At 41.5% G+C, this 72,089-nt stretch overlaps 1 protein-coding gene across 3 annotated transcripts; it reads left to right on the top strand.

Moving 5' to 3' along the window:
- Positions 1–14,421: 14,421 nt before the first annotated feature.
- LOC141165395 (uncharacterized) lies at positions 14,422–69,069 on the top strand. 3 transcript variants are annotated; one of them, XM_073650987.1, is made up of 6 exons: positions 14,422–14,532; positions 62,865–63,081; positions 63,793–63,931; positions 64,324–64,451; positions 66,176–66,228; positions 67,267–69,065. In XM_073650987.1, exons 2-6 carry the CDS (start codon positions 62,879–62,881, stop codon positions 68,088–68,090), a joined length of 1,347 nt encoding a protein of 448 aa, XP_073507088.1. In that variant the 5' UTR covers positions 14,422–14,532; positions 62,865–62,878; the 3' UTR covers positions 68,091–69,065. The 3 variants fall into 3 exon arrangements, with proteins under 3 accessions (XP_073507088.1, XP_073507089.1, XP_073507090.1); XM_073650988.1 differs by lacking the exon at positions 14,422–14,532 and adding an exon at positions 33,176–33,256 and having other exon boundaries at positions 67,267–69,067; XM_073650989.1 differs by lacking the exon at positions 14,422–14,532 and adding an exon at positions 33,250–33,321 and having other exon boundaries at positions 67,267–69,069.
- The last annotated feature ends 3,020 nt before the right edge of the window (positions 69,070–72,089 follow it).

Here is a 72,089-nt window from a genome sequence, read left to right as displayed (position 1 = left end):
CCACCTGTTTCGTCTGTTGCTGAGGATGGCTGGATAGGAGGTAGCATCCTAGCTACCCAGATGAGACCAGTTTCTCCAGTGGACAGTGGAAGTGATCTACTTGAAGTAAAGGATTGGCCCTCGAATTCCCTGCGGAACATTCTGGCAGGCCTGAAGAAGAGGGGGCGTAAGGGGGGGGGTACTGTAACATACCTGGCGGCGTCCTTGCATAGTGGTCCATCTCCCACTGTGCAAGAGCACGCACTTGATCTCCAGTCCAGGGTGTCTCTCTGGCTTCCCTCCATGCTGTCTGTTTGCTTCTGTGTCTGCTGCTTATGGGCGGCGCCCGATCACTTCCTGCTTTTTGTACCTGCTGCAGGCACACCCTTTGTGCGTCCTCAGCCTATTGCTGTCTGTCACCTGGTATTTAAACCAGCTGCCCCATTAACCCATGCCTGAGCATCTTGCCCTGTCAGTTGGCTTTTGTCTCTGACATGCCAGGTCCTGTCTATGTTACCTGTCTTGCAGTATCTGTTCCCATGTCTGTACTGTGTCCTATCTGTGTACCTTAACCTGCAGTCTGTACTCGTTCCTTGCCTGTTCGTTCCGCCTTCCTGGAGGCTGTATTTCCAGGCCAGTCTGAACACGCTCCTTGCCTGTTCGTCCCGCCTCTCTGGGGGCCGTATTCCCAGACCCGCTCCTGTATCCCGCTGCAGTGTCGGTCTCCTCCGTACACTCAGTTCCAGTCTGAACTCTCTCCTATCTTTTACCTGTTTTTTCTCTATGTCCGTTCCTTTCCTTTTTCTGCAGAGTCTGAACTCGTACCTACTCCTGCTCGTTGTCTTTGTACTTCCGTTTGTGAGTTTGTGGTCCACTCGCTACTTCTCTGCAAGTACCCTGTGGGTATCTGGTTCTGCCTTTCCCTTCTAGTCTGTTCCGTGTGAACAGAGCCCTGTTCCTTCCGCGTCTGCGGTTTTCGCTTTGCTCTGCTCTGTCCACCGCGTCTGCGGTTTTCGCTTTGCTCAGCTCTGTTCGCCGCGTCTGCGGTTTTCGCTTTGCTCAGCTCTGTCCGCCGCGTCTGCGGTTTTTGCTTTGCTCAGCTCTGTCCGCCGCGTCTGCGGTTTTCGCTTTGCTCAGCTCTGTCCGCCGCGTCTGCGGTTTTCGCCTTGCTCAGCTCTGTCCGCCGCGTCTGCGGTTTTCGCTTTGCTCAGCTCTGTCCGCCGCGTCTGCGGTTTTTGCTTTGCTCAGCTCTGTCCGCCGCGTCTGCGGTTTTCGCTTTGCTCAGCTCTGTCCACCGCGTCTGCGGTTTTCGCTTTGCTCAGCTCTGTCCACCGCGTCTGCGGTTTTCGCTTTGCTCAGCTCTGTCCACCGCGTCTGCGGTTTTCGCTTTGCTCAGCTCTGTCCACCGCGTCTGCGGTTTTCGCTTTGCTCAGCTCTGTCCACCGCGTCTGCGGTTTTCGCTTTGCTCAGCTCTGTCCACCGCGTCTGCGGTTTTCGCTTTGCTCAGCTCTGTCCACCGCGTCTGCGGTTTTCGCTTTGCTCAGCTCTGTCCACCGCGTCTGCGGTTTTCGCTTTGCTCAGCTCTGTCCACCGCGTCTGCGGTTTTCGCTTTGCTCAGCTCTGTCCACCGCGTCTGCGGTTTTCGCTTTGCTCAGCTCTGTCCACAGCGTCTGCGGTTTCGAATTTGTCTCCCAGTCTGTACTGGACCCTACCCAGCTTGTGCTCTAGTCTGCCTGTTCCTGTATTCCCCGGTGTGGATCAACAGCCGTGTCCGGAGTCTGACCTGGAGTAGACCCTGGTTCCTCTGCTCGGTTCCTCCCTGGTGCACTGGCGTCGTATGCCGTCGTGCGACCTTGGTCGGATCGGGCAGATACTTAGTTACGCCCCTCCAGGCACTCTCCGGTTCATGGCACAGTGGAATCACTACATAAACACGCACACGCCAGTCAGTCCGGGCGTGTGCATTACACATGGCAGGCTCACTGTCAGCAGAGGGTTGACTCTCCTGGGCTGCTGGCGTGGGTTAGAATCATAGAATCATAGAATGGTAGAGTTGGAACGGACCTCCTGGGTCATCTGGTCCAACCCCCTGCTCAAAGCAGGATTCACTAGATCATCTCAGACAGATGTCTGTCCAGCCTCTGTTTGAAGACGTCCATTGAAGGGGAACTCACCACCTCTCGTGGCAGCCTGTTCCACTCATTAATCACCCTAACTGTCAAAAAGTTTTTTCTAATATCTAATCTGTGTCTCCTCCCATTTAGTTTCATCCCATTGCTTCTAGTCTTTCCTTGTGCAAATGAGAATAAAGATGATCCTTCTACAATGTGACAGCCCTTGACATATTTGTAGACAGCTATTAAGTCTCCTCTCAGTCTTCTTTTTTGCAAGCTAAACATTCCCAAATCCTGCAACCGTTCCTCATAGGACAAGGTTTGCAGACCAGTCACCATTCTGGTCGCTCTTCTCTGAACTTGCTCCAGTTTGTCGATGTCTTTTTTAAAATGTGGTGCCCAAAACTGTACACAGTATTCCAGATGAGGTCTGACCAAAGAGGAGTAAAGACCGATAATGACTTCACGTGATCTAGACTGTATGCTTCTGTTAATACATCCCAGAATTGTATTTGCCTTTTTTGCTGCTGCATCACACTGTTGACTCATGTTCAGTCTATGATCTATTAGTATACCTAAGTCTTTTTCACATGTACTGTTGCTTAGCTCTATTCCTCCCATTCTGTATATGCTTTTTTCATTTTTATTGCCCAGATGTAGTACTTTGCATTTTTCCCTGTTAAAAACCATTCTGTTGGTTGCTGCCCACTGCTCCAGTTTATTTAGGTCTTTTTGAATCCTCTCTCTCTCTTCTCTAGTATTAGCTATCCCTCCTAGCTTTGTGTCATCAGCAAATTTAATCAGTTTACCCTCAATTCCTTCATCTAAATCATTGATAAAGATGTTGAACAATACAGGTCCCAGGACGGAGCCCTGGGGTACCCCACTTGAGACATTCATCCAGCTGGATGTGAAGCCATTTACAACCACCCTTTGAGTCCGATCACTAAGCCAGTTATGAATCCACCTAACAGTTGCCTGGTCCATTGCATACTTGGTCATTTTTTCAATAAGGATGGTGTGAGATACTTTGTCAAATGCTTTGCTGAAGTCAAGATATACTATATCTACAGCATTTCCCTGATCCACCCAGTCAGTGATTCTGTCATAGAAGGAAATTAAGTTAGTCTGACATGACTTGTTAGTTACAAACCCATGCTGACTCTGGTTAATCACTTCATTCTTATCCATGTACTTACATACATGTTGTTTAATAATTTGTTCAAAGATCTTTCCTGGTATAGAAGTCAGACTCACCGGACTATAGTTCCCTGGGTCCACCTTCTTCCCCTTTTTGAAGATAGGAACAACATTTGCTCTTCTCCAGTCTTCTGGGACTTCTCCTGTTCTCCAAGAATTTTCAAAGATTATGGAGAGTGGTTCTAAAATTTCTTCTACGATCTCCTTCAGTACTCTGGGGTGTAATTCATCTGGACCTGGAGACTTGAACTCATTTATGTTAGCTAAATATTTCCTCACAATCTTTCTGTTTACAGATAACCTGGATTCTTCTATTCCTTTAAAAGGACAGTGAAGATCAGTTGATGTTACATTTTCTTTCTGAGAGAAAACAGATGCAAAATAGGAATTAAAAAGTTCGGCCTTCTCAACATCCTCTCTTACCATTTCTCCATTTTCATCCTGTAAAAATCCTATAGCATCTTTGACTTTTCTTTTACTTTTGACATACCCCCAAAATCCTTTTTTATTGCTTTTGACATCTCTTGCAAGCCTTAATTCATTGTCAGCTTTAGCTAACCTGATACGTGCCCTACAGGATCTGCAGACTGCATTATAATCTTCTTTAGATATGCCTCCCTCTTTCCATTTAATAAACATTTCTTTCTTTCTTTTTAGCATGTGTTTAAGTTCTGTGTTCATCCATCCTGGTTTCTTTAAATGCTTCCCATTCTTCCTACTTTTCGGGATTGTTAACGATTGTGCTATGAGAATCTCATTTTTAAAAATTTCCCATCCTTCCTGGACATTTTTGTCCTTAAGGACATCCAGCCATTGGATCCCTCCTATTCTCTTTCTGAGTCTCTTAAAATCTGCCTTTCTAAAATCTAACCTTGAAGTTTGAGTCTTCACATGTCTTCCTCCTCTAGTTATCCAAAATTCTATAATAGCATGATCGCTGCCTCCTAGGGTCCCAGCCACCTTTACCTCCTCAACCATTTCCTCCCTGTTTATAAGGATTAGATCCAAAGTAGCAGATCCCCTTGTTTTCTCCCCTACCTTTTGGAAGATAAAGTTGTCAGCAAGAGAGGATAAGAATTTGCTTGACCTGTTAGTTTTACTTGAGAGAGATTCCCAACAAATGTCTGGATAGTTGAAATCTCCCATGACCACTACATCATATTTTTTGGAGAACTTGGTCATTTGATACATAAAGAGTTCATCCATATCTTCAGCTTGCCCAGGTGGCCTGTAGTAAATGCCTACAATGGTGTCCTTTCCGTTGTTCTCTCCTTGTATTCTTACCCAAACAGTTTCCACAGAACTCCCAGTCTCTGAAGCTTCAATCTCTGTGCAGATATACGCTTTTCTAACATACAATGCAACACCTCCTCCTCGTTTATCAAGTCTGTTTCTTGCAAATAAGTTGTATCCTTTTAGCCTTTTATTCCAATCATGTGTATCGTCCCACCAAGTTTCAGTGATTCCAATGACATCATATTCCTTTTCCTGCATTAGTAGTTCCAATTCTCCATGTTTGTTGCCCATGCTTTGTGCATTTGTATAAAAACATTTTAGTTTGTGATTGGTTTCTCTTCCTCCCATATTTTTATTATTTAGATTTTTTTGTCTTTGTTCTTCCTTTCCACTTCCAGTAGCAGAGATCTCAATAGTATTTGTCAGCTGTATGGCTTTTTCTGGCCTTTTGCTTCCCTTCCCACATTGTTCTAGTTTAAAGCTCTTCTGATGAGTGTAGCAAGGCGACTTCCAAATACATGTTTTCCAGTCTTCGTAAGGTGCACCCCATCTCTAGCAAGTAGTCCATCGTATAGGTAATTCATTCCGTGATCCAGAAATCCAAATCCTTGTTGACGGCACCATCGACGTAGCCAGTTGTTCACCTGTAGAATCTTATTCCACCTCATTGTTCCATGGCCATCCACTGGGAGGATGGATGAGAAGACCACCTGCGCTCCCAATTCTTTCACTTTCTTGCCTAAGTCTTCAAAGTCACTGCAGATGGTTTCCAGGTCCTTTCCTGCGGTGTCATTTGTCCCCACATGTATTAGCAGGAATGGGTAGTGATCTGTAGGTCTGAAGAGTCTTGATATCCTGTCAGACACATCTTTAATTTTTGCTCCTGGAAGACAGCACATTTCTCTTGAGGTTATGTCTGGTCTGCAGATAGCGGCCTCTGTTCCTCTTAACAGGGAATCCCCCATGACCACCACTCTCCGTTTTTTCTTCACAACATTCTTCTTTCTCCATCCAGGAGGATTCTGAGGGCTTACAAGGTTATTCATTGCTGGCAAAGTCTTATTTTGCTGTATTTCTTCATGGTTCCCCTGCGTGAGAGCCTGGTACTGGTTCCTGAGCAGTATGGGTGCTGACTGCCTCTCGATCCTCCTGCTTCTGTGGGTCACATGCTTCCATTCCTCTGTTTCGTCAGGTGCTGTTCGAATTTCTTCTCTTTCTGAATCATGAAGAGATAATTCTGCTCTGTCTAAGAACTCTTCACCTTCTGCCTCTGGGGCTGCTTGTTCTTCTTGCTCTTCTGTAGGCTCATGCTGGGTAGGCTGAAGGAAGTGTAGGACGGGTACCACTATCGCGTCATTTATCCGAGTCCAAGTCCTGGGGAACTCTCCGAGAACTGTGCTGATGATTTCTTCCTTGTCCTCTGCGGGTTCAAGGTCATCTTGATCTTCACTTGGACTCTGTAGTTGCTCGGGGCACCGTTTTAGGTGGTCTCTGGAGACGGTGCTAGTGGTTTCTCCTCCATCCTTGGTAATCACACATACCTTTGGGTTGTTGTGGTCGGACTGCAGTACTGTGTACGGGTCTCTCTACCACTGGTCATCTAGCTTGTGAAACTTTCTCTTCCGCTTCAGGACCTGCTCTCCAGGCTCCAGGGGACCAGCAGGGGCGTGTTGGTTGAAGAGCCTTTCTTGCTTTTCTCTCGCTTGAGCCAGACTCCTCTCCACACTCTCCTGTACCTTCTTGTACTGTAGCCGCCGTTCCGTATCCCAGTCCGCGTCTGGGGAGGTGTCCTCGGGTGTCAGGACTCCCATCTCTAGGTCTATCGGCAGCTTACCTGGTCTTGCTCGCATCAGGTAAGCCGGGGTGCAATTTGTAGCATTCACCGGGATATGGTTGTACAAGTCAATCAGGTCTGGCAGCTTCTCCGGCCACAGGCTGCGTTCCTCCAGGGGCAACGTCTTGAGGAGATCAATGACGATATTGTTCATTTTCTCACACAGCCTATTGGTTTGCGGGTGGTAAGGCGTTGTCCGAATCTTCCTACAGCCGTAGAGGTTGCAGAACTCCTGGAATACTTCTGCCTCAAACGCTGGACCTTGATCTGTCAAGATCTGTTCCGGATACCCGTGTGGGCGGCAGAAGTGTTGCTGGAAGGCTCTGGCCGCTGTTTGGGCTGTCAGGTCTTTAACAGGAACCACCACAAGGAACCGGGAGCAATGGTCCACAATCGTGAGGGCATAGATGTAGCCGGACCGGCTTGGAGCCAACTTCACATGGTCCAGAGCTACCAACTCAAGAGGCTGCCTGGCTGCCGATGGGCCTCAAGAGTGTCTTCTGGCTGGTACGGTTCTTCCTTCTGAGGTGGCATGGGCCGCAGTCCCTGCTCACTTCTCTATGGCCCTTCTCATACCGACCCAATAGAACCGCTCTCTCAGTAGGAACTCCAGTTTCTTCCACCCGAAGTGTCCCGCTCTGTCATGGTAGGCCTCCAGGACCATTGCTGCATCTCGCCTTGGGACCACTACCTGCCAGGTCAGCTCGTGCGTCCGGTGGTTGACAAGCCTTCTGCACAGCTTACCCTCGTAGAGGAATAGCCTGCTTTTCTCCTTCCATAACTGCTTGGCTTCCTCTGGAGCGTCCGGGCCAGGGCTAGCGTCTGCCTTGGTTAACAGGTCTTTCACCAGACGAATTGCAGGGTCACTATCTTGCGTTTCAGCCCAGCCGTGATGGGGTAAGGGGTTGAACATGACGGTGGTTAGGTCTTTGTCTCCTACCTGGTGAGAGTGCTGAGTGGCCCCATACCGGTGGAACGCAGGGAGCTCTACTTCCTCCAGCTCTTCCGAGTCTTCTTCTCCTTCAGGTAGGTGGGGCATTCTTGATAAAGCGTCTGCGTTGGCGTTGGTTCTGCCTGCCCGGTATTTGATTGTGAAGTCATAATTGGATAGCCGGGCCATCCACCGCTGTTCTAGGGCACCTAGTCTTGCACTGTCCAGGTGTGTCAGCGGGTTGTTGTCCGTGTACACAGTGAACTTTGCGGAGGTCAGGTAATGCTTAAACCGTTCTGTGACGGCCCACACCACTGCCAAGAATTCTAGCTTGAAGGAGCTGTAATTTTCCGGGTTTCTTTCAGTGGGCCTCAGCTTCCGGCTGGCGTACGCGATCACCCTTTCTCTGCCCTGTTGGTTCTGTGACAGTACGGCTCCTAGCCCCACATTACTGGCGTCTGTGTGGAGGATAAAAGGCTGGCCATAATCGGGGTAGGCCAGGATCTCATCCCGCGTAAGGGCCATCTTCAACTGGCGGAAGGACTCCTCTTCCGGCTTGTCCCACTTGAAGGGTGGCTTTTGGCTTCTGGTCTTGGATTGACCTATCAGGAGGTCCTGCATTGGAGCTGCCATCTTTGTGAACCCGGGGATGAACCTTCGGTAGTAGCCTACCAACCCGAGGAATTGTCTCACTTCTTTGATGTTAGAGGGGCTTGGCCAGCTCTCGATGGCTGTAACCTTGTCGGGGTCGGGGGCTACTCCCTCTGCACTCACCACATGTCCTAGGTACTGGACCTTTGGTTTCAACAGGTGACACTTTGAGAGTTTCACCTTCAGGCCATAGCCTGCCAGGGCTTTGAACACCTCTGCCAGGTGTTTTAGATGGTCCTCGTAGGTCTTCGAATAGACGATCACGTCGTCCAGGTAAAGTAGGACCGTCTCGAAGTTTCGGTGCCCTAGACAGCATTCCATCAGCCTCTGGAAGGTCCCTGGTGCGTTGCAGAGCCCGAAGGGCATACAGTTGAATTCGCTCAATCCCATCGGGGTGGTGAAGGCGGTCTTCTCCTTGTCAGCCTCTGCCACAGGAACCTGCCAGTACCCGCTAGTAAGGTCCAAAGTAGACAAGAAGTTAGCTGATTTTAGGGCTGCTAAAGACTCCTCTATCCTAGGTAACGGGTACGAGTCTTTATGGTGATACGATTGATTTGTCTATAGTCCACGCACATTCTCATGGTACCGTCTTTCTTTTTTTACCAGAACCAAGGGGGCTGCCCAGGGGCTACAGCTATCTCTAATGACCCCAGCTTCTTTAATTTCTCTCAGCATGCCCTTTGCGTTCTGATAATGTGCAGGGGGTACAGGTCTGTGTCTCTCTTTTATCGGTGGGTGACTCCCCGTGGGGATGTGGTGTTCTACTCCCTTTACTCGGCCGAAGTCTAGCGGGTGCTTACTAAAAATTCTCTCGTACTCCTGAACCACCTGGTAGACTCCTTGTTTTTGGTGCAGGGGAGTGGAGTCAGCACCCACATGGAGTTTCTGGCAGCAGTCCTCCTTGTGTTTCTGGGAGCCATTACCCTCCACCGGGGAAGATGGAGGCAAGGGTTCCACGACCCTGATAGCATTGTGTTCGACGGCAAACAATTTGGCTAGTATAGCGTACTGGGGCAAGTGTACTTCCCTTTCTCCGATGTTTAAGATCCGGACGGGCACCCTTCCATGGCGGACATCAACCACCCCCCTGGCTGTCAAAATGGTGGGCCTGCTGTCTGAGTACACGGGTTCTACCATGGCTTGGTAGTTTCTCCCTCTTAACCCAATTGCAGTCCGACACCAGATCATCATTTCACTTTTGGGAGGCATGGCAATGTGTAACGGGTCGCTCATCCTCACGCTACCGATCTCACCACCAGACAGTTCTACCTGCTGCCGTCTCATCAGGGCTCTTATCTCCTTCTGGAGGACCCTCTGTTGGCTGGAGCTCGCATTCATCGCCACCTGCTGCAAAATCACAATTACTTCTGAAAGACAGTTTTCAATCACATTAGTACCCAAGGTTATTTTAGGGTGACTTTCTCGACGGTCAATGTCCACAATGATCACTCCCTGTGCCGGCAGTTCCACCTTACCAATCTTGATGGTCATCTCTCTGAACCCACGGGTTGGCCATTGCTGGCGATGATGCTTAAGTCATCGTCTGGATAGCGTGTTATGTCAGCGTCACTCCAGTACCGCTTGAAAAGTACGTAGGGGATGGTAGTCACTTGAGACCCGGTGTCCAGTAGTGCACTCATGGGGATACCGTCCAGCACTACGGGTAAGACCGGGCATCCCCCCACATACTTATTGCGCCAATTAGACGGGCCTGATGACCTTATGCCTGAGGGTTGGCCCTCTGCCCCAGGTCGAACCCATTTAAAGTACAGTACCTGACTATGTGTCCTGGCCGGCTGCAACGGCGGCAAATCGGCTGTCCATCCTCAGTGTAACGGTCGGAGGGCCTCCCTCTGAACGACGGGATCCTCCTCTGTCGACGCCACGGGACATCCTCCGGACTGGAAGCCAGCTTGATTGGTCTTGACGGTTCCACCTGCAACGACTGTACTGTCCTGGTCAATGCAGCCACACTCTTTGTTAGCTCTTGGACCTGATGGAGCAGGTTTGCAGGCTGGGATGGATTTAGGGCCTGTGCATCAGCCCCCACAAGGTCTGCGGGGTAGGGCGCTGCCCCCTGGTAGTAAGTGATGGCAGGGCGCCGGGAAGCTACAGCGCCACCTGGTGCGGGTTCTCAGAGCACCCGGATGGCCCTATCTTTAAACTGCGCAAAAGTCAAATCGGGGTTCTGTAGGGCCATGAGGCGCAGCTGGGTTCTGTGGGCGCTGGACAGCAGACCTTCTATGAACTGGTCAGTCAACAGTTTATCGGTGTCCTGCACGCTACCAGGGTCAGCTTGTTTGATAGCTCTCAGGGCTTCTTGCAGGTTCAAGGCATAGTCTCTGATACTATCCTGGGCCCGCTGCTTACAGCCATAGAACCGCATTTTGATTTCTGCTGAGGTACGGGTATCAAAGGTACCCCGCAGCCGGGTCAGAATGTCCTTTACTGTCCTTTTCTCTTCATCTGACCATGATTTCACTTCCCGCTGGGCTGCACCGGTGAGCTGCCCCGTCAGAATGCTCTCTTTCTGTTCTTCTGTCAGGGGATAAACTTTGAATAAACTGTGCAATCTTTCTCTAAAGTCAGTTAAGGTATGGGGGTCCCCTGAGTATTGGGGCAGCCAGGCTGCTCCGGGGATGTAGGGCATAGAGAACGGCATCACCGCTGCTGCAGCCCTGCCGGTGGTAGAAGGTCCCTCCGCGTCCGTCATCTTCCTCCCCCCTAGTTAAGCGTGGCCTACCTTCCGACGATCCTCTTCTGTAGGCCGCGGCTCCGCTGGTGCTGCTCCGGGCGAGGACCTTGCGTCGCGTCCTGGTGACTTCAGCGTCGCTCTCTCTCCTTCCAGGACCTTCCGCAGCGTCGGTGCGTAGGGCGGGGCTTCAGGTCTGGCGCGGTTTGGACGTCCACGCCCCTCTTCTTCCCATGCGGCGTCCTGAAGATGGAGTCCGATGGCGGGAAAACGGCTGAAGATGGCGGGAAACGACTGAAGATGGCGGGAGACGACTGAAGATGGCGGGAAACGGCTCCGAATGGCGGGAAACGGCTCCAAATGGCGGGAAACTTCCTTTTGAGGTACGTGTACAGTCTTTTTCAGGCGCGCAGTACCCATTTGTGGCGGGTTGGTCACAATCCTGCCGACTACGCCAAAGCTGACTCGCCCCCTGGGCCGTGGGGCACCCGGAACCGGGCTTCAGTGCAATGTTGGGGGTAGTAGTGGCAACCCGATCCCGTGGCTCAGGGTGGTCAGACCAGATGCTGTGGCAGTCTATTTGTAGAGTCATGAATGTCCGACTACGCCACCCGTGGATTGCGGTCAGGGATGACCACCGCTGCAAGGCAGACCGCTGAGGCTGATGTTGGTGTGCAGCACAGGGGTAGGATAACTCCCCACGGGAGGAGTGTAGCCTCAGGGCAGTGTAATAGCATGCTGGGGGTGATAGTGCAGGCCGCAATAATAAGGGTTCAGAGTCAGCTTCAAACAGTCCAGGGTCTTTATTGTAGTTAGTACTAATGACCCAACAGGAGTTCAGGGTAGGAATGGGCCTGGGGGTCTGAGAGCATTCGGGCGAGCCCCACTGGTCAGGGTGAGTGCGTAGACCTACCGTTCTCTCTCTGCCCTTGCTGACTATCCCCCTTTTCGTGGTGTGATAGCCCACGTCCCTGAGCTGGCCATGTACTACGCCTGTATGGCTTGCGACTCGGCCCTTAGGTACCTGTGGCTTCTCCGTGCTGTACCGGTCCCTCTGTGTGGCGGAGCCTCCAGGCTTCTTAGGCCAAGGGACCTGAAATCCCTCGCGGGTTGGTTATCTGCTGCCGGGCTTGCAACCCTGACAGCCTCGGACCCCAATGTCCGGTTGTGTAGTTGTCTCTCAGCCAGGACCGGCTCTCGTCGCCTCTGTCCCTGGCTTGCTGTTCCTCCTCTGCCTCCCGGACTCCTCAGCTGCGGCTGACCTGTCCCTTCCTCTGGGAACCCTTCTGGATGCTTCAGAAGTGGGTCCTGGTCTCTCTAACCCTGCCCTCAGTTCCAGCTTTTATAGGGGCAGCCTGCTCTCCCTACTGGCCTGGGACAGGAGGTGCAGCCTTTAATATTTGTGACATCCAGGCCTGGGGTGACACAGTATGATGGGCCCACAGCTCCCCTATACTCAGTATGATGGGCCCACAGCTCCCCTATACACAGTATGATGGGCCCACAGCTCCCCTATACTCAGTATGATGAGCCCACAGCTCCCCTATACACAGTGTGATGGGCCCACAGCTCTTCTATACACAGTATGATGGGCCCACAGCTCCCCTACACACAGTATGATGGGCCAACAGCTCCTCTCTACACAGTATGATGGGCCCACAATTTCCCTATAGACAATATGGTGTGCCCACAGTGCCCCTATACTCAGTATGATGAGCCCACAGCTCCCCTATACACAGTATGATGGGCCCACAGCTCCCCTATACTCAGTATGATGAGCCCACAGCTCCCCTATACACAGTGTGATGGGCCCACAGCTCCTCTATACACAGTATGATGGGCCCACAGCTCCTCTATACACAGTATGGTGGGCCCACAGCTCCCCTATAAACAGTATTATGAGCCCACAGCTCCCCTATACACAGTACTATGAGCCCACAGCTTCCCTATAAACAGTATCATGGGCCCATGGCTCCCCTATACACATTATAATGGGCCCACAGCTTCGCTATACACAGTTTAATGCCCCCACAGGTCCCTTATAAACAGTATGATGGGCCAACAGCTCCTCAATTCACAGTATGATATCCTCATTGCTTCCCCAAAACACATTATAATGTCCCCCACAGTAGTTTCCACACTGTATAATGTCCCCCACAGTAGTTTCCACACTGTATAATGTCCCCCACAGTAGTTTCCACACTGTATAATGGCCCCTACAGTAGGCCACACACTGTATGTTGGACCCCTCATTAGTCCCTATACTTTATGAGGGCCCCCACACTGTAAGATGGCCCTCACATTAGCTCCTATACTGTATAATGGCCCCCTCACTGTATGATGAATCCCTCAATAGTCCCCACATTGTATGATGGCCCTCACATTAGCTCCAACACTAGATAATGGCCCCCAAAGTTCATGATGGCCCCCACATTTGCACCCTTACTGTATAATGGCACCCACATTTACACCCATGCTGTATAATGACCGCCCACATTTGCACCCATGCTGTATAATGACCGCCCACATTTACACCCATGCTGTATAATTACCCCCACACTTGCACCCACGCTGTGTAATGGCCACCACATTTCCACCCATGTTGTATAATTCCCCCCACATTTGCACCAATGCTGTATAAGGGTCCCAACATTTGCACCCACACTGTATATTGGCTCTGACATTTGCACTCATGTTGTATAAAGGCCCCCACATTTACACCCACACTGTATAATGGCCCCCACATTTACACTCATGCCGTATAATGGCCCCCACATTTACACCCACACTGTATAATGGCCCCCACATTTACACCCACACTGTATAATGGCCCCCACATTTACACTCATGCTGTATAATGGCCCCCACATTTGCATCCTCGCTGTATAAAGGCCCCCACTTTTGCACCCATGCTGTGTAATTCCCCTCCATATTTGCACCCACACTGTATATTGGCCACGACATTTACACCCACACTGTATAATGACCCCACATGCCGTATAGTATCCCCCACACTTTGAGAGCCCCCCCCCCAATTAGCCTCCACACTGTATGAGGGGCCCCCACACTAGCCCTTGCAATGTATTAGGGGCTCCCATACTTTATGATGCCCCCACAGTCACACCACACATTTTAATTAAGATATAGAACATCATATACTAACACAACCCAGGATCCCGACAAAGCGCCGGTGCCCACACTGGACGTCAGAGTCCTGGCGCAGCACGATGACGACACCGCGCCGGAACGCTGAGTACTGGGCGTGCGCCGGCGCTACTGGCACTGCCCCCCCTACAGGCATAAAGAGTCCTGCAGATACAAGACAGAGAGCGGGGGGATCGTGACTATAGTTAGGGGTATAGTAGCATACATATGTATATATATATATATATATATAGAGAGAGAGACATCAAGGTAGAAAGTTTATTATTTTAAATAAATATTCGAAAATAAATTGAAAAACTATTTTATTTCTTTCACAATTTTTGCTGCATTTTTTTAAAACTTCCAAAAAAAATGAAATCTGCGGCTGCAGTGAATCAGCGAAAGAAAACGGCTTCTCATAAAGAAATGAAATGTAAAGAGACAGATCCGACTTCTACACAGTTCTCAGCTGTTAGATCAAGGCATTGGTGAACAGGGCTCACCCGAGGAGTGGGACATTCCCATACTGGCCCCTATGTGTGACCCTACCCCACAGCAGGCACCATGGCCCCCTCCACTATCTCCGCCTGTTGCTCCTGTCACATACGCCTGCAGGAAGTAGTGCAGACCTGGGAACTACAACTCCCAACATGCATTGCAGCAGAGCAGGCTCAGTAGTAGCCACTGCCCAGCTGCTGACACTCCTGACACTGACGACTCTCCTGACTCCTGGTCAGCTGACCTCAGTCTGGTAGGTAACATTTCACTTTCCCCCCAGCCCCATATATAGTGTCGCCCCCTGCTGGTGCACATGTGCCGGTCAGGAGCCTAGGAAAGCTGAGTGATGCACAGTGAGCAGCGCTGGCTCCTCTGTGCTCACTGAGTGCTTAGTGACGGTTATTTATACATCACTGGAACAAAACAAGAATATTTCATTCATTGACAACAAACAGAAATCATGAAAACTGTCAAAACAAAACTTATTAGAAAGTTACTGAAGTCTCACAATATTCTGGTTCAGCGTCATATCCTCAAAACCTCCTGAACTCTGAGCGGCTCAGACACAGATCCCAATCCAGGGTGCAAGGAAGAAGCCATGAGGAATCTGCTGAGTGTGCAACAACCTCATAGACTGCAAGTACAAGTATACTGCACATACATCACTAATCCTGTACTGTACCCCACAGCTGCACTCACTATTCTGCTGGTGCAGTCACTATGTACATACATTACATTACAGATCCTGAGTTACATCCTGTATTATACTTCAGAGCTGCACTCACTATTCTGCTGGTGCAGTCACTATGTACATACATTACATTACAGATCCTGAGTTACATCCTGTATTATACTCCAGAGCTGCACTCACTATTCTGCTGGTGCAGTCACTATGTACATACATTACATTACAGATCCTGAGTTACATCCTGTATTATACCCCAGAGCTGCGCTCACTATACTGCTGGTGCAGTCACTGTGTGTATACATTACATTACTGATCCTTAGTTACATCCTGTATTATACTCCAGAGCTGCACTCACTATTCTGCTGGTGCAGTCACTGTGTACACACATTACATTACTGATCCTGAGTTACATCCTGTATTATACCCCAGAGCTGCACTCACTATTCTGCTGGTGCAGTCACTGTGTACATACATGACATTACTGATCCTGAGTTACATCCTGTATTATACCCCAGAGCTGCGCTCACTATACTGCTGGTGCAGTCACTGTGTACATACATAACATTACTGATCCTGAGTTACATCCTGTATTATACCCCAGAGCTGCACTCACTATTCTGCTGGTGCAGTCACTGTGTACATACATGACATTACTGATCCTGAGTTACATCCTGTATTATACCCCAGAGCTGCGCTCACTATACTGCTGGTGCAGTCACTGTGTACATACATTACATTACTGATCCTGAGTTACATCCTGTATTATACTCCAGAGCTGCACTCATTATTCTGCTGGTGCAGTCACTGTGTACATACATTACATTACTGATCCTGTACTGATCCTGAGTTACATCCTGTATTATACCCCAGAGCTGCACTCACTATTCTGCTGCAGCAGTCACTGTGTACATACATGACATTACTGATCCTGAGTTACATCCTGTATTATACCCCAGAGCTGCACTCACTATTCTGCTGGTGCAGTCACTGTGTACATACATGACATTACTGATCCTGAGTTAGATCCTGTATTATACCCCAGAGCTGCACTCACTATTCTGCAGGTGCAGTCACTGTGTACATACATTACATTACTGATCCTGAGTTACCTCCTGTATTATACCCCAGAGCTGCGCTCACTATTCTGCAGGTGCAGTCACTGTGTACATACATTACTGATCCTGTACTGATCCTGAGTTACATCCTGTATTATACTCCGGAGCTGCACTCACTATACTGCTGGTGGAGTTACTGTGTACACACATTACATTACTGATCCTGAGTTACATCCTGTATTATACCCCAGAGCTGCACTCACTATTCTGCTGGTGCAGTCACTGTGTACATACATTACATTACTGATCCTGAGTTACATCCTGTATTATACTCTAGAGCTGCACTCGCTATTCTGCTGGTGCAGTCACTGTGTACATACATGACATTACTGATCCTGAGTTACATCCTGTATTATACCCCAGAGCTGCACTCACTATTCTGCAGGTGCAGTCACTGTGTACATACATTACATTACTGATCCTGAGTTACCTCCTGTATTATACTCCAGAGCTGCACTCACTATTCTGCTGGTGCAGTCACTGTGCACATACATTACATTACTGATCCTGAGTTACCTCCTGTATTATACTCCAGAGCTGCACTCACTATTCTGCTGCAGCAGTCACTGTGTACATACATGACATTACTGATCCTGAGTTACATCCTGTATTATACCCCAGAGCTGCACTCACTATTCTGCTGGTGCAGTCACTGTGTACATACATGACATTACTGATCCTGAGTTAGATCCTGTATTATACCCCAGAGCTGCACTCACTATTCTGCTGGTGCAGTCACTGTGCACATACATTACATTACTGATCCTGAGTTACCTCCTGTATTATACTCCAGAGCTGCGCTCACTATTCTGCTGGTGCAGTCACTGTGCACATACATTACATTACTGATCCTGAGTTACATCCTGTATTATTCCCCAGAGCTGCGCTCACTATTCTGCAGGTGCAGTCACTGTGTACATACATTACTGATCCTGTACTGATCCTTAGTTACATCCTGTATTATACTCCAGAGCTGCACTCACTATTCTGCTGGTGCAGTCACTGTGTACACACATTACATTACTGATCCTGAGTTACATCCTGTATTATACCCCAGAGCTGCACTCACTATTCTGCTGGTGCAGTCACTGTGTACATACATGACATTACTGATCCTGAGTTACATCCTGTATTATACCCCAGAGCTGCGCTCACTATACTGCTGGTGCAGTCACTGTGTACATACATAACATTACTGATCCTGAGTTACATCCTGTATTATACCCCAGAGCTGCACTCACTATTCTGCTGGTGCAGTCACTGTGTACATACATGACATTACTGATCCTGAGTTACATCCTGTATTATACCCCAGAGCTGCGCTCACTATACTGCTGGTGCAGTCACTGTGTACATACATTACATTACTGATCCTGAGTTACATCCTGTATTATACTCCAGAGCTGCACTCATTATTCTGCTGGTGCAGTCACTGTGTACATACATTACATTACTGATCCTGTACTGATCCTGAGTTACATCCTGTATTATACCCCAGAGCTGCACTCACTATTCTGCTGCAGCAGTCACTGTGTACATACATGACATTACTGATCCTGAGTTACATCCTGTATTATACCCCAGAGCTGCACTCACTATTCTGCTGGTGCAGTCACTGTGTACATACATGACATTACTGATCCTGAGTTAGATCCTGTATTATACCCCAGAGCTGCACTCACTATTCTGCAGGTGCAGTCACTGTGTACATACATTACATTACTGATCCTGAGTTACCTCCTGTATTATACCCCAGAGCTGCGCTCACTATTCTGCAGGTGCAGTCACTGTGTACATACATTACTGATCCTGTACTGATCCTGAGTTACATCCTGTATTATACTCCGGAGCTGCACTCACTATACTGCTGGTGGAGTTACTGTGTACACACATTACATTACTGATCCTGAGTTACATCCTGTATTATACCCCAGAGCTGCACTCACTATTCTGCTGGTGCAGTCACTGTGTACATACATTACATTACTGATCCTGAGTTACATCCTGTATTATACTCTAGAGCTGCACTCGCTATTCTGCTGGTGCAGTCACTGTGTACATACATGACATTACTGATCCTGAGTTACATCCTGTATTATACCCCAGAGCTGCACTCACTATTCTGCAGGTGCAGTCACTGTGTACATACATTACATTACTGATCCTGAGTTACCTCCTGTATTATACTCCAGAGCTGCACTCACTATTCTGCTGGTGCAGTCACTGTGCACATACATTACATTACTGATCCTGAGTTACCTCCTGTATTATACTCCAGAGCTGCACTCACTATTCTGCTGCAGCAGTCACTGTGTACATACATGACATTACTGATCCTGAGTTACATCCTGTATTATACCCCAGAGCTGCACTCACTATTCTGCTGGTGCAGTCACTGTGTACATACATGACATTACTGATCCTGAGTTAGATCCTGTATTATACCCCAGAGCTGCACTCACTATTCTGCTGGTGCAGTCACTGTGCACATACATTACATTACTGATCCTGAGTTACCTCCTGTATTATACTCCAGAGCTGCGCTCACTATTCTGCTGGTGCAGTCACTGTGCACATACATTACATTACTGATCCTGAGTTACATCCTGTATTATTCCCCAGAGCTGCGCTCACTATTCTGCAGGTGCAGTCACTGTGTACATACATTACTGATCCTGTACTGATCCTGAGTTACATCCTGTATTATACTCCGGAGCTGCACTCACTATACTGCTGGTGGAGTTACTGTGTACACACATTACATTATGATCCTGAGTTACCTCCTGTATTATACCCCAGAGCTGCACTCACTATTCTGCTGGTGCAGTCACTGTGTACATACATTACATTACTGATCCTGAGTTACATCCTGTATTATACTCTAGAGCTGCACTCGCTATTCTGCTGGTGCAGTCACTGTGTACATACATGACATTACTGATCCTGAGTTACATCCTGTATTATACCCCAGAGTTGCACTCACTATTCTGCTGGTGCAGTCACTGTGTACATACATTACATTACTGATCCTGAGTTATATCCTGTATTATACTCCAGAGCTGCACTCACTATTCTGCTGGTGCAGTCACTGTGTACATACATGACATTACTGATCCTGAGTTACATCCTGTATTATACCCCAGAGCTGCACTCACTATTCTGCTGGTGCAGTCACTGTGTACATACATGACATTACTGATCCTGAGTTACATCCTGTATTATACCCCAGAGCTGCACTCACTATTCTGCTGGTGCAGTCACTGTGTACATACATTACATTACTGATCCTGAGTTGCCTCCTGTATTATACCCCAGAGCTGCACTCACTATTCTGCTGGTGCAGTCACTGTGTACATACATTACATTACTGATCCTGAGTTACATCCTGTATTATACTCCAGAGCTGTACTCACTATTCTGCTGGTGCACTCACTGTGTACATACATTACATTACTGATCCTGAGTTACATCTTGTATTATACTCCAGAGCTGCACTCACTATTCTGCTGGTGCAGTCACTGTCTACATACATTACATTACTGATCCTGAGTTACATCCTGTATTATACTCCAGAGCTGCACTCACTATTCTGCTGGTGCAGTCACTGTGTACATACATTACATTACTGATCCTGAGTTACATCCTGTATTATACTCCAGTGCTGCACTCACTATTCTGCTGGTGCAGTCACTGTGTACATACATTACATTACTGATCCTGAGTTACATCCTGTATTATACTCCAGAGCTGCACTCAGTATTCTGCTGGTGCAGTCACTGTGTACATACATTACATTACTGATCCTGAGTTACATCCCGTATTATACTCCAGAGCTGCACTCACTATTCTGCTGGTGCAGTCACTGTGTACATACATTACATTACTGATCCTGAGTTACATCCTGTATTATACTCCAGAGCTGCACTCACTATTCTGCTGGAGCAGTCACTGTGTACATACATTACATTACTGATCCTGAGTTACATCCTGTATTATACTCCAGAGCTGCACTCACTATTCTGCTGGTGCAGTGACTGTGTACATACATTACATTACTGATCCTGAGTTACATCCTGTATTATACTCCAGAGCTGCACTCACTATTCTGCTGGTGCAGTCACTGTGTACATACATTACATTACTGATCCTGAGTTACCTCCTGTATTATACTCCAGAGCTGCACTCACTATTCTGCTGGTGCAGTCACTGTGTACATACATTACATTACTGAACCTGAGTTACATCCTGTATTATACTCCAGAGCTGCACTCACTATTCTGCTGGTGCAGTCACTGTGTACATACATTACATTACTGATCCTGAGATATATCCTGTATTATACTCCAGAGCTGCACTCACTATTCTGCTGGTGCAGTCACTATGTATATACATTACATTACTGATCCTGAGTTACATCCTGTAGATCTTTTATTATAAAAATGAAAAACATAACAATAATAATAACAGAAACATAACAAAATTAATAACCAGAAAATAAACAATGTAATGAACTGGTCCAGCCGCTCCCTCTCTCCTCACACACATATTATACATATATACACAATAATAACTACCTACACCTTGACATCTGGTCCGGTTACCAAACAAATAATAACAATATAATAAACAATAACCGACAAATATATACATTCTTTTTTTTTTTTTTTTTTTTTAAATAAATAAAATAAATACTAACTATACAAATATATACAAGACAAAACAAAACCCCCCACACTCGAGCCCACCAGTCCCTCCCCGGCACTGACCTGAGAGCTGGTCCTGCGCCTCATGCCTCAGTCCAACGTCCATAGGCCAGATCAGGCAGTGCCAGTTTTTCACCCAAATAACCAGTGTCCCACAAGATGAACCCACCTCCCCCCTTTTCCCTCCAACCAACCTAACACCTCCACCCAAACCCATATATACAATATATACAGAAACAAACAATACAATAACCACAACTGACAAAGCCCAAGTTCGGCGCCTGCAGCCCTACATCACTGTCTACTGATCAATAAAACAAAAATCTATGGTGTCAGCAGCAGCCCACCACCAGGAGAGGAGATGACCAGACTAGGGCACACTAAAAGAAAAGCCCCTCCAGAGGAGAGCGGCCCTTCGTGTACCCAGTCTCTCATACTCCAGAGAACGCACCTTCACCAGGTCACCAAGTATGGTCCTAAACACATCGTCCACTGGGAGGATTTTCCGCTGCGTCGATACTAAGCACCGTGCGTTCCACGTGTGATACCTAACCACTGCGCTAACTAGAAATAAGGTGCAGCGGTCCCGACCACCCAGGTCCCCGAATGCTCCATAGGCCCATTCCGCATAAGAGAGACCGGCCAGCCGGGGCCAGCCAATGGAGGCGCCCACCCTGTTGTACACCTCTGTGTTAAAGGGACAACGAAGCAGGAAGTGGTCCATGCTTTCAAGCATGGTACCACAATGCTCCCGAGGACAGTTCCTGTCCTCAGAGCTCGTACACTTCAGATTGTCCCTCACACACAGTTTCCCATGGAAGCAGCGCCAAGCCAAGTCCCAAACCTTCGAGGGGATCCTGATAGAATTCAAAAGATGCAGACCCACCCCAAGATCCCGACTTGGGCAATCCCTGAGCGCCAGAGGCCTCTGAAAATGGGTCAACAGAACCCTTTTGTCAAGGAGCTTCCTTGGCAGAGTCCTGACCTCCCACATTCCCAGACCCCACCGGCGAATTACCTTCAGAACCACGGTAGCGTAAGCCGGGAGATGTCCATGCGGTGTGCGGAGATCCTTCACTTGCCCTCCTGTCTCCCATTCCTGGAAGAAAGGCTGAAACCATCCCTTACAGGAGAATACCAACGGAGGAGCCCTCTCTTTCCAGAGGTTTGCAATATTGATCTTAATGAAGGTATTCACAAGGAATACCACAGGGTTGACCATACCCAACCCTCCTAGTCTCCTCGTACGGTAAGTAACCTCCCTCTTGACCAGGTTCAGTCTATTCCCCCATAACAGTTGAAAGAACAAACTGTAGACCCGAGTCCAGAGAGGCTCTGGCAAGATGCACACACTGCCCAGATAGATCAGCAAAGGGAGCAGGTAAGTTTTGATCAGGTTTACCCTTTCCCTTAGGGTCAAAGACCAACCCTTCCATTGGTTCACCTTCTGAGTGGCGATCTCTAGCCTGCTGTCCCAATTTTGTTTGGGGTAATCCCCCTGGCCAAATTCGATGCCAAGAACTTTTGCAGAGACTTTGGGTTCTGGAAGGGTGTCCGGGAGATCAAAACCAGGATCTCCTCCTCCCAGCCAGAGACTCTCACACTTATCCCGGTTGATCTTAGACCCGGATGCCTCCGAGTAGCGATTTACCTCTGACATCAGCCATTCTGCCTCCCCATCAGAGGAAACAAAAACGGTGACGTCATCGGCATACGCCACCACTCTCAGAGTGGCTTCCGGTGCTGCCCGGTCCATCCCGATCCCAGCTAACGGTCCACGCTCCACCCTCCTAAGAAGTGGGTCAATCGAAAACGCGTACAGTAGCGGACTCAAGGGACAACCCTGGCGAACACCACACCCAACCTCAAAAGAGCTGCCAATCCAACCGTTCACAAGCGGGAAACTCTCTGCCCCAGCGTACAAGGTCTTAAGCCAATCAACGAACCCCCCCGGCAGGCCATACCTCAGAAGGACAGACCAGAGGTACTCATGATTAACCCGATCAAACGCTTTTGCCTGGTCCAATGACAGCATGTACCCCTTCCAGTGGCCAGCCCTACCCTGCTCCACCGCCTCTCGGACACAGAGTACAGCACTAATTGTACTGCGGCCCGGAACAGAGCAATGCTGGGCCCCCGAAAGGAGCTGGGGTGCAAATTTCACCAGCCGATTAAACAGCACCTTTGCCAAAACCTTCCTGTCTGCATTGAGAAGCGCTATGGGACGCCAATTCTCAATGCAAGATGGGTCCTTACCCTTTGACAAGATGATCAGGGCAGACCTCCTCATTGACTTTGGCAGAGTGCCCGAGGAAAGACACTCATTGAATACCTCAGTCAAGAGGGGAACCAAGGCGTCCTTAAAGGTCTTATAGAATTCAGATGTTAAGCCATCCGGACCGGGAGATTTCTTCAGGGCAAGCCCTTCAATCGCCAACTTAACTTCCTCTTCCCTAATCATCTCTGTCAAAACGCCAAGAGAGGGGTCTACCCCTGGTTCGGGGACGGCTTCAGCCAGGAAAGCCGACATCTCATCCCAATCCAGATCCCTCTTCCCCAAGAGGTGCGAGTAGAAGGATCTGACGACCTCCAGGATCCCCGATCTGGATCTTTTCAGGGACCCCGCAGTGTCAACCAGTCCTGTAACAACTTTACTATTCACTGACATCTTGCAGTTTCTGTAAGGGTCGGGCGAGCGGTACTTCCCGTAATCCCTCTCAAAAACCAAAGATGCGTGTCTATCATACTGACACCTCATTAGCAAAGATTTCACTCTGGAGATCTCCTCGCGGCTACCTGCAGTTGAGACAAGATGCTCGAGTTTCCTCCTCAGGCCCTGATACAGGCGATACCTGTCCAGGCTCCTGAGGCTTGAGAGCTGGCGGAAGAATCTCGCCACCCTTTTCTTGAACATCTCCCACCACTCTGACTTACTACTACAAAGATCCAGTAAGGGTACCTGGCTCTGAAGAAAATCCTCAAAGGACTGTCTTATCTCCGCTTCTTCCAAGAGAGACGAATTGAGCCTCCAAAAGCCTCTTCCCATCCGGGGGGTCTCTGTAACATTCAGGGAAAACAAAATCATACAGTGATCGGAGAACTCCACCTCAACAACAGATACTGCTGAAGAGACGGCTTCCTCCTTTAAATAAAACCTGTCTATCCTGGACCTACAGTTACCTCTATGATAGGTGAACCCCTCGTGGCCTGGGGTGTGCCGGATGTGGACATCCACCAGGCGAGCCTCACTAGCTATACTATTAAGGGCGACGCTATCATAAGTCAGCTTGTCTCTGGAACCTCCTCTATCCCGGGGCCTCGTGACAGTGTTGAAGTCCCCTCCAAAGGCGACCTGCCGACTCGTAAAAAGGTAGGGCTTGATCCTCGTAAAGAGACACTTCCGGTCCCACTTAGATTGGGGACCATAAATGTTAATGAGCCGAAGCTCCTGTCCCTTCATGAGGACATCTAATATCAGGCACCTCCCCATTTCTAACTCAATAACCCGTCGGCATTCTACCGGTGCGGTAAAAAGGACCGCCACTCCGCTATACGGCTCGGCCGCAAGAGACCAATAGGAGGGCCCGAGTCTCCACTCCCTCTTAGCTATAAACACCTCTGCCATATTTGGCAGCCTGGTCTCTTGCAAAAAGAAAATGTCAGCTTCAACCCGGCTGAGAAAATCAAAGGCCGCAAATCTAGCCATATTTGACTTAATGCTGGCGACATTAATGGAAGCCAGCGTCAACGGAGTGGGTACCACCATCATTGGTGATTGAGTTAGATGGCTTTCTTCTTCCCACTCCCCTTACCCTCTGCCTCAGAGGAGGAATCCTTCCCCCTCTTTAATGACACAGAGGTGTCCATTCCCACATTTTTCCTTCTTTTCTCGTCCTCGTCTCCGGACTCTGGGCCAGTCCCTCCCCCCAAGGACCCTGCATCCCCAGGAGAAGGAGACTCGGCGCCCCCTGTAAGCTCCGCTGAAGCCGGAACCTCACCCTCAGCCTCCTCCTCAGAGGAAGAGATGTTATCAAGGGCTTGGAACCAGTTAGAAAGACCAACCAGAGGGGAGTCAGTTTTACCTTCCTTAGGTACCTTGGTCAGAGTGGGAGAAGATGTTTTATCTCCCTTCTTTTTCTTCTTTTTGGTGCCGAGCTTACGCTTGTTCTCTAGCCACCGCTTATTATCCTCATCCATACTTTCATAATGGGAGGATTCTGAGGCAGAGGCGGTTTCCTCCCTGTGGATCCTCCTGACCTCCTCATCCAACTCATCATCCCTCGGGGCCTCAGCAGCAAGACTGGCATCCAGGACAGGGGCTGCCCCGGTAGTCTGGGGCTCGCCCCGCTCCCTCTCCTGTCTGCGCTAGTCTAGACGCCTCAGCTGGGCAGGCGTCTTTTTATTGCTTTTCTTCCCTGGCCCCTCAGCTCCCCCACCCCTGCTAGTCCCCTCCCCAGCAGAATCGGCCTCACGGCTTACTCCCACTGGGGTCTCGACTGCATTAGCGAAGGAGCGAGGACAACGGCTGAATGGGTGACCTAACTCACCACACAGGTGGCACCTAATCTCCACACAAGAGGCGGCAAGATGGCCGACACCCCCACACAACGCACATTTCTGCACGGTGCAATTTGCACTGAAGTGTGTGGGGTCGCCGCACCTGTGACAGAGCTTCGGTTGCCCCTGGTAGAAGACCAGGATATGATCCCTACCCAGGAAGGCAGACGATGGAATGTGGGCAACCGTACCACCTGAACGCTTAAGTTTTACCATAAACGTCCAGGCCCCTGACCAGATACCAAACTCGTCGCGGTTTTTCTTTGGCATCTCCACCACCTCTCCATACCGACCAAGCCACGTCATGATGTCATAGCAAGAAAGCGACTCGTTACGAGTCATCACGGTCACTTTCTTGATCTGGTTTTGGCGAGACACTGCCTGAGCGGCAAAGTCTCGCCAGCCGGGCTCATTTTTTGCCAGCTCATAATTCGCCCAGAAGAGCTCAAGCCCCTCCGGCCGAACAAAGCTGATATCAAACTCAGGCGTGGAATAGGGATGTATCAAGGCGTAGATGTCAATCGCCTTGAAGCCCATCCTCAGCAGGAGCTCCACAACTTTAGACCTTGGAGGACATGCATCACTGCCCCTCCACCGAAGACGGACCACATTCCTACGCACACTGCCTGGCCCGGCTGTTGGGAGGGACCACACTGTATCCCCCCCTTTTTGCTCTCGGAAGGCCCCGAGGCCATGCCTCTCTATCCAGAAGGATAGATCAACCTCTCGACCCTCTACCATTAGTGATCTCTCCCCCTTCTTTAGAGCCTCCAGAAGGCGCCGTTGCAACATGCCGTCCCCAAAGCCCGGAGACAAGGAGGATGCCCTATTTGCCCCGGAGGTGACACTGGCATAACTCTGGACAGGTGTTGCCACCCCCGGGGGGGCAACCGGACCAGTGACCACATCAGCCCGAACAGCAACACCATTACCCACCTCCATCTCACCCTCCACCAAACCAGCAACCACACCACTAGACAATGAATTAGCCTCATTCACCCCCACCACCACATTCATTCCTGCTGGACCAGTAACAATGGCGGATGACATTTTGACCTCTGCATCAGGCACAAGGGGCTCAGTCACCTCCATAGAACTGGAGGCGACCTCACCCCCGGTCTTATGTGTGCCCTCCACATCATTGGTCGGTAATTTCCGCTGTTTGGCATTCGGAATAATGTGCCGCTGATCTTTAGATGCTGCTAGGCGCCGCTGATCCTTAGCATCAGGATCTTCCGGACCAGCGACGCCAACACAAAATAGCACTTTCGTGGGAGGACCGGAACGCTCAGCCCCGACAGCCCCCTCACACTGCCGTCGCTTCTCAACTAAGTGATCAGCGGCAACAGCATTCAGAGGTGCCGAGGCTACCGGAGCTGCCCCCGACACCGGGCTGCTCCCCCCTCCCACTGAGGAGCGCACCACAGCATCGTGGCCTGATGGAACGCCCGCCGCCGGGCCGCCCTCACTGTCCAGCCTCTCGGCTGATGCACCTCCTGCTGCGTCCCCGCTACTACAAGCAGAGACGGAGCTCTGCGCCTCACTACCGCGCTCTGTAATCTCCCCGCGCCTTTGCACCGGATCCACAGCAGAACCCGGGCTGGGCTGGGCAACGGGGCTTATACAGCGAGCTGAGCCTGCCGCCGACTCAGGGGGTACAGGGAGGGGGGCATATACGTATCTTACCGCCTCCTGCAGCCTTGGCTTGGTCTTCTTTGCCTTTTTGTGGCCCCCAGGTGCCTCTTCTGGTAGATCGTCACCAAGATGGAAGTTTTGGAGGCACACTGGGGACTCCAGGAGCTTAATCTCCGCCATTAGCGCCCCTCCCTGGCCGCTGCTGTCACTGTCCTCCCCAGAGCCAGCAGAACTGCGACCGGATGTCACTGTCGCCTGTCCTGCAGGGAGCTCGCTGCACGTGGCCTGCGGGTGACTTTGCAGGCTGCCAGGTGGGGCTTGCTGCTGGTCATCATCACTCTCATCATCCACCTGGCTCTCAGGCTGCAGCCCCATCTGCCTTTGCTCTCTGGTATCAGCCATTTCTCTAAAGCGGTCTTCATTTATTAGTTTTTCTTTGAAATGACCACTCTGCTCCCTGATGTCAGCTTTCCTCAGTTCCAGCAGGTGAATCTCGCTGGTCAGTCGCTTTACCTCGGCCTGGAGTTTAGCCTTGCTCTGTTTGGAGGCCCCCGCAGCTTTGGCGCTTGTGCAGCGCAGCTCCTCCCGGAGCCTCCTGATGAGCTTACTGGCATCTTCATACTCACGGAGGCGGATCATGACCCGGGAGGCATAGGTGGACACAGACTCCCGGGGTCCCTGCAGCGCCCAACCCCCCTCAGGGAGGTCGGCCTCACCTCCGTGAGCACTCCGCTTTCCTCCGGAAGGAGCACCATCATGCAAGCCGCTGTCAGGCTTTACCTCCATGCTGGAAGCCTTGCGGCTTCTAGGGGTCTCCACAATACCGGCAGGAGTAGGAGCCACATTGCTGCGACTCCTGGTGCAGCGTCTCACCCCCGAGTCATCTGATGTGCAGGCCGGTTGCTGGTTTCTTCTGCCCCCCGCCGGCCTGGTTCGGGAAGCAGAAGCCTGGGACTTGGCTCCTTCACTCATCCCAGAAACCAGCTCTCCCTCCGGGAAAGAGAGAGAGCAGGTCCCCAGGTGGAGAGGTGTTGGTTCTCAGAGATCAGGAGCTCACAGCAGGATCTGCAGCCACCACACCCGCAATCACCACACTGACTAGCAGCTGATCAGAGCTGCACCCAGTATGCTGCTGGTGCAGTCACTGTGTACATACATTACATTACTGATCCTGAGTTACATCCTGTATTATACTCCAGAGCTGCACTCACTATTCTGCTGGTGCAGTCACTGTGTACATACATTACATTACTGATCCTGAGTTACATCCTGTATTATACTCCAGAGCTGCACTCACTATTCTGCTGGTGCAGTCACTGTGTACATACAAAGACGATAGTAATTAGCGAAGCCCAGGAATCGCTGTATCGCCTTCAGGACGAGGCCATTTTAGAACGGAAGAGAGCTTCTCGGGATCCATTTGCAGACCTGTCTGGGAGATGACATAGCCCAAGAACAGTAGGGAGGTCTGGTCGAAGAGGCACTTCTCGTATTTGGCATAGAGGTGGTTCTGGCAGGACCTGACGAACATCCCTCCGGTGTGTGGGGAGATCCGGAGAGAAGACCAAGAAGTCGTCCAGGTATACCACCATGCAGGAGTACAGGAGGTCGCGGAAGATGTCGTTGACTAGTTCTTGAAAGACAGCGGGAGCATTACAGAGACCGAAGGGCATCACAAGGTACTCATAGTGACCGTCCCGGGTATTGAATGCAGTCTTCCACTCGTCTCCTTGACGGATACGGACCAGGTTATATGCTCCTCGTAGATCCAGCTTGGAGAAGATCCTGGCGCCCTTGAGACGGTCAAACAATTCGGAGATGAGCGGCAGGGGGTATTTGTTTTTTACTGTGATGAGATTGAGTCCTCTGTAGTCAATACAGGGACGTAGCGAGCCGTCTTTCTTTTTGACAAAGAAGAATCCGGCTCCAGCCGGGGAGGTAGATTTTCGGATAAATCCCCTAGCCAGATTCTCTTCAATGTACTCAGACATGGCCCGGGTCTCGGCTGCAGACAACGGGTAGATACGCCCACGGGGAGGAGTGGTGCCAGGTACCAGGTCGATCGGGCAGTCATATGGCCTATGGGGTGGCAACGTCTCTGCTTCCTTCTTACCGAAGACGTCCGCATAGGGCCAGTAAGAAGCCGGAAGACCTGGTAAATTAGCTGGAGTAGGCGGAGGGCGAGCTGGGTGGACCGAAACCAGGCAGGTCCTATGGCAGTCTGGACCCCATCGGAGTACTTCACCGGATCGCCAGTTCAGCACGGGTTCATGTATCTGGAGCCAAGGTAGACCTAGCAACAGGGAGTGAGAAAGTCCGGACAGCACATGGAATGAGATTTCCTCAGAGTGCAGCATTCCCACCTGCAGGGTTATGGGTTCAGTGACGAGCAGGATGGTCTCCGAGAGAAGTCTTCCATCCACGGAGGCGACTGATAATGGTTCAGCCAGGGACTTGGTGGGAATACGGTATCTCTCTACCAGAGACTGGGAGATGAGGTTTCCAGCAGTTCCAGAATCCAGGTGGGCGAGTTCAAAGTGACCGTTTTCTCCCCAAGCAATAGAGACCGGTAAAGTCAGGGTTGGAGAGGGCTTACTTTTGTCTAGGACGACCTCTCCGAGCGGTCCTAGAAACTGGCGTTTCCCGGCTTTTCCGGGCAGGAACGGATGAAGTGCTCCATACTGCCGCAATAGAAACAGCTTCCCTCGGCTCGGCGAGATTCTTGGCAAGATCTGACCATCTTGGTCTGGTCGATCTGCATAGGTTCAGGCGAGAGCGCCCGCGGAGTGACTGGTTGAGAGGCAGGTCTCAGGGAAGTAGGAGCAGAGCAAGAAAAGTCTTTCTCCCAGGCAGTCTCTTTGGCACGTTCTTGGAACCGGATGCCAATCCGGGTAGCTAGTGACAGAGACAGTCTCTGGGTAGAGGGGCAGGTAGTCACGGCAAGTGATAGGGACAGTCTCTGGGTGGAAGGGCAGCGGGCTGGTGGCTGGTGAGCGCTCCCAGGTGAGCGGGCGAGAGTCTCTGGACTGGCAGGTGGTCACGGCAAGTGACGGCAGAGCCTCCAGATAGGCTAGCAGGCAGGTAACAGGTGAGCGCTCCCAGGTGAGCGGGCGGGCAGATCCATAGACAGACTGACAGGTGTTGGAAGGCAGACTGTTGGACCGCAGGCTAGCAAGCTGGTAAGCGGATATCAAGCAGGTATCAAGCAGGAATCTGGCAGATGACTGGCAGGTAACAGGCAGGAATCTGACAGGTGACTGGCAGGTAACAGGCAGGAATCTGGCAGGTGACTGGCAGGTAACTAGTAGCGGGACCTGAGGGCTGAAGCAGAGTGAAGGCTTTGCAACAACATTGCTCGGGCACCTCCATTTTGGAGGAGGTGCCTTATATATGGGAGGTCCTCCGGCCATTGGCCGGGGACTCCTTAGGACGGCGCGCGCGGTCCCTTCAAGAGAGGGGGAGCGCGCGCGCGCCCGCCCTAAGCAGACTGCCGGGGAAGGAGCGCGTGCCGGAAGCAGCGGGGAGAGAAGCGCTGGAGGACGCCGCGCCGGGAGCGGGGAGGTGAGAGGGACGGCGTCTCTGCCTAGTACGGGGCAGAGACGCCGATGCTACACTGTGTACATACATTACATTACTGACCCTGAGTTACATCCTGTATTATACTCCAGAGCTGCACTCACTATTCTGCTCGTGCAGTCACTGTGTACATACATTACATTACTGATCCTGAGTTACATCCTGTATTATACTCCAGAGCTGCACTCACTATTCTGCTGGTGCAGTCACTGTGTACATACATTACATTACTGACCCTGAGTTACATCCTGTATTATACTCCAGAGCTGCACTCACTATTCTGCTCATGCAGTCACTGTGTACATCCATTACATTACTGACCCTGAGTTACATCCTATATTATACTCCAGAGCTGCACTCACTATTCTGCTGGTGCAGTCACTGTGTACATACATTAAATTACTGACCCTGAGTTACATCCTGTATTATACTCCACAGCTGCACTCACTATTCTGCTGGTTCAGTCACTGTGTACATACCTTACATTACTGATCCTGTACTGATCCTGAGTTACATCCTGTATTATACTCCAGAGCTGCACTCTCTATTCTGCTGGTGCAATCACTGTGTACATAGATTACATTACTGACCGTGAGTTACATCCTGTATTATACTCCAGAGCTGCACTCACTATTCTGCTGGTGCAGTCACTGTATACATACATCACATTACTGATCCTGAGTTACATCCTGTATTATACTCCAGAGCTGCACTCTCTATTCTGCTGGTGCAGTCACTGTGCACATACATTACATTACTGATCCTGAGCTATATCCTGTATTATACTCCAGAGCTGCACTCACTATTCTGCTGGTGCAGTCACTGTGTACATACATTACATTACTGATCCTGAGCTACATCCTGTATTATACTCCAGAGCGGCACTCACTATTCTGCTGGTGCAGTCACTGTGTACATACATTACATTACTGATCCTGAGTTACATCTTGTATTATACTCCAGAGCGGCACTCACTATTCTGCTGGTGCAGTCACTGTGTACATACATTACATTACTGATCCTGAGTTACATCCTGTATTATACTCCAGAGCTGCACTCACTATTCTGCTGGTGCAGACACTGTGTACATACATTACATTACTGATCCTGAGTTACATCCTGTATTATACTCCAGAGCTGCACTCTCTCTTCTGCTGGTGCAGTCACTGTGTACATACATTACATTACTGATCCTGAGTTACATCCTGTATTATACTCCAGAGCTGCACTCACTATTCTGCTGGTGGAGTCACTGTGTACATACATTACATTACTGATCCTGAGTTACATCCTGTATTATACTCCAGAGCTGCACTCTCTCTTCTGCTGGTGCAGTCACTGTGTACATACATTACATTACTGATCCTGATTTACATCCTGTATTATACCCCAGAGCTGCACTCTCTCTTCTGCTGGTGCAGTCACTGTGTACATACATTACATTACTGATCCTGAATTATAAACTGTATTATACTCCAGAGCTGCACTCACTATTCTGCTGGTGCAGTCACTGTGTACATACATTACATTACTGATCCTGAGTTACATCCTGTATTATACTCCAGAGCTGCACTCACTATTCTGCTGGTGCAGTCACTGTGTACATACATTACATTACTGATCCTGAGTTACATCCTGTATTATACTCCAGAGCTGCACTCACTATTCTGCTGGTGCAGTCACTGTGTACATACATTACATTACTGATCCTGAGTTACATCCTGTATTATACTCCAGAGCTGCACTCACTATTCTGCTGGTGCAGTCACTGTGTACATACATTACATTACTGATCCTGAGTTACATCCTGTATTATACTCCAGAGCTGCACTCACTATTCTGCTGGTGCAGTGACTGTGTACATACATTACATTACTGATCCTGTGTTACCTCCTGTATTATACTCCAGAGCTGCACTCTCTATTCTGCTGGTGCAGTCACTGTGTACATACATTACATTACTGATCCTGAGTTACATCCTGTATTATACTCCAGAGCTGCACTCACTATTCTGCTGGTGCAGTGACTGTGTACATACATTACATTACTGATCCTGAGTTACATCCTGTATTATACTCCAGAGCTGCACTCACTATTCTGCTGGTGCAGTCACTGTGTACATACATAACATTACTGATCCTGAGTTACATCCTGTATTATACTCCAGAGCTGCACTCACTATTCTGCTGGTGCAGTCACTGTGTACATACATTACATTACTGATCCTGAGTTACATCCTGTATTATACTCCAGAGCTGCACTCACTATTCTGCTGGTGCAGTCACTGTGTACATACATTACATTACTGATCCTGAGTTACATCCTGTATTATACTCCAGAGCTGCACTCACTATTCTGCTGGTGCAGTCACTGTGTACATACATTACATTACTGATCCTGAGTTATATCCTGTATTATACTCCAGAGCTGCACTCACTATTCTGAAAATGCACCAAATTCCTCAGGAGGAGCGCAGCTATTATTAATTTTGATGAATCTTACTTTAGCGCCCCCTTCATTAAATCTGGTGAACACAATATCAGTCACAATGTAATTTATGGCAAAGTAGATAAAAGGTTTTAGGAAATCATTAGCAAATATCCCATCATTCAGCAGAAGTAACACATAGCAGGACGGTCAATCAGTCACCACAGGCACAAAGGTCGACGTCTCCTGAGTCACTAGTGGAGGCGCTTATACATCGTAAGTATATACTGTATAGGATCCTCCTGAGCTTCTGTGTGTGCGGGGAAGAGTGTGGAGACTGTGTATGTATGTATGTATATATGTAACCGGGCAACACTGGGATACTAATGGTTTGATCAAAGTCTCCACTAGGAGCAGTATTATAGTAGTTATATTCTTGTACATAGGGGGCAGTATTATAGTAGTTATATTCTTGTACATAGGAGCAGTATTATAGTAGTTATATTCTTGTACATAGGAGCAGTATTATAGTAGTTATATTCTTGTACATAGGGGGCTGTATTATAGTAGTTATATTCTTGTACATAGGAGCAGTATTATAGTAGTTATATTCTTGTACATAGGAGCAGTATTATAGTAGTTATATTCTTGTACATAGGAGCAGTATTATAGTAGTTATATTCTTGTACATAGGAGCAATATTATAGTAGTTATATTCTAGTACATAGGGACAGTATTATAGTAGTTATATTCTTGTACATAGGAGCTGTATTATAGTAGTTATATTCTTGTACATAGGAGCAGTATTATAGTAGTTATATTCTTGTACATAGGTGCAGTATTATAGTAGTTATATTCTTGTACATAGGGGGCAGTATTATAGTAGTTATATTCTTGTACATAGGAGCAGTATTATAGTAGTTATATTCTTGTACATAGGAGCAATATTATAGTAGTTATATTCTAGTACATAGGGACAGTATTATAGTAGTTATATTCTTGTACATAGGAGCTGTATTATAGTAGTTATATTCTTGTACATAGGAGCAGTATTATAGTAGTTATATTCTTGTACATAGGGGCAGTATTATAGTAGTTATATTCTTGTACATAGGGGCAGTATTATAGTAGTTGTATTCTTGTACATAGGGAGCAGTATTATAGTAGTTATATTCTTGTACATAGGGGGCAGTATTATAGTAGTTATATTCTTGTTCATAGGGGACTGTATTATAGTAGTTATATCCTTGTATATAGGGGGCAGTATTATAGTAGTTATATTCTTGTACATGGGGAGCAGTATTATAGTAGTTATATTCTTGTACATAGGGGGCAGTATTATAGTAGTTATATTCTTGTACATAGGAGCAGTATTATAGTAGTTATATTCTTGTACATAGGAGCAGTATTATAGTAGTTATATTCTTGCACATAGGAGCAGTATTATAGTAGATATATTCTTGTACATAGGGGGCAGTATTATAGTAGTTATATTCTTGCACATAGGAGCAGTATTATAGTAGTTATATTCTTGTACATAGGGGGCAGTATTATAATAGTTATATTCTTGTACATAGGAGCAGTATTATAGTAGTTATATTCTTGTACATAGGGGGCAGTATTATAGTAGTTATATTCTTGCACATAGGAGCAGTATTATAGTAGTTATATTCTTGTACATAGGGGGCAGTATTATAATAGTTATATTCTTGTACATAGGAGCAGTATTATAGTAGTTATATTCTTGTACATAGGAGCAGTATTATAGTAGTTATATTCTTGCACATAGGAGCAGTATTATAGTAGATATATTCTTGTACATAGGGGGCAGTATTATAGTAGTTATATTCTTGTACATAGGGGGCAGTATTATAGTAGTTATATTCTTGCACATAGGAGCAGTATTATAGTAGTTATATTCTTGTACATAGGGGGCAGTATTATAATAGTTATATTCTTGTACATAGGGGCAGTATTATAGTAGTTATATTCTTGTACATAGGAGCAGTATTATAGTAGATATATTCTTGTACATAGGGGCAGTATTATAGTAGTTATATTCTTGCACATAGGGGGCAGTATTATAGTAGTTATATTCTTGTACATAGGAGCAGTATTATAGTAGTTATATTCTTGTACATAGGAGCAGTATTATAGTAGTTATATTCTTGTACATAGGAGCAGTATTATAGTAGATATATTCTTGTACATAGGGGCAGTATTATAGTAGTTATATTCTTGTACATAGGGGTCAGTGTTATAGTAGTTATATTCTTGCACATAGGGGCAGTATTATAATAATTATATTCTTGTACATAGGGGCAGTATTATAGTAGTTATATTCTTGTACATAGGGGGCAGTATTATAGTAGTTATATTCTTGTACATAGGAGCAGTATTATAGTAGTTATATTCTTGTACATAGGAGCAGTATTATAGTAGTTATATTCTTGTACATAGGGGCAGTATTATAGTAGTTATATTCTTGTACATAGGAGCAGTATTATAGTAGTGATATTCTTGTACATAGGGAGCAGTATTATAGTAGTTATATTCTTGTACATAGGAGTAGTATTATAGCAGTTATATTCTTGTTCATAGGGGGCAGTATTATAGTAGTTATATTCTTGTACATAGGAGCAGTATTATAGTAGTTATATTCTTGTACATAGGAGCAGTATTATAGTAGTTATATTCTTGTACATAAGAGCAGTATTATAGTAGATATATTCTTGTACATAGGGGGCAGTATTATAGTAGTTATATTCTTGTACATAGGGGGCAGTATTATAGTAGTTATATTCTTGCACATAGGGGCAGTATTATAATAGTTATATTCTTGTATATAGGGGCAGTATTATAGTAGTTATATTCTTGTACATAGGAGCAGTATTATAGTAGTGATATTCTTGTACATAGGGAGCAGTATTATAGTAGTTATATTCTTGTACATAGGAGCAGTATTATAGTAGTTATATTCTTGTACATAGGAGCAGTATTATAGTAGTTATATTCTTGTACATAAGAGCAGTATTATAGTAGATATATTCTTGTACATAGGGGGCAGTATTATAGTAGTTATATTCTTGTACATAGGGGGCAGTATTATAGTAGTTATATTCTTGCACATAGGGGCAGTATTATAATAGTTATATTCTTGTATATAGGGGCAGTATTATAGTAGTTATATTCTTGTACATAGGGGCAGTATTATAGTAGTTATATTCTTGTACATAGGAGCAGTATTAGAGTAGTTATATTCTTGTACATAGGGGGCAGTATTATAGTAGTTATATTCTTGTACATAGGAGCAGTATTAAAGTAGTTATATTCTTGTACATAGGGGCAGTATTATAGTAGTTATATTCTTGTACATAGGGGCAGTATTATAGTAGTTATATTCTTGTACATAGGGGGCAGTATTATAGTAGTTATATTCTTGTACATAGGGGGCAGTATTATAGTAGTTATATTCTTGTACATAGGAGCAGTATTAAAGTAGTTATATTCTTGTACATAGGGGCAGTATTATAGTAGTTATATTCTTGCACATAGGGGCAGTATTATAGTAGTTATATTCTTGTACATAGGAGCAGTATTATAGTAGTTATATTCTTGTACATAGGTGGCAGTATTATAGTAGTTATATTCTTGTACATAGAAGCAGTATTATAGTAGTTATATTCTTGTACATAGGAGCAGTATTATAATAGTTATATTCTTGTACATAGGGGCAGTATTATAGTAGTTATATTCTTGTACATAGGAGCAGTATTATAGTAGTGATATTCTTGTACATAGGGGCAGTATTATAGTAGTTATATTCTTGTACATAGGAGCAGTATTATAGTAGTTATATTCCTGTACATAGGAGCCGTATTATAGTAGTTATATTCTTGTACATAGGAGGCAGTATTATAGTTGTAATATTCTTGTACATAGGGGGCAGTATTACAGTAGTTATATTCTTGTACATAGGGGGCAGTATTATAGTAGTTATAATCTTGTACATAGGAGCAGTATTATAGTAGTTATATTCTTGTACATAGGAGCAGTATTATAGTAGTTATATTCTTGTACATAGGGAGCAGTATTATAGTAGTGATATTCTTGTACATAGGGGCAGTATTATAGTAGTTATATTCTTGTACATAGGGAGCAGTATTATAGTGGTTATATTCTTGTACATAGGGAGCAGTATTATAGTAGTTATATTCTTGTACATAGGAGTAGTATTATAGTAGTTATATTCTTGTACATAGGAGTAGTATTATAGTAGTTATATTCTTGTACATAGGGGCAGTATTATAGTAGTTATATTCTTGTACATAGGGGCAGTATTATAGTAGTTATATTCTTGTATATAGGGGGAAGTATTATAGTAGTTATATTCTTGTACATAGGAGCAGTATTATAGTAGTTATATTCTTGTACATAGGAGCAGTATTATAGTAGTTATATTCTTGTACATAGGGGCAAGTATTATAGTAGTTATATTCTTGTACATAGGAGCAGTATTATAGTAGTGATATTCTTGTACATAGGGGGCAGTATTATAGTAGTTATATTCTTGTACATAGGGGCAGTATTATAGTAGTGATATTCTTGTACATAGTGAGCAGTATTATAGTAGTTATATTCTTGTACATAGGGGGCAGTATTATAGTAGTTATATTCTTGTACATAGGAGCAGTATTATAGTAGTTATATTCTTGTACATAGGGGCAGTATTATAGTAGTGATATTCTTGTACATAGGGGCAGTATTATAGTAGTGATATTCTTGTACATAGGGGGCAGTATTATAGTAGTTATATTCTTGTACAAAGGAGCAGTATTATAGTAGTTATATTCTTGTACATAGGGGGCAGTATTATAGTAGTTATATTCTTGTACATAGGAGCAGTATTATAGTAGTTATATTCTTGTACATAGGAGCAGTATTATAGTAGTTATATTCTTGTACATAGGGGGCTGTATTATAGTAGTTATATTCTTGTACATAGGAGCAGTATTATAGTAGTTATATTCTTGTACATAGGAGCAGTATTATAGTAGTTATATTCTTGTACATAGGAGCAGTATTATAGTAGTTATATTCTTGTACATAGGAGCAATATTATAGTAGTTATATTCTAGTACATAGGGACAGTATTATAGTAGTTATATTCTTGTACATAGGAGCTGTATTATAGTAGTTATATTCTTGTACATAGGAGCAGTATTATAGTAGTTATATTCTTGTACATAGGTGCAGTATTATAGTAGTTATATTCTTGTACATAGGGGGCAGTATTATAGTAGTTATATTCTTGTACATAGGAGCAGTATTATAGTAGTTATATTCTTGTACATAGGAGCAATATTATAGTAGTTATATTCTAGTACATAGGGACAGTATTATAGTAGTTATATTCTTGTACATAGGAGCTGTATTATAGTAGTTATATTCTTGTACATAGGAGCAGTATTATAGTAGTTATATTCTTGTACATAGGGGCAGTATTATAGTAGTTATATTCTTGTACATAGGGGCAGTATTATAGTAGTTGTATTCTTGTACATAGGGAGCAGTATTATAGTAGTTATATTCTTGTACATAGGGGGCAGTATTATAGTAGTTATATTCTTGTTCATAGGGGACTGTATTATAGTAGTTATATCCTTGTATATAGGGGGCAGTATTATAGTAGTTATATTCTTGTACATGGGGAGCAGTATTATAGTAGTTATATTCTTGTACATAGGGGGCAGTATTATAGTAGTTATATTCTTGTACATAGGAGCAGTATTATAGTAGTTATATTCTTGTACATAGGAGCAGTATTATAGTAGTTATATTCTTGCACATAGGAGCAGTATTATAGTAGATATATTCTTGTACATAGGGGGCAGTATTATAGTAGTTATATTCTTGCACATAGGAGCAGTATTATAGTAGTTATATTCTTGTACATAGGGGGCAGTATTATAATAGTTATATTCTTGTACATAGGAGCAGTATTATAGTAGTTATATTCTTGTACATAGGGGGCAGTATTATAGTAGTTATATTCTTGCACATAGGAGCAGTATTATAGTAGTTATATTCTTGTACATAGGGGGCAGTATTATAATAGTTATATTCTTGTACATAGGAGCAGTATTATAGTAGTTATATTCTTGTACATAGGAGCAGTATTATAGTAGTTATATTCTTGCACATAGGAGCAGTATTATAGTAGATATATTCTTGTACATAGGGGGCAGTATTATAGTAGTTATATTCTTGTACATAGGGGGCAGTATTATAGTAGTTATATTCTTGCACATAGGAGCAGTATTATAGTAGTTATATTCTTGTACATAGGGGGCAGTATTATAATAGTTATATTCTTGTACATAGGGGCAGTATTATAGTAGTTATATTCTTGTACATAGGAGCAGTATTATAGTAGATATATTCTTGTACATAGGGGCAGTATTATAGTAGTTATATTCTTGCACATAGGGGGCAGTATTATAGTAGTTATATTCTTGTACATAGGAGCAGTATTATAGTAGTTATATTCTTGTACATAGGAGCAGTATTATAGTAGTTATATTCTTGTACATAGGAGCAGTATTATAGTAGATATATTCTTGTACATAGGGGCAGTATTATAGTAGTTATATTCTTGTACATAGGGGTCAGTGTTATAGTAGTTATATTCTTGCACATAGGGGCAGTATTATAATAATTATATTCTTGTACATAGGGGCAGTATTATAGTAGTTATATTCTTGTACATAGGGGGCAGTATTATAGTAGTTATATTCTTGTACATAGGAGCAGTATTATAGTAGTTATATTCTTGTACATAGGAGCAGTATTATAGTAGTTATATTCTTGTACATAGGGGCAGTATTATAGTAGTTATATTCTTGTACATAGGAGCAGTATTATAGTAGTGATATTCTTGTACATAGGGAGCAGTATTATAGTAGTTATATTCTTGTACATAGGAGTAGTATTATAGCAGTTATATTCTTGTTCATAGGGGGCAGTATTATAGTAGTTATATTCTTGTACATAGGAGCAGTATTATAGTAGTTATATTCTTGTACATAGGAGCAGTATTATAGTAGTTATATTCTTGTACATAAGAGCAGTATTATAGTAGATATATTCTTGTACATAGGGGGCAGTATTATAGTAGTTATATTCTTGTACATAGGGGGCAGTATTATAGTAGTTATATTCTTGCACATAGGGGCAGTATTATAATAGTTATATTCTTGTATATAGGGGCAGTATTATAGTAGTTATATTCTTGTACATAGGAGCAGTATTATAGTAGTGATATTCTTGTACATAGGGAGCAGTATTATAGTAGTTATATTCTTGTACATAGGAGCAGTATTATAGTAGTTATATTCTTGTACATAGGAGCAGTATTATAGTAGTTATATTCTTGTACATAAGAGCAGTATTATAGTAGATATATTCTTGTACATAGGGGGCAGTATTATAGTAGTTATATTCTTGTACATAGGGGGCAGTATTATAGTAGTTATATTCTTGCACATAGGGGCAGTATTATAATAGTTATATTCTTGTATATAGGGGCAGTATTATAGTAGTTATATTCTTGTACATAGGGGCAGTATTATAGTAGTTATATTCTTGTACATAGGAGCAGTATTAGAGTAGTTATATTCTTGTACATAGGGGGCAGTATTATAGTAGTTATATTCTTGTACATAGGAGCAGTATTAAAGTAGTTATATTCTTGTACATAGGGGCAGTATTATAGTAGTTATATTCTTGTACATAGGGGCAGTATTATAGTAGTTATATTCTTGTACATAGGGGGCAGTATTATAGTAGTTATATTCTTGTACATAGGGGGCAGTATTATAGTAGTTATATTCTTGTACATAGGAGCAGTATTAAAGTAGTTATATTCTTGTACATAGGGGCAGTATTATAGTAGTTATATTCTTGCACATAGGGGCAGTATTATAGTAGTTATATTCTTGTACATAGGAGCAGTATTATAGTAGTTATATTCTTGTACATAGGTGGCAGTATTATAGTAGTTATATTCTTGTACATAGAAGCAGTATTATAGTAGTTATATTCTTGTACATAGGAGCAGTATTATAATAGTTATATTCTTGTACATAGGGGCAGTATTATAGTAGTTATATTCTTGTACATAGGAGCAGTATTATAGTAGTGATATTCTTGTACATAGGGGCAGTATTATAGTAGTTATATTCTTGTACATAGGAGCAGTATTATAGTAGTTATATTCCTGTACATAGGAGCCGTATTATAGTAGTTATATTCTTGTACATAGGAGGCAGTATTATAGTTGTAATATTCTTGTACATAGGGGGCAGTATTACAGTAGTTATATTCTTGTACATAGGGGGCAGTATTATAGTAGTTATAATCTTGTACATAGGAGCAGTATTATAGTAGTTATATTCTTGTACATAGGAGCAGTATTATAGTAGTTATATTCTTGTACATAGGGAGCAGTATTATAGTAGTGATATTCTTGTACATAGGGGCAGTATTATAGTAGTTATATTCTTGTACATAGGGAGCAGTATTATAGTGGTTATATTCTTGTACATAGGGAGCAGTATTATAGTAGTTATATTCTTGTACATAGGAGTAGTATTATAGTAGTTATATTCTTGTACATAGGAGTAGTATTATAGTAGTTATATTCTTGTACATAGGGGCAGTATTATAATAGTTATATTCTTGTACATAGGGGCAGTATTATAGTAGTTATATTCTTGTATATAGGGGGAAGTATTATAGTAGTTATATTCTTGTACATAGGAGCAGTATTATAGTAGTTATATTCTTGTACATAGGAGCAGTATTATAGTAGTTATATTCTTGTACATAGGGGCAAGTATTATAGTAGTTATATTCTTGTACATAGGAGCAGTATTATAGTAGTGATATTCTTGTACATAGGGGGCAGTATTATAGTAGTTATATTCTTGTACATAGGGGCAGTATTATAGTAGTGATATTCTTGTACATAGTGAGCAGTATTATAGTAGTTATATTCTTGTACATAGGGGGCAGTATTATAGTAGTTATATTCTTGTACATAGGAGCAGTATTATAGTAGTTATATTCTTGTACATAGGGGCAGTATTATAGTAGTGATATTCTTGTACATAGGGGCAGTATTATAGTAGTGATATTCTTGTACATAGGGGGCAGTATTATAGTAGTTATATTCTTGTACAAAGGAGCAGTATTATAGTAGTTATATTCTTGTACATAGGGGGCAGTATTATAGTAGTTATATTCTTGTACATAGGAGCAGTATTATAGTAGTTATATTCTTGTACATAGGAGCAGTATTATAGTAGTTATATTCTTGTACATAGGGGCAGTATTATAGTAGTTATATTCTTGTACATAGGAGCAGTATTATAGTAGTGATATTCTTGTACATAGGGAGCAGTATTATAGTAGTTATATTCTTGTACATAGGAGTAGTATTATAGCAGTTATATTCTTGTTCATAGGGGGCAGTATTATAGTAGTTATATTCTTGTACATAGGAGCAGTATTATAGTAGTTATATTCTTGTACATAGGAGCAGTATTATAGTAGTTATATTCTTGTACATAAGAGCAGTATTATAGTAGATATATTCTTGTACATAGGGGGCAGTATTATAGTAGTTATATTCTTGTACATAGGGGGCAGTATTATAGTAGTTATATTCTTGCACATAGGGGCAGTATTATAATAGTTATATTCTTGTATATAGGGGCAGTATTATAGTAGTTATATTCTTGTACATAGGAGCAGTATTATAGTAGTGATATTCTTGTACATAGGGAGCAGTATTATAGTAGTTATATTCTTGTACATAGGAGCAGTATTATAGTAGATATATTCTTGTACATAGGGGGCAGTATTATAGTAGTTATATTCTTGTACATAGGGGGCAGTATTATAGTAGTTATATTCTTGCACATAGGGGCAGTATTATAATAGTTATATTCTTGTATATAGGGGCAGTATTATAGTAGTTATATTCTTGTACATAGGAGCAGTATTATAGTAGTGATATTCTTGTACATAGGGAGCAGTATTATAGTAGTTATATTCTTGTACATAGGAGCAGTATTATAGTAGTTATATTCTTGTACATAGGAGCAGTATTATAGTAGTTATATTCTTGTACATAAGAGCAGTATTATAGTAGATATATTCTTGTACATAGGGGGCAGTATTATAGTAGTTATATTCTTGTACATAGGGGGCAGTATTATAGTAGTTATATTCTTGCACATAGGGGCAGTATTATAATAGTTATATTCTTGTATATAGGGGCAGTATTATAGTAGTTATATTCTTGTACATAGGGGCAGTATTATAGTAGTTATATTCTTGTACATAGGAGCAGTATTAGAGTAGTTATATTCTTGTACATAGGGGGCAGTATTATAGTAGTTATATTCTTGTACATAGGAGCAGTATTAAAGTAGTTATATTCTTGTACATAGGGGCAGTATTATAGTAGTTATATTCTTGTACATAGGGGCAGTATTATAGTAGTTATATTCTTGTACATAGGGGGCAGTATTATAGTAGTTATATTCTTGTACATAGGGGGCAGTATTATAGTAGTTATATTCTTGTACATAGGAGCAGTATTAAAGTAGTTATATTCTTGTACATAGGGGCAGTATTATAGTAGTTATATTCTTGCACATAGGGGCAGTATTATAGTAGTTATATTCTTGTACATAGGAGCAGTATTATAGTAGTTATATTCTTGTACATAGGTGGCAGTATTATAGTAGTTATATTCTTGTACATAGAAGCAGTATTATAGTAGTTATATTCTTGTACATAGGAGCAGTATTATAATAGTTATATTCTTGTACATAGGGGCAGTATTATAGTAGTTATATTCTTGTACATAGGAGCAGTATTATAGTAGTGATATTCTTGTACATAGGGGCAGTATTATAGTAGTTATATTCTTGTACATAGGAGCAGTATTATAGTAGTTATATTCCTGTACATAGGAGCCGTATTATAGTAGTTATATTCTTGTACATAGGAGGCAGTATTATAGTTGTAATATTCTTGTACATAGGGGGCAGTATTACAGTAGTTATATTCTTGTACATAGGGGGCAGTATTATAGTAGTTATAATCTTGTACATAGGAGCAGTATTATAGTAGTTATATTCTTGTACATAGGAGCAGTATTATAGTAGTTATATTCTTGTACATAGGGAGCAGTATTATAGTAGTGATATTCTTGTACATAGGGGCAGTATTATAGTAGTTATATTCTTGTACATAGGGAGCAGTATTATAGTGGTTATATTCTTGTACATAGGGAGCAGTATTATAGTAGTTATATTCTTGTACATAGGAGTAGTATTATAGTAGTTATATTCTTGTACATAGGAGTAGTATTATAGTAGTTATATTCTTGTACATAGGGGCAGTATTATAGTAGTTATATTCTTGTACATAGGGGCAGTATTATAGTAGTTATATTCTTGTATATAGGGGGAAGTATTATAGTAGTTATATTCTTGTACATAGGAGCAGTATTATAGTAGTTATATTCTTGTACATAGGAGCAGTATTATAGTAGTTATATTCTTGTACATAGGGGCAAGTATTATAGTAGTTATATTCTTGTACATAGGAGCAGTATTATAGTAGTGATATTCTTGTACATAGGGGGCAGTATTATAGTAGTTATATTCTTGTACATAGGGGCAGTATTATAGTAGTGATATTCTTGTACATAGTGAGCAGTATTATAGTAGTTATATTCTTGTACATAGGGGGCAGTATTATAGTAGTTATATTCTTGTACATAGGAGCAGTATTATAGTAGTTATATTCTTGTACATAGGGGCAGTATTATAGTAGTGATATTCTTGTACATAGGGGCAGTATTATAGTAGTGATATTCTTGTACATAGGGGGCAGTATTATAGTAGTTATATTCTTGTACAAAGGAGCAGTATTATAGTAGTTATATTCTTGTACATAGGGGGCAGTATTATAGTAGTTATATTCTTGTACATAGGGGGCAGTATTATAGTAGTTATATTCTTGTACATAGGAGCAGTATTATAGTAGTTATATTCTTGTACATAGGGGGCAGTATTATAGTAGTTATATTCTTGTACATAGGAGCAGTATTATAGTAGTTATATTCTTGTATATAGGGGCAGTATTATAGCAGTTATATTCTTGTACATAGGGGCAGTATTATAGTAGTTATATTCTTGTACATAGGGGGCAGTATTATAGTAGTTATATTCTTATACATAGGAGCAGTATTATAGTAGTTATATTCTTGTACAAAGGAGCAGTATTATAGTAGTTATATTCTTGTACATAGGGGGCAGTATTATAGTAGTTATATTCTTGTACATAGGGAGCAGTATTATAGTGGTTATATTCTTGTACATAGGGAGCAGTATTATAGTAGTTATATTCTTGTACATAGGAGTAGTATTATACTAGTTATATTCTTGTACATAGGAGTAGTATTATAGTAGTTATATTCTTGTACATAGGGGCAGTATTATAGTAGTTATATTCTTGTACATACGGGCAGTATTATAGTTGTTATATTCTTGTACATAGGGGGAAGTATTATAGTAGTTATATTCTTGTACATAGGGGGCAGTATTATAGTAGTTATATTCTTGTACATAGGAGCATTATTATAGTAGTTATATTCTTGTACATAGGGGGCAGTATTATAGAAGTTATATTCTTGTACATAGGAGCAGTATTATAGTAGTGATATTCTTGTACATAGGGGGCAGTATTATAGTAGTTATATTCTTGTACATAGGGGCAGTATTATAGTAGTGATATTCTTGTACATAGTGAGCAGTATTATAGTAGTTATACTCTTGTACATAGGGGGCAGTATTATAGTAGTTATATTCTTGTACATAGGAGCAGTATTATAGTAGTTATATTCTTGTACATAGGAGCAGTATTATAGTAGTTATATTCTTGTACATAGTGAGCAGTATTATAGTAGTAATATTCTTGTACATGGGAGCAGTATTATAGTAGTTATATTCTTGTACATAGGAGCAGTATTATAGTAGTTATATTCTTGTACATAGGAACAGTATTATAGTAGTTATATTCTTGTACATAGGAACAGTATTATAGTAGTTATATTCTTGTACATAGGGGGCAGTATTATAGTAGGTATATTCTTGTACATAGGAGCAGTATTATAGTAGTTATATTCTTGTACATAGGAGCAGTATTATAGTAGTTATATTCTTGTACATAGGGGCAAGTATTATAGTAGTTATATTCTTGTACATAGGAGCAGTATTATAGTAGTGATATTCTTGTACATAGGGGGCAGTATTATAGTAGTTATATTCTTGTACATAGGGGCAGTATTATAGTAGTGATATTCTTGTACATAGTGAGCAGTATTATAGTAGTTATATTCTTGTACATAGGGGGCAGTATTATAGTAGTTATATTCTTGTACATAGGAGCAGTATTATAGTAGTTATATTCTTGTACATAGGGGCAGTATTATAGTAGTGATATTCTTGTACATAGGGGCAGTATTATAGTAGTGATATTCTTGTACATAGGGGGCAGTATTATAGTAGTTATATTCTTGTACAAAGGAGCAGTATTATAGTAGTTATATTCTTGTACATAGGGGGCAGTATTATAGTAGTTATATTCTTGTACATAGGGGGCAGTATTATAGTAGTTATATTCTTGTACATAGGAGCAGTATTATAGTAGTTATATTCTTGTACATAGGGGGCAGTATTATAGTAGTTATATTCTTGTACATAGGAGCAGTATTATAGTAGTTATATTCTTGTATATAGGGGCAGTATTATAGCAGTTATATTCTTGTACATAGGGGCAGTATTATAGTAGTTATATTCTTGTACATAGGGGGCAGTATTATAGTAGTTATATTCTTATACATAGGAGCAGTATTATAGTAGTTATATTCTTGTACAAAGGAGCAGTATTATAGTAGTTATATTCTTGTACATAGGGGGCAGTATTATAGTAGTTATATTCTTGTACATAGGGAGCAGTATTATAGTGGTTATATTCTTGTACATAGGGAGCAGTATTATAGTAGTTATATTCTTGTACATAGGAGTAGTATTATACTAGTTATATTCTTGTACATAGGAGTAGTATTATAGTAGTTATATTCTTGTACATAGGGGCAGTATTATAGTAGTTATATTCTTGTACATACGGGCAGTATTATAGTTGTTATATTCTTGTACATAGGGGGAAGTATTATAGTAGTTATATTCTTGTACATAGGGGGCAGTATTATAGTAGTTATATTCTTGTACATAGGAGCATTATTATAGTAGTTATATTCTTGTACATAGGGGGCAGTATTATAGAAGTTATATTCTTGTACATAGGAGCAGTATTATAGTAGTGATATTCTTGTACATAGGGGGCAGTATTATAGTAGTTATATTCTTGTACATAGGGGCAGTATTATAGTAGTGATATTCTTGTACATAGTGAGCAGTATTATAGTAGTTATACTCTTGTACATAGGGGGCAGTATTATAGTAGTTATATTCTTGTACATAGGAGCAGTATTATAGTAGTTATATTCTTGTACATAGGAGCAGTATTATAGTAGTTATATTCTTGTACATAGTGAGCAGTATTATAGTAGTAATATTCTTGTACATGGGAGCAGTATTATAGTAGTTATATTCTTGTACATAGGAGCAGTATTATAGTAGTTATATTCTTGTACATAGGAGCAGTATTATAGTAGTTATATTCTTGTACATAGTGAGCAGTATTATAGTAGTTATATTCTTGTACATAGGAGCAGTATTATAGTAGTTATATTCTTGTACATAGGAGCAGTATTATAGTAGTTATATTCTTGTACATAGGAACAGTATTATAGTAGTTATATTCTTGTACATAGGGGGCAGTATTATAGTAGTTATATTCTTGTACATAGGAGCAGTATTATAGTAGTTATATTCTTGTACATAGTGAGCAGTATTATAGTAGTTATATTCTTGTGCATAGGAGCATTATTATAGTAGTTATATTCTTGTACATAGGAGCAGTATTATAGTAGTTATATTCTTGTACATTGGAGCAGTATTATAGTAGTTATATTCTTGTACATAGGGGGCAGTATTATTGTAGTTATATTCTTGTACATAGGGGGCAGTATTATAGTAGTTATATTCTTGTACATAGGGGGCAGTATTATAGTAGTTATATTCTTGTACATAGTGAGCAGTATTATAGTAGTTATATTCTTGTACATAGGAGCAATATTATAGTAGTTATATTCTAGTACATAGGGACAGTATTATAGTAGTTATATTCTTGTACATAGGAGCTGTATTATAGTAGTTATATTCTTGTACATAGGAGCAGTATTATAGTAGTTATATTCTTGTACATAGGGGCAGTATTATAGTAGTTGTATTCTTGTACATAGGGAGCAGTATTATAGTAGTTATATTCTTGTACATAGGGGGCAGTATTATAGTAGTTATATTCTTGTTCATAGGGGACTGTATTATAGTAGTTATATCCTTGTATATAGGGGGCAGTATTATAGTAGTTATATTCTTGTACATGGGGAGCAGTATTATAGTAGTTATATTCTTGTACATAGGGGGCAGTATTATAGTAGTTATATTCTTGTACATAGGAGCAGTATTATAGTAGTTATATTCTTTTACATAGGAGCAGTATTATAGTAGTTATATTCTTGCACATAGGAGCAGTATTATAGTAGATATATTCTTGTACATAGGGGGCAGTATTATAGTAGTTATATTCTTGCACATAGGAGCAGTATTATAGTAGTAATATTCTTGTACATAGGGGGCAGTATTATAATAGTTATATTCTTGTACATAGGAGCAGTATTATAGTAGTTATATTCTTGTACATAGGGGGCAGTATTATAGTAGTTATATTCTTGCACATAGGAGCAGTATTATAGTAGTTATATTCTTGTACATAGGGGGCAGTATTATAATAGTTATATTCTTGTACGTAGGAGCAGTATTATAGTAGTTATATTCTTGTACATAGGAGCAGTATTATAGTAGTTATATTCTTGCACATAGGAGCAGTATTATAGTAGATATATTCTTGTACATAGGGGGCAGTATTATAGTAGTTATATTCTTGTACATAGGGGGCAGTATTATAGTAGTTATATTCTTGCACATAGGAGCAGTATTATAGTAGTTATATTCTTGTACATAGGGGGCAGTATTATAATAGTTATATTCTTGTACATAGGGGCAGTATTATAGTAGTTATATTCTTGTACATAGGAGCAGTATTATAGTAGATATATTCTTGTACATAGGGGCAGTATTATAGTAGTTATATTCTTGCACATAGGGGGCAGTATTATAGTAGTTATATTCTTGTACATAGGAGCAGTATTATAGTAGTTATATTCTTGTACATAGGAGCAGTATTATAGTAGTTATATTCTTGTACATAGGAGCAGTATTATAGTAGATATATTCTTGTACATAGGGGCAGTATTATAGTAGTTATATTCTTGTACATAGGGGGGAGTGTTATAGTAGTTATATTCTTGCACATAGGGGCAGTATTATAATAGTTATATTCTTGTACATAGGGGCAGTATTATAGTAGTTATATTCTTGTACATAGGGGGCAGTATTATAGTAGTTATATTCTTGTACATAGGAGCAGTATTATAGTAGTTATATTCTTGTACATAGGAGCAGTATTATAGTAGTTATATTCTTGTACATAGGGGCAGTATTATAGTAGTTATATTCTTGTACATAGGAGCAGTATTATAGTAATGATATTCTTGTACATAGGGAGCAGTATTATAGTAGTTATATTCTTGTACATAGGAGTAGTATTATAGCAGTTATATTCTTGTTCATAGGGGGCAGTATTATAGTAGTTATATTCTTGTACATAGGAGCAGTATTATAGTAGTTATATTCTTGTACATAGGAGCAGTATTATAGTAGTTATATTCTTGTACATAAGAGCAGTATTATAGTAGATATATTCTTGTACATAGGGGGCAGTATTATAGTAGTTATATTCTTGTACATAGGGGGCAGTATTATAGTAGTTATATTCTTGCACATAGGGGCAGTATTATAATAGTTATATTCTTGTATATAGGGGCAGTATTATAGTAGTTATATTCTTGTACATAGGGGCAGTATTATAGTAGTTATATTGTTGTACATAGGAGCAGTATTAGAGTAGTTATATTCTTGTACATAGGGGGCAGTATTATAGTAATTATATTCTTGTACATAGGAGCAGTATTAAAGTAGTTATATTCTTGTACATAGGGGCAGTATTATAGTAGTTATATTCTTGTACATAGGGTCAGTATTATAGTAGTTATATTCTTGTACATAGGGGGCAGTATTATAGTAGTTATATTCTTATACATAGGGGGCAGTATTATAGTAGTTATATTCTTGTACATAGGAGCAGTATTAAAGTAGTTATATTCTTGTACATAGGGGCAGTATTATAGTAGTTATATTCTTGCACATAGGGGCAGTATTATAGTAGTTATATTCTTGTACATAGGAGCAGTATTATAGTAGTTATATTCTTGTACATAGGTGGCAGTATTATAGTAGTTATATTCTTGTACATAGAAGCAGTATTATAGTAGTTATATTCTTGTACATAGGAGCAGTATTATAATAGTTATATTCTTGTACATAGGGGCAGTATTATAGTAGTTATATTCTTGTACATAGGAGCAGTATTATAGTAGTGATATTCTTGTACATAGGGGCAGTATTATAGTAGTTATATTCTTGTACATAGGAGCAGTATTATAGTAGTTATATTCCTGTACATAGGAGCCGTATTATAGTAGTTATATTCTTGTACATAGGAGGCAGTATTATAGTTGTAATATTCTTGTACATAGGGGGCAGTATTACAGTAGTTATATTCTTGTACATAGGGGGCAGTATTATAGTAGTTATAATCTTGTACATAGGAGCAGTATTATAGTAGTTATATTCTTGTACATAGGAGCAGTATTATAGTAGTTATATTCTTGTACATAGGGAGCAGTATTATAGTAGTGATATTCTTGTACATAGGGGCAGTATTATAGTAGTTATATTCTTGTACATAGGGAGCAGTATTATAGTGTTTATATTCTTGTACATAGGGAGCAGTATTATAGTAGTTATATTCTTGTACATAGGAGTAGTATTATAGTAGTTATATTCTTGTACATAGGAGTAGTATTATAGTAGTTATATTCTTGTACATAGGGGCAGTATTATAGTAGTTATATTCTTGTACATAGGGGCAGTATTATAGTAGTTATATTCTTGTACATAGGGAGAAGTATTATAGTAGTTATATTCTTGTACATAGGAGCAGTATTATAGTAGTTATATTCTTGTACATAGGAGCAGTATTATAGTAGTTTATATTCTTGTACATAGGGGCAAGTATTATAGTAGTTATATTCTTGTACATAGGAGCAGTGTTATAGTAGTGATATTCTTGTACATAGGGGGCAGTATTATAGTAGTTATATTCTTGTACATAGGGGCAGTATTATAGTAGTGATATTCTTGTACATAGTGAGCAGTATTATAGTAGTTATATTCTTGTACATAGGGGGCAGTATTATAGTAGTTATATTCTTGTACATAGGAGCAGTATTATAGTAGTTATATTCTTGTACATAGGGGCAGTATTATAGTAGTGATATTCTTGTACATAGGGGGCAGTATTATAGTAGTTATATTCTTCTACAAAGGAGCAGTATTATAGTAGTTATATTCTTGTACATAGGGGGCAGTATTATAGTAGTTATATTCTTGTACATAGGGGGCAGTATTATAGTAGTTATATTCTTGTACATAGGAGCAGTATTATAGTAGTTATATTCTTGTACATAGGGGGCAGTATTATAGTAGTTATATTCTTGTACATAGGAGCAGTATTATAGTAGTTATATTCTTGTATATAGGGGCAGTATTATAGCAGTTATATTCTTGTACATAGGGGCAGTATTATAGTAGTTATATTCTTGTACATAGGGGGCAGTATTAAAGTAGTTATATTCTTGTACATAGGAGCAGTATTATAGTAGTTACATTCTTGTACAAAGGAGCAGTATTATAGTAGTTATATTCTTGTACATAGGGGGCAGTATTATAGTAGTTATATTCTTGTACATAGGGAGCAGTATTATAGTGGTTATATTCTTGTACATAGGGAGCAGTATTATAGTAGTTATATTCTTGTACATAGGAGTAGTATTATAGTAGTTATATTCTTGTACATAGGAGTAGTATTATAGTAGTTATATTCTTGTACATAGGGGCAGTATTATAGTAGTTATATTCTTGTACATAGGGGCAGTATTATAGTAGTTATATTCTTGTACATAGGGGGAAGTATTATAGTAGTTATATTCTTGTACATAGGGGGCAGTATTATAGTAGTTATATTCTTGTACATAGGAGCATTATTATAGTAGTTATATTCTTGTACATAGGGGGCAGTATTATAGAAGTTATATTCTTGTACATAGGAGCAGTATTATAGTAGTGATATTCTTGTACATAGGGGGCAGTATTATAGTAGTTATATTCTTGTACATAGGGGCAGTATTATAGTAGTGATATTCTTGTACATAGTGAGCAGTATTATAGTAGTTATATTCTTGTACATAGGGGGCAGTATTATAGTAGTTATATTCTTGTACATAGGAGCAGTATTATAGTAGTTATATTCTTGTACATAGGAGCAGTATTATAGTAGTTATATTCTTGTACATAGTGAGCAGTATTATAGTAGTTATATTCTTGTACATGGGAGCAGTATTATAGTAGTTATATTCTTGTACATAGGAGCAGTATTATAGTAGTTATATTCTTGTACATAGGAGCAGTATTATAGTAGTTATATTCTTGTACATAGTGAGCAGTATTATAGTAGTTATATTCTTGTACATAGGAGCAGTATTATAGTAGTTATATTCTTGTACATAGGAGCAGTATTATAGTAGTTATATTCTCGTACATAGTGAGCAGTATTATAGTAGTTATATTCTTGTACATAGGAGCAGTATTATAGTAGTTATATTCTTGTACATAGGGGGCAGTATTATAGTAGTTATATTCTTGTACATAGGAGCAGTATTATAGTAGTTATATTCTTGTACATAGTGAGCAGTATTATAGTAGTTATATTCTTGTGCATAGGAGCAGTATTATAGAAGTTATATTCTTGTACATAGGAGCAGTATTATAGTAGTTATATTCTTGTACATTGGAGCAGTATTATAGTAGTTATATTCTTGTACATAGGGGGCAGTATTATTGTAGTTATATTCTTGTACATAGGGGGCAGTATTATAGTAGTTATATTCTTGTACATAGGGGGCAGTATTATAGTAGTTATATTCTTGTACATAGTGAGCAGTATTATAGTAGTTATATTCTTGTACATAGGAGCAGTATTATAGTAGTTATATTCTTGTACATAGGAGCAGTATTATAGTAGTTATATTCTTGTACATAGGAGGCAATATTTTAGTAGTTATATTCTTGTACATAGGAGCTGTATTATAGTAGTTATATTCTTGTACATAGGAGCAGTATTATAGTAGTTATATTCTTGTACATAGGGGCAGTATTATAGTAGTTATATTCTTGTACATAGGGGCAGTATTTTAGTAGTTATATTCTTGTACATAGGAGCAGTATTATAGTAGTTATATTCTTGTACATGGGAGCAGTATTATAGTAGTTATATTCTTGTACACAGGAGCAGTATTATAGTAGTTATATTCTTGTACATAGGAGGCAATATTTTAGTAGTTATATTCTTGTACATAGGAGCTGTATTATAGTAGTTATATTCTTGTACATAGGAGCAGTATTATAGTAGTTATATTCTTGTACATAGGGGCAGTATTATAGTAGTTATATTCTTGTACATAGGGGCAGTATTATAGTAGTTGTATTCTTGTACATAGGGAGCAGTATTATAGTAGTTATATTCTTGTACATAGGGGGCAGTATTATAGTAGTTATATTCTTGTTCATAGGGGACTGTATTATAGTAGTTATATCCTTGTATATAGGGGGCAGTATTATAGTAGTTATATTCTTGTACATGGGGAGCAGTATTATAGTAGTTATATTCTTGTACATAGGGGGCAGTATTATAGTAGTTATATTCTTGTACATAGGAGCAGTATTATAGTAGTTATATTTTTGTACATAGGAGCAGTATTATAGTAGTTATATTCTTGCACATAGGAGCAGTATTATAGTAGATATATTCTTGTACATAGGGGGCAGTATTATAGTAGTTATATTCTTGCACATAGGAGCAGTATTATAGTAGTAATATTCTTGTATATAGGGGGCAGTATTATAATAGTTATATTCTTGTACATAGGAGCAGTATTATAGTAGTTATATTCTTGTACATAGGGGGCAGTATTATAGTAGTTATATTCTTGCACATAGGAGCAGTATTATAGTAGTTATATTCTTGTACATAGGGGGCAGTATTATAATAGTTATATTCTTGTACATAGGAGCAGTATTATAGTAGTTATATTCTTGTACATAGGAGCAGTATTATAGTAGTTATATTCTTGCACATAGGAGCAGTATTATAGTAGATATATTCTTGTACATAGGGGGCAGTATTATAGTAGTTATATTCTTGTACATAGGGGGCAGTATTATAGTAGTTATATTCTTGCACATAGGAGCAGTATTATAGTAGTTATATTCTTGTACATAGGGGGCAGTATTATAATAGTTATATTCTTGTACATAGGGGCAGTATTATAGTAGTTATATTCTTGTACATAGGAGCAGTATTATAGTAGATATATTCTTGTACATAGGGGCAGTATTATAGTAGTTATATTCTTGCACATAGGGGGCAGTATTATAGTAGTTATATTCTTGTACATAGGAGCAGTATTATAGTAGTTATATTCTTGTACATAGGAGCAGTATTATAGTAGTTATATTCTTGTACATAGGAGCAGTATTATAGTAGATATATTCTTGTACATAGGGGCAGTATTATAGTAGTTATATTCTTGTACATAGGGGGGAGTGTTATAGTAGTTATATTCTTGCACATAGGGGCAGTATTATAATAGTTATATTCTGGTACATAGGGGCAGTATTATAGTAGTTATATTCTTGTACATAGGGGGCAGTATTATAGTAGTTATATTCTTGTACATAGGAGCAGTATTATAGTAGTTATATTCTTGTACATAGGAGCAGTATTATAGTAGTTATATTCTTGTACATAGGGGCAGTATTATAGTAGTTATATTCTTGTACATAGGAGCAGTATTATAGTAGTGATATTCTTGTACATAGGGAGCAGTATTATAGTAGTTATATTCTTGTACATAGGAGTAGTATTATAGCAGTTATATTCTTGTTCATAGGGGGCAGTATTATAGTAGTTATATTCTTGTACATAGGAGCAGTATTATAGTAGTTATATTCTTGTACATAGGAGCAGTATTATAGTAGTTATATTCTTGTACATAAGAGCAGTATTATAGTAGATATATTCTTGTACATAGGGGGCAGTATTATAGTAGTTATATTCTTGTACATAGGGGGCAGTATTATAGTAGTTATATTCTTGCACATAGGGGCAGTATTATAATAGTTATATTCTTGTACATAGGGGCAGTATTATAGTAGTTATATTGTTGTACATAGGAGCAGTATTAGAGTAGTTATATTCTTGTACATAGGGGGCAGTATTATAGTAGTTATATTCTTGTACATAGGAGCAGTATTAAAGTAGTTATATTCTTGTACATAGGGGCAGTATTATAGTAGTTATATTCTTGTACATAGGGGCAGTATTATAGTAGTTATATTCTTGTACATAGGGGGCAGTATTATAGTAGTTATATTCTTGTACATAGGGGGCAGTATTATAGTAGTTATATTCTTGTACATAGGAGCAGTATTAAAGTAGTTATATTCTTGTACATAGGGGCAGTATTATAGTAGTTATATTCTTGCACATAGGGGCAGTATTATAGTAGTTATATTCTTGTACATAGGAGCAGTATTATAGTAGTTATATTCTTGTACATAGGTGGCAGTATTATAGTAGTTATATTCTTGTACATAGAAGCAGTATTATAGTAGTTATATTCTTGTACATAGGAGCAGTATTATAATAGTTATATTCTTGTACATAGGGGCAGTATTATAGTATTTATATTCTTGTACATAGGAGCAGTATTATAGTAGTGATATTCTTGTACATAGGGGCAGTATTATAGTAGTTATATTCTTGTACATAGGAGCAGTATTATAGTAGTTATATTCCTGTACATAGGAGCCGTATTATAGTAGTTATATTCTTGTACATAGGAGGCAGTATTATAGTTGTAATATTCTTGTACATAGGGGGCAGTATTACAGTAGTTATATTCTTGTACATAGGGGGCAGTATTATAGTAGTTATAATCTTGTACATAGGAGCAGTATTATAGTAGTTATATTCTTGTACATAGGAGCAGTATTATAGTAGTTATATTCTTGTACATAGGGAGCAGTATTATAGTAGTGATATTCTTGTACATAGGGGCAGTATTATAGTAGTTATATTCTTGTACATAGGGAGCAGTATTATAGTGTTTATATTCTTGTACATAGGGAGCAGTATTATAGTAGTTATATTCTTGTACATAGGAGTAGTATTATAGTAGTTATATTCTTGTACATAGGAGTAGTATTATAGTAGTTATATTCTTGTACATAGGGGCAGTATTATAGTAGTTATATTCTTGTACATAGGGGCAGTATTATAGTAGTTATATTTTTGTACATAGGGAGAAGTATTATAGTAGTTATATTCTTGTACATAGGAGCAGTATTATAGTAGTGATATTCTTGTACATAGGGGCAAGTATTATAGTAGTTATATTCTTGTACATAGGAGCAGTATTATAGTAGTGATATTCTTGTACATAGGGGGCAGTATTATAGTAGTTATATTCTTGTACATAGGGGCAGTATTATAGTAGTTATATTTTTGTACATAGGGAGAAGTATTATAGTAGTTATATTCTTGTACATAGGAGCAGTATTATAGTAGTTATATTCTTGTACATAGGGGCAAGTATTATAGTAGTTATATTCTTGTACATAGGAGCAGTATTATAGTAGTGATATTCTTGTACATAGGGGGCAGTATTATAGTAGTTATATTCTTGTACATAGGGGCAGTATTATAGTAGTGATATTCTTGTACATAGTGAGCAGTATTATAGTAGTTATATTCTTGTACATAGGGGGCAGTATTATAGTAGTTATATTCTTGTACATAGGAGCAGTATTATAGTAGTTATATTCTTGTACATAGGGGCAGTATTATAGTAGTGATATTCTTGTACATAGGGGGCAGTTTTATAGTAGTTATATTCTTCTACAAAGGAGCAGTATTATAGTAGTTATATTCTTGTACATAGGGGGCAGTATTATAGTAGTTATATTCTTGTACATAGGGGGCAGTATTATAGTAGTTATATTCTTGTACATAGGAGCAGTATTATAGTAGTTATATTCTTGTACATAGGGGGCAGTATTATAGTAGTTATATTCTTGTACATAGTAGCAGTATTATAGTAGTTATATTCTTGTATATAGGGGCAGTATTATAGCAGTTATATTCTTGTACATAGGGGCAGTATTATAGTAGTTATATTCTTGTACATAGGGGGCAGTATTAAAGTAGTTATATTCTTGTACATAGGAGCAGTATTATAGTAGTTATATTCTTGTACAAAGGAGCAGTATTATAGTAGTTATATTCTTGTACATAGGGGGCAGTATTATAGTAGTTATATTCTTGTACATAGGGAGCAGTATTATAGTGGTTATATTCTTGTACATAGTGAGCAGTATTATAGTAGTTATATTCTTGTACATAGGAGTAGTATTATAGTAGTTATATTCTTGTACATAGGAGTAGTATTATAGTAGTTATATTCTTGTACATAGGGGCAGTATTATAGTAGTTATATTCTTGTACATAGGGGCAGTATTATAGTAGTTATATTCTTGTACATAGGGGGAAGTATTATAGTAGTTATATTCTTGTACATAGGGGGCAGTATTATAGTAGTTATATTCTTGTACATGGGAGCATTATTATAGTAGTTATATTCTTGTACATAGGGGGCAGTATTATAGAAGTTATATTCTTGTACATAGGAGCAGTATTATAGTAGTGATATTCTTGTACATAGGGGGCAGTATTATAGTAGTTATATTCTTGTACATAGGGGCAGTATTATAGTAGTGATATTCTTGTACATAGTGAGCAGTATTATAGTAGTTATATTCTTGTACATAGGGGGCAGTATTATAGTAGTTATATTCTTGTACATAGGAGCAGTATTATAGTAGTTATATTCTTGTACATAGGAGCAGTATTATAGTAGTTATATTCTTGTACATAGTGAGCAGTATTATAGTAGTTATATTCTTGTACATGGGAGCAGTATTATAGTAGTTATATTCTTGTACATAGGAGCAGTATTATAGTAGTTATATTCTTGTACATAGGAGCAGTATTATAGTAGTTATATTCTTGTACATAGTGAGCAGTATTATAGTAGTTATATTCTTGTACATAGGAGCAGTATTATAGTAGTTATATTCTTGTACATAGGAGCAGTATTATAGTAGTTATATTCTCGTACATAGTGAGCAGTATTATAGTAGTTATATTCTTGTACATAGGAGCAGTATTATAGAAGTTATATTCTTGTACATAGGGGGCAGTATTATAGTAGTTATATTCTTGTACATAGGAGCAGTATTATAGTAGTTATATTCTTGTACATAGTGAGCAGTATTATAGTAGTTATATTCTTGTGCATAGGAGCAGTATTATAGAAGTTATATTCTTGTACATAGGAGCAGTATTATAGTAGTTATATTCTTGTACATTGGAGCAGTATTATAGTAGTTATATTCTTGTACATAGGGGGCAGTATTATTGTAGTTATATTCTTGTACATAGGGGGCAGTATTATAGTAGTTATATTCTTGTACATAGGGGGCAGTATTATAGTAGTTATATTCTTGTACATAGTGAGCAGTATTATAGTAGTTATATTCTTGTACATAGGAGCAGTATTATAGTAGTTATATTCTTGTACATAGGAGCAGTATTATAGTAGTTATATTCTTGTACATAGGAGGCAGTATTTTAGTAGTTATATTCTTGTACATAGGAGCAGTATTATAGTAGTTATATTCTTGTACATGGGAGCAGTATTATAGTAGTTATATTCTTGTACACAGGAGCAGTATTATAGTAGTTATATTCTTGTACATAGGAGGCAGTATTTTAGTAGTTATATTCTTGTACATAGGAGCAGTATTATAGTAGTTATATTCTTGTACATGGGAGCAGTATTATAGTAGTTATATTCTTGTACATAGGAGCAGTATTATAGTAGTTATATTCTTGTACATAGGAGCAGTATTATAGTAGTTATATTCTTGTACATAGTGAGCAGTATTATAGTAGTTATATTCTTGTACATAGGAGCAGTATTATAGTAGTTATATTCTTGTACATAGGAGCAGTATTATAGTAGTTATATTCTTGTACATAGGAGCAGTATTATAGTAGTTATATTCTTGTACATAGGAGCAGTATTATAGTAGTTATATTCTTGTACATAGTGAGCAGTATTATAGTAGTTATATTCTTGTACATAGGAGCAGTATTATAGTAGTTATATTCTTGTACATAGGAGCAGTATTATAGTAGTTATATTCTTGTACATAGTGAGCAGTATTATAGTAGTTATATTCTTGTACATAGGGGGCAGTATTATAGTAGTTATATTCTTGTACATAGGAGCAGTATTATAGTAGTTATATTCTTGTACATAGTGAGCAGTATTATAGTAGTTATATTCTTGTACATAGGAGCAGTATTATAGTAGTTATATTCTTGTACATAGGAGCAGTATTATAGTAGTTATATTCTTGTACATAGTAAGCAGTATTATAGTAGTTATATTCTTGTACATAGGAGCAGTATTATAGTAGTTATATTCTTGTACATAGGAGCAGTATTATAGTAGTTATATTCTTGTACATAGTGAGCAGTATTTTAGTAGTTATATTCTTGTACATAGGAGCAGTATTATAGTAGTTATATTCTTGTACATAGGAGCAGTATTATAGTAGTTATATTATTGTACATAGGGGGCAGTATTATTGTAGTTATATTCTTGTACATAGGAGCAGTATTATAGTAGTTATATTCTTGTACATAGGAGCAGTATTATAGTAGTTATATTCTTGTACATAGGAGCAGTATTATAGTAGTTATATTATTGTACATAGGAGCAGTATTATAGTAGTTATATTATTGTACATAGGGGGCAGTATTATAGTAGTTATATTCTTGTACATAGGAGCAGTATTATAGTAGTTATATTCTTGTACATAGGGGGCAGTATTATAGTAGTTATATTCTTGTACATAGGAGCAGTATTATAGTAGTTATATTCTTGTACATAGGAGCAGTATTATAGTAGTTATATTCTTGTACATAGGAGCAGTATTATAGTAGTTATATTCTTGTACATAGGAGCAGTATTATAGTAGTTATATTCTTGTACATAGTGAGCAGTATTATAGTAGTTATATTCTTGTACATAGGAGCAGTATTATAGTAGTTATATTCTTGTACATAGGAGCAGTATTATAGTAGTTATATTCTTGTACATAGGAGCAGTATTATAGTAGTTATATTCTTGTACATAGTGAGCAGTATTATAGTAGTTATATTCTTGTACATAGGAGCAGTATTATAGTAGTTATATTCTTGTACATAGGAGCAGTATTATAGTAGTTATATTCTTGTACATAGTGAGCAGTATTATAGTAGTTATATTCTTGTACATAGGGGGCAGTATTATAGTAGTTATATTCTTGTACATAGGAGCAGTATTATAGTAGTTATATTCTTGTACATAGTGAGCAGTATTATAGTAGTTATATTCTTGTACATAGGAGCAGTATTATAGTAGTTATATTCTTGTACATAGGAGCAGTATTATAGTAGTTATATTCTCGTACATAGTAAGCAGTATTATAGTAGTTATATTCTTGTACATAGGAGCAGTATTATAGTAGTTATATTCTTGTACATAGGAGCAGTATTATAGTAGTTATATTCTTGTACATAGTGAGCAGTATTATAGTAGTTATATTCTTGTACATAGGAGCAGTATTATAGTAGTTATATTCTTGTACATAGGAGCAGTATTATAGTAGTTATATTCTTGTACATAGTGAGCAGTATTATAGTAGTTATATTCTTGTACATAGGAGCAGTATTATAGTAGTTATATTCTTGTACATAGGAGCAGTATTATAGTAGTTATATTCTTGTACATAGTGAGCAGTATTATAGTAGTTATATTCTTGTACATAGGGGGCAGTATTATAGTAGTTATATTCTTGTACATAGGAGCAGTATTATAGTAGTTATATTCTTGTACATAGTGAGCAGTATTATAGTAGTTATATTCTTGTACATAGGAGCAGTATTATAGTAGTTATATTCTTGTACATAGGAGCAGTATTATAGTAGTTATATTCTCGTACATAGTAAGCAGTATTATAGTAGTTATATTCTTGTACATAGGAGCAGTATTATAGTAGTTATATTCTTGTACATAGGAGCAGTATTATAGTAGTTATATTCTTGTACATAGTGAGCAGTATTATAGTAGTTATATTCTTGTACATAGGAGTAGTATTATAGTAGTTATATTCTTGTACATAGGAGCAGTATTATAGTAGTTATATTCTTGTACATAGGAGCAGTATTATAGTAGTTATATTATTGTACATAGGAGCAGTATTATAGTAGTTATATTATTGTACATAGGGGGCAGTATTATAGTTGTTATATTCTTGTACATAGGAGCAGTATTATAGTAGTTATATTCTTGTACATAGGGGGCAGTATTATAGTAGTTATATTCTTGTACATAGGAGCAGTATTATAGTAGTTATATTCTTGTACATAGGAGCAGTATTATAGTAGTTATATTCTTGTACATAGGAGCAGTATTATAGTAGTTATATTCTTGTACATAGGAGCAGTATTATAGTAGTTATATTCTTGTACATAGGAGTAGTATTATAGTAGTTATATTCTTGTACATAGGAGCAGTATTATAGTAGTTATATTCTTGTACATAGGAGCAGTATTATAGTAGTTATATTATTGTACATAGGAGCAGTATTATAGTAGTTATATTATTGTACATAGGGGGCAGTATTATAGTTGTTATATTCTTGTACATAGGAGCAGTATTATAGTAGTTATATTCTTGTACATAGGGGGCAGTATTATAGTAGTTATATTCTTGTACATAGGAGCAGTATTATAGTCGTTATATTCTTGTACATAGGAGCAGTATTATAGTAGTTATATTCTTGTACATAGGAGCAGTATTATAGTAGTTATATTCTTGTACATAGGAGCAGTATTATAGTAGTTATATAATTGTACATGGGGGCAGTATTATAGTAGTTATATTCTTGTACATAGGAGCAGTATTATAGTAGTTATATTCTTGTACATAGGGGGCAGTATTATAGTAGTTATATTCTTGTACATAGGAGCAGTATTATAGTAGTTATATTCTTGTACATAGGGGCAGTATTATAGTAGTTATATTCTGTTTTTACCAGGTAGTATTACAGAGATCACTTATTTAGTTAAATTTTGTCCTTTACAGCATTTTATTCCACTATGGCATCCAGCAGGCTACGTGTGGCAGTGATTGGGGCCGGATCTGCTGGTCTTTGCAGTGCGCGTCATATTCTTTCAAGACCGTTATCTTTTGAGCCGCCAGTGGTTTACGAGACGACGGGTCAAGTTGGAGGAACTTGGGTTTACATAGGAGACCCGGTAATTGACGCCCATACACATTCCAGTATGTACAGAGATCTGAAGTAAGTCCTATACAGTAATATTATATCACAGTCTACTTTCCATTGTCTTTGGTTATAGGACTGATAGATGTCATTTCATTCTTCCTCTTCTAGCTCCTCATCTTCCTTTTCTGTGGGTAATTTATGGGATATTCTTATATTTTGTAGTCTTATGGATTTTTTTTTCTGTGATTTACACTGATTCTAATCACTTTAACCTCTATTCTAACCTATATTTACTATGTATATATATATATTTTTTTCTTGCTTGGCCAGTGATTGCATGTTAAAATCAGACCTTTATTAGGATGTCATTTTTTTTTCCATCGGGCTTTAGGATAACATTGGAATTTTTTTCTTAAAGGGTTTTTTTAGAGAAGGACTTTTTTGTTTCATTTTAAAGATCTTAGTTATAAACATAAATGAAAAAAGAAAAAAATTATATACTAACCTTTACCGATTTCCCATAACTTCCCTTCTGATGCTTAACTGATCCGCTATGGTCTCTACTTCCTGTTGTCATCTTGACAGACAGGAAATAGCAGAAAATGGCTCAGCCAATCACTGCTCGTAGTGAGGACCCGCCCCAGCCTGTGATTGGCTAACTGGACACTTATTTCCTTTCGTGTTAAAACAAGACCAGGAGAAAGAGACCGTCGATGATCAGGTAATTATCGGCTGACAATTATGTAATGGAGAAGTGAATATATTCTCGATCCCTCATTATTGTAGGACGAATCTTCCTAAAGAGATAATGGAATTTCCAGATTTTCCCTTTGATCCCTCTCTGCCGTCCTTCATCCATCACTCAGAAGTGCTGAAATACCTGGAGGAATATACAGATAAATTCTCTATCCGACCACACATCAAGGTGAGACCATGCCAGGCCGGGAACGGAACCTCCATCGGAGGTCTGGACTTGTAGACATAGCAAGCTTTGAGGGTACTATAACCATCTGGTATATGGAAACTACAAGCGAGTCATCATGGGAGACAATATGCAAATTAGCTCTCCTCCAGAAGGAAGAACATTTTCTTAGTCCAACAATCTTGGCACCCATCTGTTTTGTTCCCCTCATCATTAGCACAGAGATGGGTGTTATGCCTTTGTGAGGGTCCTATGATGTCACATGTCTGACATTGGAGTACCACGGGGGGGGGGGGGGGGTCCTTCCGGATATGCCTGTAGAACAAATAATGTAAAACTTTTTTATGACCGGTCCACGTCATATAAACCTGCCCCCGTCCTCTTGCACTTTGCAGTTTAACACTCGGGTGGTGTCCGTCTCCCCTGTGATTGGAGACCACAAGCCGGTTTCCTGGCGAGTGATTGCCAAAAATCGAGAAGAGGAAGAGTTGGAAAAATTTGATGCTGTCATGGTCTGCGTGGGGTGAGTGCACGCTCCATTCCTCTCAGTCCAAAAAGAACTCTCTACTTTTTCTAAATTCGATACGTCTAAACCTTTTCCCCAAAAAAATGTGTTCCTCTACGGATCGGGGGCTCTCTGATCAGGTCTGGAGATGTTTAGGCGCGACTCCTGAACATTTGTACCAGAGAGAGGAAGCGTGATAGATCACGAGGCAGCAGACAGTAGGGATCAGCAGAAGACGTCAGTGGGTATCAAGTACTTTGAGGTTCTGCTCAGTTTCTGCTCTGAAAATTCTACAAAAAGACTCATTGTGAATGAACCCTAAGGGCGTGTTCATATTGAGGGGTTTTTTTAGGAGTTTTTGGAGCATAAACTCTCTCCTTCTCAAAAACTTGGAGCTTTAGCTCACGCCCCACTATTACAGAACATACTATGTTAACACTGAGGTTTTTAGCTGAGTTTTTGGAGCAGAATGTTTCCAAAATAATCGAGTGTTGATCAGAGATTTGGAGAGTTTCTGCTCCGAAAGTTCAGAGAAAAGAAATTACTCAGTGCGAATATTGTGTTTTTTGAGGAGTTCAGAAATCTTAAGTTTTTTTTTTAAGTGGAAACCACTTAAGGAAACTTTCCTTTTTTGGTGGGTATGTGCACATGACGTCCTTAATGCAACGGTGCCCCTGCTGAAGTTTTTCTAGGTGAAACCGCTTCAGGAACAAGTCGTTGAAGCGGCCGTTCTGCTGTCATTTTTGTGGTTTCTCTGCTCATTTAAACTATAACTAGTGAGTGTTTTTCTAGTGGAAGCCACCCAAGAAATGAACATTTTACTTTTTTTTAACCTCTTCACGGTTTCCGAACCTTGAAGCAATGAAAACAGAAGACATATGCACAGCTATGTAATTTTTACATTGCTGTGCATTATGTTCTCTTTTTGCAGCAGTTTTTCAGGTGGAATACGTATGAAAAAGATATCTTGTGCACATACCGTTGGGGGGATTTTGGAGGAGTTTTTCTTTTCCTGAAGAGTTTTGTAATAGTTTTTTTCTACTAAAGTTTTCTCTGTAGCCTTTTGATTGTTCAGTGCCTAGGATTTCATAAGGATCTGATTTAAAGATGTAGCAGTAACTTTTTTTTTTCTCTACCAAATGTTTTTCAAAATCTGTTCAGGGAAAAAAATAAAGCTGAAAAACCTCCTCATATGAATTAATAGAATGAATTGTGTGAGTTTTGAAGCGGTGTTAGAGGAGCATTTTGGAGAGGATCTGCTCAAAATAATCCTCAAAAAACCCAACTGTGTTCATACCCTATGTCTATGTACACAAATTCTTTTTGCTGAGCTTTCCGAGAGACAACTGAGCAGAGCCTTCAAATTTTTGAGAGTTTGGCGTTTTTGAGGAGGATTTGGAGAGCTTCCTCTCAGTTTCTGCTCCAAAAGCGCCCTAAAAAAACCCTGTGTCCACAAGCCACTGAACGGAAACTCAAAGATTTGGAAGAAGACTTGGAGAGTTCCTGCTCAGTTTCTTCTCCAAAACCTCTGTGTGCCCATACTCCTGGAGGGTCCAGCTGGTTTTCCTCGGATGGTTTTCCTCGGATGGTGCTGGTGTCCGGGAAGTGACTAGAGTTCAGCAGTAGAAGTTCTTCCATGTCTGCTCCACTTGAGCTCCTCATTATTTTCTTGATGACCTTCCTCCAGTCTGTGCGTATTCTCTCTGATTACCGTGTGTGACGTTGTGTCCCATTCTCCGCAGACATTACTCTCATCCCTACATCCCTGAGATTGAAGGACTAAAGGACTTTCAAGGTGAGAAATGGAGAATGATAACTAAAGGAACGATCCTTCACGAGAGTTTTCCTTGGTAGTGACGATCCCTATCCTTGACCCTGTTGAGTCTATGGACTCATTTTATTTTCCTGACACTTGAAGAAAAAAAAAAATCTGTATTATTTTATCAAGTGGGTTTAAAGACATGCTGCAAACATGGTATAAAGGAGGGGGTGACAAAAATATTAGCCATACTAATACAAAATTGATGGCCATCTCCAATCATCTGAAGGTCTTCTTCATTGTTTGCCCATGCACAGCGCCATACATATATGGTTGTGGCTGTGCCTGGTACTGCGACTCCTACAGTTGGCTCTTCTTCTTGACTTCTATCTTCGTTTTGGGCCTCCGGCTACTTCCGGCCGGTACTTCCGTTCACACCATCGCTTGATGTGTATTGCTCCCCGCATCATCGACGTGTGTCGCGCCCTACATGACGGCGTGGAGTTTACTGAATGTAAGATCTGGCAGTGGAGTGGAAGTGGAGAAGATAGAAGAGCTGATCAGAGGACAGGCTGCGTTGGGATAGGTACAGGGAGTGCCGAGGGTATTGCAGTATACGTTTTTTTTTTTTTTTCTTTAAGCCTTCACAGTTTTCTATAATTAAGCAAAAGAATCCTTCTATAATTACAAAAAAAATCCTATTCGGGCAAAGCTGAATTCTTGGAAAAATTGGAGGCGAATTCGATTCACTGATTTCTAATTTTTTTGTTTTTTTTTATATTTTCCAAAGGCAGAATTCTATGCAAAAACACTGAGAAAAAGTATAAAGTTCGGCATACCTACAGCCACCACTAGAGGGAGCTCACTGTATACTGTATATCCAGTATGCACTCAGCTCCCTCTAGTGGTAGATACTGGTAGCTATAATGTTATAATTATACTTTATGCAGGGGATTTAGAACTCTGTATCAGAAAAACACTAAAATTGTCTATAAAGAAAAGGCTAAAAATTACATTTGTCTTATAAAGTAAAATGGAGTTATATTGAGTGGATCTTTTTTATTGGTTTTGTAGGACAAGTGTTACACAGCCATTTCTACCGCTATCCGGAGGTCTTCTCTTCACGTTCAGTAGTCCTTTTGGGCTGCGGACCTTCAGGTGTAGACATAGCCATGGAGCTGTCTTCACATGCCGAGCGAGTCATTTTGAGCCATCGCGGTCCTTCCCTAACGTGGACCCCACCAGGAAATGTCTCGATGGTGCCTCCAGTGGTCAGTGCTGCTTCTAACACCCTAGTATGTGAGGATGGAAGGAAGATCCAGGCAGATACTTTGATTTTCTGCACTGGTTATAAATACAACTACCCATTCTTTGTGTCTGGGGCAGAACATGGCGATGTACTGGATTGGGGATTTTTAGAGGGTGAAGATATAGAAAGCCCAGATCTAGGAAAGGGTCACCTACCACCGCTATATAATCAACTTATCCATGCCCGATACCCCACCCTGGGTTTCATTGGGGCCTGTAAAATTGTGGTCCCATTCCCGCTCGTTCACTGCCAGGCCCAGTTTTTCCTGTTAGTGCTGGAGGGTAAACGCCCACTGCCCCCTTCGGAGCTGATGTTTTCCGAGTGCCGCCAAGAGCTAATAAAGCACCGAGCTTCGGGGTTACCGCTCAAGTATCTGTACCGCCTCGGGCTGAACCAGTGGGAATATAACCAGAGGCTGGCGGACATCGCAGGCTTCGAGCCTTTGGCCCCGGTGCTGAGAAAGTTGTATGAAGTGACTCGCGATTTCAGAGGATCCAACCCTGTAATTTATCGAAAAATCAACTTCAGAATCCTGAACAGAGAAGAGTTTGAGATGAATATGGATGAGATGAAGGAGGCCGAGGTGTAGACTCAAGAGGAAATGGCCCACTCCATATAACCGTTTTATGGGATCAGGCCAGTATGGCAGCTACGGGACCCGGGGGAAGAAGCCTGGCTCCAGTTGGCCCCTGACTCTTCTCAATGGTGGCAAAACCCTGCACAAGACAATATCTCTTCATAGAAAACATTCCAGTCTTTTGGATGGTAAGAAGGCCATATGGTATGTACAGCCATTAGGAACGGAAACATATACGGGGCAATTGGCCGGACCACCCTCAAAGGAACTAACAAGATTCTGACTGCCAGCTGGTTCCACTAGAGGGAGCTCAATGGACAAAAACATATACAGCTCCTAATAGTGGGGTACACTGTATTCTGTAATATTGGGGTACGATATGACTGTAAAAGTGGGGTACACCATGTTCTTTAATAATAGTGGGATACACCATGTCCTGTAATAGTGGGGTACACCGTACTCTGTAATAGTGGGGTACCACGTGTTCTCTAATAGTGGGGTACACCGTACTCTGTAATAATGGGGTACATTGTGTTCTGTAATAGTGGGGTACCCTGTGCTCTGTAATAATAGTGGGATACACCATATTCTGTAATAGTGGGCACAGTATGTTATGTTGTAAGATGCTGAGACGTGGCCCTTCCACCTTCTGAATAACACATGTATACGGTAAATGTATTGCACGTTCCGCCTGTATTACTGTGTGTGGCGCTGTACAGGCCGTGACTGAGCATTTATCACATCCCAGAGAAAAGAGCTTACATCCGAGTGTGAGGAAGTATCTAGAAGTAGGAGAGCGGTTTATTGTAGAATGAGACCGCTGGGTTACTGTATAGGTACAGTTCAGACAGTCATAAAAGTGAGAGAAACAGTTACGGCAAGTTGCCGCAGTACTGAGGAAGATGGCGCTGAGAAGGAGAAGCTAAGGCGACAGCTGGCCTAGCAGGGCACTGGGAATAGTGAGGCTGGCCTAGCAGGGCACTGGGAATAGTAAGGCTGGCCTAGCAGGGCACTGGGAATAGTGAGGCTGGCCTAGCAGGGGCACTGGGAATAGTAAGGCTGGCCTAGCAGGGCACTGGGAATAGTGAGGCTGGCCTAGCAGGGCCACTGGGAATAGTAAGGCTGGCCTAGCAGGAGCACTGGGAATAGTAAGGCTGGTCAAGCAGGGGCACTGGGAATAGTAAGGCTGGCCTAGCAGGGCACTGGGAATAGTAAGGCTGGCCTAGCAGGAGCACTGGGAATAGTGAGGCTGGCCTAGCAGGAGCACTGGGAATAGTAAGGCTGGCCTAGCAGGGCACTGGGAATAGTGAGGCTGGCCTAGCAGGGGCACTGGGAATACTAAGGCTGGCCTAGCAGGAGCACTGGGAATAGTAAGGCTGGCCTAGCTGGGGCACTAGGAATAGTAAGGCTGGCCTAGCATGTGCACTGGGAATAGTGAGGCTGGCCTAGCAGGGCACTGGGAATAGTGAGGCTGGCCTAGCAGGGCACTGGGAATAGTGAGGCTGGCCTAGCAAGGGCACTGTGAATAGTAAGGCTGGCCTAGCAGGAGCACTGGGAATAGTGAGGCTGGCCTAGCAGGGGCACTGGGAATAGTGAGGCTGGCCTAGCAGGGGCACTGGGAATAGTAAGGCTGGCCTAGCAGGAGCACTGGGAATAGTGAGGCTGGCCTAGCAGGAGCACTGGGAATAGTAAGGCTGGCCTAGCAGGGCACTGGGAATAGTGAGGCTGGCCTAGCAGGGGCACTGGGAATAGTAAGGCTGGCCTAGCAGGAGCACTGGGAATAGTAAGGCTGGTCAAGCAGGGGCACTGGGAATAGTAAGGCTGGCCTAGCAGGGCACTGGGAATAGTAAGGCTGGCCTAGCAGGAGCACTGGGAATAGTGAGGCTGGCCTAGCAGGAGCACTGGCAATAGTAAGGCTGGCCTAGCAGGGCACTGGGAATAGTGAGGCTGGCCTAGCAGGGGCACTGGGAATAGTAAGGCTGGCCTAGCAGGAGCACTGGGAATAGTAAGGCTGGTCAAGCAGGGGCACTGGGAATAGTAAGGCTGGCCTAGCAGGGCACTGGGAATAGTAAGGCTGGTCTAGCAGGGGCACTGGGAATAGTAAGGCTGGCCTAGCAGGAGCACTGGGAATAGTAAGGCTGGCCTAGCAGGGGCACTGGGAATAGTGAGGCTGGTCTAGCAGGGGCACTGGGAATAGTGAGGCTGGCCTAGCAGGGGCACTGAGAATAGTAAGGCTGGCCTAGCAGGAGCACTGGGAATAGTAAGGCTGGTCAAGCAGGGGCACTGGGAATAGTAAGGCTGGCCTAGCAGGGCACTGGGAATAGTAAGGCTGGTCTAGCAGGGGCACTGGGAATAGTAAGGCTGGCCTAACAGGAGCACTGGGAATAGTAAGGCTGGCCTAGCAGGGCACTGGGAATAGTAAGGCTGGCCTAGCAGGTGCACTGGGAATAGTAAGGCTGGCCTAGCAGGGGCACTGGGAATAGTAAGGCTGGCCTAGCAGGAGCACTGGGAATAGTAAGGCTGGTCTAGCAGGGGCACTGGGAATAGTAAGGCTGGCCTAGCAGGGGCACTGGGAATAGTAAGGCTGGCCTAGCAGGAGCACTGGGAATAGTAAGGCTGGCCTAGCAGGGCACTGGGAATAGTAAGGCTGGTCTAGCAGGGGCACTGGGAATAGTAAGGCTGGCCTAGCAGGAGCACTGGGAATAGTAAGGCTGGCCTAGCAGGGCACTGGGAATAGTAAGGCTGGCCAAGCAGGAGCACTGGGAATAGTAAGGCTGGCCTAGCAGGGCACTGGGAATAGTAAGGCTGGTCTAGCAGGGGCACTGGGAACAGTAAGGCTGGCCTAGCAGGAGCACTGGGAATAGTAAGGCTGGCCTAGCAGGGCACTGGGAATAGTAAGGCTGGCCTAGCAGGAGCACTGGGAATAGTAAGGCTGGCCTAGCAGGGGCACTGGGAATAGTAAGGCTGGCCTAGCAGGAGCACGGGGAATAGTAAGACTGGCCTAGCAGGAGCACGGCGAATAGTAAGACTGGCCTAGCAGGGGCACTGGGAATAGTAAGGCTGGCCTAGCAGGGGCACTGGGAATAGTAAGGCTGGCCTAGCAGGGACACTTGGAATAGTAAGGCTGGCCTAGCAGGGGCACTGGGAATAGTAAGGCTGGCCTAGCAGGTGCACTGGGAATAGTAAGGCTGGCCTAGCAGGGGCACTGGGAATAGTAAGGCTGGCCTAGCAGGGGCACTGGGAATAGTAAGGCTGGCCTAGCAGGAGCACTGGGAATAGTAAGGCTGGCCTAGCAGGGGCACTGGGAATAGTAAGGCTGGCCTAGCAGGGGCACTGGGAATAGTAAGGCTGGCCTAGCAGGGCACTGGGAATAGTAAGGCTGGCCTAGCAGGAGCACTGGGAATAGTAAGGCTGGCCTAGCAGGGCACTGGGAATAGTAAGGCTGGCCTAGCAGGAGCACTGGGAATAGTAAGGCTGGCCTAGCAGGGGCACTGGGAATAGTAAGGCTGGCCTAGCAGGAGCACGGGGAATAGTAAGACTGGCCTAGCAGGAGCACGGGGAATAGTAAGACTGGCCTAGCAGGGGCACTGGGAATAGTAAGGCTGGCCTAGCAGGGGCACTGGGAATAGTAAGGCTGGCCTAGCAGGTGCACTGGGAATAGTAAGGCTGGCCTAGCAGGGGCACTGGGAATAGTAAGGCTGGCCTAGCAGGGACACTGGGAATAGTAAGGCTGGCCTAGCAGGGGCACTGGGAATAGTAAGGCTGGCTTAGCAGGTGCACTGGGAATAGTAAGGCTGGCCTAGCAGGGACACTGGGAATAGTAAGGCTGGCCTAGCAGGTGCACTGGGAATAGTAAGGCTGGCCTAGCAGGTGCACTGGGAATAGTAAGGTTGGCCTAACAGGAGCACTGGGAATAGTAAGGCTGGCCTAGCAGGGGCACTGGGAATAGTAAGGCTGGCCTAGCAGGTGCACTGGAAATAGTAAGGCTGGCCTAGCAGGTGCACTGGGAAT

Source organism: Phyllobates terribilis, unplaced genomic scaffold (genome assembly GCF_046119375.1).
Source record: "Phyllobates terribilis strain yellow unplaced genomic scaffold, ASM4611937v1 Scaffold_11__3_contigs__length_659146591, whole genome shotgun sequence".
Taxonomy (NCBI): Eukaryota; Metazoa; Chordata; class Amphibia; order Anura; family Dendrobatidae; genus Phyllobates; species Phyllobates terribilis.
The sequence above is the reverse complement of the archived record's forward strand: the minus strand, read 5'-3'. Positions and strand labels throughout refer to the sequence as shown.

Coding starts and splice junctions, on each gene's coding strand:
- LOC141165395 (XM_073650989.1), top strand. CDS start 62,879: ATGGCATCCAGCAGGCTACGTGTGGCAGTGATTGGGGCCGGATCTGCT. Junction 63,082..63,792: donor AGTATGTACAGAGATCTGAA/GTAAGTCCTATA, acceptor TCATTATTGTAG/GACGAATCTTCCTAAAGAGA. Junction 63,932..64,323: donor CTATCCGACCACACATCAAG/GTGAGACCATGC, acceptor TGCACTTTGCAG/TTTAACACTCGGGTGGTGTC.